General features: G+C 42.6%; 2 protein-coding genes across 5 annotated transcripts; one reads left to right on the forward strand and one right to left on the reverse strand.

Annotated features, from left to right (window-relative positions):
• The first annotated feature begins 3,283 nt into the window (after positions 1–3,283).
• ESRP1 (epithelial splicing regulatory protein 1) lies at positions 3,284–49,572 on the forward strand. 4 transcript variants are annotated; one of them, XM_051785268.1, is made up of 15 exons: positions 3,287–3,697; positions 3,903–4,031; positions 4,911–5,024; positions 7,449–7,563; positions 14,876–14,974; positions 15,077–15,131; positions 17,012–17,122; positions 17,211–17,343; positions 17,427–17,469; positions 18,899–19,200; positions 20,697–20,915; positions 22,823–23,021; positions 24,978–25,146; positions 35,080–35,185; positions 49,557–49,572. In XM_051785268.1, exons 1-14 carry the CDS (start codon positions 3,566–3,568, stop codon positions 35,168–35,170), a joined length of 1,911 nt encoding a protein of 636 aa, XP_051641228.1. In that variant the 5' UTR covers positions 3,287–3,565; the 3' UTR covers positions 35,171–35,185; positions 49,557–49,572. The 4 variants fall into 4 exon arrangements, with proteins under 4 accessions (XP_051641229.1, XP_051641228.1, XP_051641227.1 ...); XM_051785267.1 differs by lacking the exon at positions 49,557–49,572 and adding an exon at positions 36,614–39,571; XM_051785269.1 differs by lacking the exon at positions 49,557–49,572 and having other exon boundaries at positions 3,284–3,697; positions 22,823–23,009; positions 35,080–39,571.
• Positions 49,573–55,634: 6,062 nt separating this feature from the next.
• On the reverse strand, positions 55,635–57,101 carry LOC127470130 (GSK-3-binding protein-like). The gene has a single exon (XM_051785316.1). The coding sequence runs from the start codon at positions 57,077–57,079 to the stop codon at positions 56,474–56,476; it is 606 nt and encodes a 201-aa protein (XP_051641276.1). The 5' UTR covers positions 57,080–57,101; the 3' UTR covers positions 55,635–56,473.
• Positions 57,102–71,409: the final 14,308 nt, after the last annotated feature.

A 71,409-nucleotide genomic window follows, 5' to 3' on the forward strand; every position in this document is an offset into this window, starting at 1 on the left:
GAGAAAAATAAAAGCACTACAGTAACAATTAGTGGTGAGTAGCTTCCTAAATAAATAAATAAATAAATAAAACAAGGGTTAGTTGAGAACTCAAAGGACATAGTGGGAATTAAAAATACTTTCAGGGTACAGTTTTACCTTTGAAAGGGCTTACTATACATAATGCAGCCTGCTCTAGTGATGAGCTGGGAAGTTTCATACTCCTAGATGGAAAGAGACAAGATAGGATAAGACAATCAGGTATAACAGGGAAGAAAAAAAGATATATGTAAGCAGAACACAACAAATCATAAGTCAAGAAACAGGTGCCCATCCAAAAATCGTTCTCACAAAGACAAGAACTGCATCTCAAAAGCCAAGCAGGCATCGGGAAGCAAACTTCCTAGAATGGATGATTACGTTTCACTGAAAGAGGAGGAGCCGGGGCTCTCTGTCTGGTGTGCTCCAATGTGAAATCATTTCAGAAATGTACTTCTGGTCTTTTATACTAAACTATAAAGATTTTTTTAAGAAGTTGCACTAAACTAAGACCTGAAATGGAAACTGCACAAAGAAATCCTATACTATTGAATCCCTCTTCTCCAGGCTAGGCAGAGGTCACAGAGCAAACTCCTCAGATGCTGAGTACAGATCAGCTGCAGCCACTGGTGAGGACACACATCCCAGTCCTCTCCTTCCCATGTGTTTCACTCAGTGCATCAGAACATCAGAAGTGAAATGCCCAAAGAAACCCAGGTGCTCTAACCCTCCAACAAATGGGGCACAATTAGCTCAGGTGTTTCCTGAGAGATTCACATGGCCAATTTCAGCTACACTTTAAAAAACTGAAGTGATTAAATTGATATGTTAACCCTCAAATTGCAGTCTCTGCTAACAGTGCATGCCATTTTTGAAATCTTGTACCAGAGAGAGTGAAAATTACCCCCTTGTGTCATGCTGTCTATTGAAGCACATGAACTATCAAGCAGGAATTTGGTGGCAGTCCCCGCAAGGAGAACTAGGCTGCTCCAAACTGCAGCAGAGCAGGACAAGGGTTCTGGGCACTATGTGGAGGAGTCAGCGGCTGACAAGATCCCCAGTAGTGGTGAAACATCTGCTCCCTTCCTACCAAGCAAATGTGTATGCATTAATAAAAGGTGGTGCAAGCTGTGAACGTGCATCAACGCAAGGAATGGTGATGAAGAAACACACAGTGCACACCATCATCAAAATGTCCATCACACAGCTGGATAACCATATTGCACCATGGGTGAGCAACTGGCTCACAGGTTGGGCACAAAGAGTTATAGTGAATGGGGCTTGTGTCCAGTCACCAGTGGGGTTCCACAGGGCTCCATCCTCAGCCCTTCAACGTCTTCATAAATTACTTGGATGAAGGACTCAAAGGAATACACTAAGTAAATTTGCTGACACACCAAATTGGGAGGACGTGCCAACTCCCTCAAGGACAGGGAAGCTCTGCAAAGAAACCTCAACAAATTAGAAAGATGGGCAATCACTAACCGTATGAAATTTAACAAGGGCAAGTGCTGGATTCTGCACATGGGATGGGGCAACCCTGGTTCTGTGTATAGACTGGGGAACAGGAGGCTGGAGAGCAGTGCCACAGAAAGGGACCTGGGGGTCCTGGTCAGTGGCAAGTTGAGTCATTCTTTTGTTTCCTGGTCAATGGCAATATGAGTCAGCAGTGCTCTGGCAGTCCCCAAATCTTCGTTCGCGAAGCCTAGCCATGATGGCTCTGGCAGCCCAGGGGGCATCAGGCAAAGCATCATCAACTGGACAAGGGAGGGGATTGTCCCACTCTGCTCTGCACCGGTGTGGCCTCACCTTGAATATTGTGTGCGGTTTGGGGCACCACAATATAAAAAAGACATCCAAAGCAGGGCCACGAGAATGGTGAAGGGCCTTGAGGGGAAGCCATATGACAAATGACTGAGGTCACTTGGTTTGTTCAGCCTGGAGAAGAGACTGAGGGGAGACCTCATTGTGGTCTTCAACATCCTCACAAGGGGAAGTGGAGGGGTAGGTACTGATCTCTTCACTCTCATGACCAGTAAGAGGACTCGAGGAAATAGCATGAAGCTGCTATTTCAAAGCAAAGTAGGTTTAGGCTGGATATCAGGAAGAGGTTTTTCACCCAGAGGATGGCTGAGCACTGGAACAGACTTCCCAGGGAAGTGGTCCCAGCACCAAGCCTGCCTGAGTTCAAGAAGCATTTGGACAATGCTCTCAGGCACATGGTGTGATTCTTGGGGTTTCCTGAGCAAGGCCAGGAGTTGGACTCGATCATCTTAATGGGTCCCTTCCAACTCAGTATATTCTAAGATTCTATGATCTCAGTAAAAATTTCAAAAAGCAGCATCGCAATGACATTGGAAATAAACAACTGAGATCCTAAAGAACCAGGTGTACAACAGAATTTCCCTGAGGAAAGTTAGAGTTACTTGTTTACCCTGCCTTCAGTGATTTGTCATGAAAAGATCTAGTTTTGAGCATTACGCATTTAAAATAGAGATTTCACCGCGGAACAGCGATCAGCAGAAGTGAGGTTGTCACAAGGGCCAAAATCACAAGTTCACGGAGGGAAGGCTGCAACAGCCTCACTGGCCAGCTCTTAACACATCACTCAGTCCGCCGTGCCCGAGCCGCACAGAAGTTGCGATGCCGCTGCCTTAAGGACGACAGAGGAAGAGACTCCACCGCCCAGATCTCCTCGGCTCCCTCGGAGCTGCTCCCGGGGACAGCCGGCCCGCACGCCACGGCCGTGCTCCCTGGCACCGCACCCGGCCTCTGCGGCCCCCGACCGAGGGGGAGACCTGCCGGGGGGCCGCGGGCGGCGTGGCCATCTCCCCTCCTCTTGCGTCCGGGGGACGGGGCTGCTCGCGGACGCAGGACCGACCTGCCCTCCGCGACACGTCCCGGCAGGAGCGGGGCCCCGCCCCGCCGGTGAGGAGCCGGACCTCCCCGGGCAGCGCGCCCCGACGGCGGGAGGCGGAGCCCGGCAGGTCCGGGCCGCCGTCGGTGCCCGATGGGGCTCCTCGGAGGCCGGGGGCGGCTCGTCCGCCGCCGCGCTCCCGCAACCCGCCCGCAATCCCGGCACCGCGCTTGGCGTCCCGCCCGCAATCCCGGCCCCCCGTTCCCGCTGCCGCCCCCGCCGCGCTGCCACGTCCCCGCCCGGCGGGGCCAATGGGCGGCGGCGCCAGGTGTGTGTTACCTGCACCACGTGGGCCGGGGGTGGGCAGGTGGTGCCGCGGCCCCGCGCTGAAAAGCCCGCAGCCATTGCGCGCTTCCTAAGGGTGCAGCCGGAGTGGGAGCGGCCGCCGCCCGCCTCGGGAAAAAGGGGGTGGGAAAGCGGGGGGAAGCCGTGCGCCTCCCCCGCGCCAGGTCCTTGGGGAGCGAGGCTGCAGGTGGGGGCTCTGCCGCTTGGGTCTCGCCTGGAAGCGCCTCGGGCAGGGAAAGTTTCCGCTCTCTTCTCGTCCCCTTCTCCTCTTTCCTTTCTTCCTTTTTCTTTCTCTCTCTTCTTTCTTTCTCTCCTTTTTATCCTTTCTGCTGACCCTGTGGCACCATGACGGCGTCTCCCGACTACTTGGTGATCCTCTTTGTGACCACGGCGGGCACCAACGGGGCAAGGCTGGGCTCAGACGAGCGAGAGCTGCTCCAGCTCCTGTGGAAAGTGGTCGACCTGAGGAGTAAGGAGGTATTTTCACCCGAGGGGGGAGCACCCCGACCTGCTGCTCCCCTTGGCCCTTGCCATGCTGGGTGCGGGTAGGGTGGTCTTAGCGCTGGGCTGGCAATGGGTGCTCCAGGCTGGAGCAGGCTCTGGTGGAGGGCAGGGGCTGGTGCTGCAGGTGAGGACCCCCAGCCCGGGGAGCTGACTCACCCCTCCTCTGCTTTCTCTGGAGCTGGGGCACCTGCATGACGTGCTGGTCCGGCCTGACCACCCAGAGCTGACGGCTGAGTGCCAGGAGATCACCCAGGTGGATGTGGAGAGCCTGGCACTGGCTCCGCCGCTGGAGCAGGCACTGAGACAGGTGACACCCCATAACTGGCTACTGGGTGCTGGTCTCCCTTGGGAGCTCCCCCGTGGGGTAGAGGCAGTGTTATCATCCACTTGTGCTTTCCACCCCACCATCAGGACAGTGGAACCTGGCACAGGGATACCACTGATCTGTGTGGGCCAGGCAGCCTATATGTGGAGGGCTTTGTGGGCATTTCTTTCTTGCTTTTTGCTCATTCATCTTGTGAGGACCTGACCCCAAGTGAGGAAGATCAGAGTCAGGTATTCCCCCAACCTGCTCTCCTGCCATGCTGGACCCTGAATGAGTCTCACCTGAGGGTGAGCCCCAATCAGTGTTGGAAGAAGCCAAGTTTAGGTGTCCCCTGAAAAGGCTGGGTGGTGGCAGGCCCTGTCAGAGTTTGTGTTCATCAGTCCTAAGAAGGTGACAGTCCTAAAGCCCCTAGATTAATAAGGAAGTGTGTGTGATTTCCATTGAGGGTAGGGCTGAAAACCTATCTCCTTTCCAACATGTTTGACTACCGTGTTTGAAAAGCTCTTCTGCCCCAGGACTGCCTCAGCTCTCTGCGACCAGCTTTATGTCTCATTGCAGTGCTTTTGCAAATGTTTCTCAAAAAGGCTGGTTTTTTTTCTGGGTTGTGGACTGTCTGTGTAGCCATATTTCCTTAAAAAGGGGAAAAGTGGTGGTTTCCAGTGATGATAACTATGAAAGTTAGTATGTGCCAAGCTAGTAAGAAACAAATCTACTGAAGTGAAGTAGTGGGCTTATGCAAAAAGGAATTCTAGCTCCATGTTCCTGCTGACCAGGAATAACATGTTACCAACTGATGACACTGCACAGTGCAGCTATTCTGATCTCTTTAACATGTATGTTTTTTCTTGTTCCTGCCTACAGTTTAATCAGTCTGTGAGCAATGAACTGAATATTGGTGTAGGTACTTCCTTCTGTTTCTGTACTGATGGACAGTTGCACATTAGGCAGGTTCTGCACCCTGAAGCTTCCAAAAAGGTATGTAGTTGTAGCTTAAATTTGAATCCTAATGTGCTTTCTATGATTTCCTGCAAAACTAATAACTTCTCTTTAGTATGAGGGTACCTCCCCACAACCATAGCACAAACATTGCTCGTATGTTAATGTGCTTACCAGGCTAAAGAGCCTGTCCATGTGGAAGACATAGACAGTGCCCTGTGCCTATGTAGCCTTGAGGTGCCTTTTTAAGTTAAATCAAAAGGAAGATACTCTTAACTGTTTGAGAGAGGAGCACTGACAGTACTCATAGCTTCTACAGCTGTAGGAGCTACAATGGATTAAGAGGTGGGATTTGGAAATGTTGCTAAATAGTTAACCACCTTAATCACAAACTGTCTTTTGAAATTTTACATTCACGTTTAGCTTCAGCAACTTTCAATCTCTGTGTATTCAGCTGACACTCTGAGGGCGGTGTTCGTATTTGTAAGGAACTGAACAGTAGTTTGAGGCAGGCTATGAGTGATGATTAGTCTCATAGTCTAGAGTTTTCTATAACTTCAGAGTTGCCAAATCACTAACAGTGTTACAAGATCCTACCTAGTTTTCATTAGTGATAGGGTTCCAGCAATATGCTGTCTCTCTCTAGTTCTGAAATAACTGCTTCAATATTAATAACACCTAATTTTGTGGTATGAACATACATTGCTCTGTAACTGAGCTGTTCTGCTCCTCTCTTTGCAGCTGACTTTTGTGCCCATGAGTTTGCTGCTTCATCTTTGAAAGGGCACTGCTGCAAGTCTGTGTTATTACAAAACTGATACTGAATGAGTTTGGTTGCAATACTTGTTGGGGCTTTAAGTGTTTATAGCTTTGAATGCTTAGAAGAGAAATAGCATGATTCATGGTAAAGGGACAGTCCTGTAACTTGTCTTCTATGATGTATAATGTGAGAAAATGTGGAAACAGGTTTTTAGCAGACTTTCTTCTTGGTTAATAAGTCTCTTCATCCATTTAAATTATGTGGATAAAAGAAAGGACAACTCCTACATTATTTAAGTTGATTGATGTTGGGGATAGGCAGCCTTTTTCTATATGATCACAGGGTCACAGACAGGAATCAAATCTTCATCAAAATATTGTCTTGCTGTTTTGTTAAGAATTATTCATCTAAAATTTGTTCTGTGCTGCCTGCAGATAAAGTAAACCAGATGTATATGAGACTCTTAAATAGTTTTTTTGCGAATACCCTAATTCAGAGATTTGACTGTGTGATCACTAAAATCCAGATAGGCAGAAATCACTAGGCTCTTGATTAAGATGCCCATTCTGAACCCAGCTAGCAACTCATGGTATTCAGAGAATGAATTGGCATCAACTATTCCAAGTGAAAGTTTCACTTTACATCATGGAAGAAAGAGTCATCCTAAAACTAAAGCAGAAAATCTTGGCAAGCACACTTGCATTTTCATAAGTTTGTCTTTAAGAGTGTTGTTTGCCTAATGCAATGTCCATATGCTAAGATAAGCTCTAACATTCTCAAAGCAGAACTTGTTTTTAGAGCCTAAACTTCTTTCTTTGGGCTTCCTAAGTATGCTTTCACATAGCCTGTTATTCTGTTATAATGTCAAGATGCTAACTAGTAGTTATATCCCAGAAAGCCCGTACTTTAATCTAGAGAGCCTTGCAAGGAACAAACAGCCAAAAGGAGTATGAAGTATTCTGTCTGTGGGGAACCTCTGGGGTGAAGAGCTAACTGAAGGAGTAAGGTTTTGTGTTGGTTTCAACAGCTTCCCCCAAGACTTCTCCATGTCTTTTCTTTGACACCCCCCCAAAAAAATTAAAGTGTGTGGTAAATGTAGCGGGGAGGCAAAAGGGATTTTATGGGCTTCTGGTGGGCTACCTAACTTGCTCCTGGCTTCATACACTGTAATTAAAGCAGTTACTATGCATAGATTGCCAAGCTCTGCACCATGTCAAACCCTCATCTTTTTTGCTGGGAATAAATTTTTGAAGTGTGACTACTCTCTGAAAACTCAGCCTTGTCTATAAACTGAAATATCATCTGCTAGTCTCGCAAATTGTGCTTGGTTCTGTAAGCTGAACTGAGTGCCCTCTGGCTTTTTACAGTTAAAATTGGAATCAAGAACTGATGATAAGTTACAATAGCAGGCATTTGCTCTTGTACATATATATTGGATTTGAGGCTCTAGTAATAATTGCAAATATTTCTCTGGCAGCACAAAAGCATATTTCTCTTTTTAAACTATATATAGAGAAAGCTGCTTAAACAACGAAGTTTATAAAAATGTACTTACCTGGATAAGAAGAGTTACGTGAGTTTCTCTGTAGCAAAGGATGCTTGTGTTTCTTACCTATTATATAGAAATTGTTAGACAGTTTGGTATCTAAAGACAAAGTACATTAAACTCACCCTTGACAGCAGTTACTCTGTTCCTGTTACAGAATATCTTACTGCCTGAATGCTTCTACTCCTTTTTTGACTTGCGGAAAGAGTTCAAGAAGTGTTGCCCTGGCTCACCTGAAGTTAGCAAACTCGATGTTGTGGCCATGACAGAATGTATCCTTTTAACAGTGATGGTGTCTGCTGCTGTTACAGTCTTGGCTGAATTCTAGGACAGAGGTGTGTGAGTAATGCTTGCAACATATGCTTAGGGGTGATATAACTTTAATGAGTGACTCGGAGCTGTACTGAGCTTTCTCACAAAGATAAAAACATATGAAGATGTGTGCTTCCATGGAGAAAAACCTGTATTTCTTCTTGACTTCTATGTTTTGTTTATCATGTTTATAGTTTTCTCTCTTTAAACTTCACAGTTTAGTGTAACTGGCACATCTGTTCAAATTGCTGTTATGAATCATAATATTAAAGTTTGAGGTGGTTCATTGCATCAGTTAGATTTTCATCTAATTTTTAGACAAGACTGAATGTTGGGGGACTCTTAATTTTCAGGAGAGGGAATGGTTATTCTTGATGTGAACTTGTAGTGAATCTCCAATGCAGGAGTGAACCTAAGGCAGGGATGCTGTTGGCATGTGTGATATTCAGTCTCCTGGGAGGTGCATATGTTGCACCTCACAAGGCTCGGCTGGCACTAAGATGCTGTCAGTAATATGTTTCCATTTTCAGTGACAGGGATGTCTAAAATTACTTTCTGAATAGTCTGAAGTGGTCTGTAACCTAGTTCTGTCTGGCTCTTTACCTAGTCTCAGCATGCTTTTGTTTGTATACCATGTACAGTCAGGAGGGCTGAGGCTGTGAATGATTCGGCAGTGCCTTCTTCCTTGCTTCCCTGGCAGTCTCTCCTTGCTACAAGCTTCAGTCCTCATCTTGAACATACTCTTGGACGCAGAAACACTTGACTTCCCTACTGAGCTGTTGAAGTATTGATCACAAAAAGCTACCTAGGAAGGACCAGTAAAGGAATTTGAAGTTCTTCTCTATTATTGGTAGTTGTTGTGGCTATTGTTTTTAATAACTTTGACTAGCTTACTGTGTCTGTAGAGTGCTTGCCATTAAGAGCTGATGTCTGTGGCTTCTGAATTATTTTGTCCTTTCACTGCAGGACTAGTATTGCCTGGGCTTTGTACCTGTGTCAGGGGGAATAAAATACATACGTACTTATGGATATTTTTTTTTTTTGTATTTAACCATAAGGTTGAATACTGGAGGCTGTCTGCTCTGCTTTGTCATCTGCAAATTAAGATTAATCTCTGCTAGTGAAGAGGCAGAAACTACTTCTCCCCCTACTCTGAAGCAAAGCAGTACACTTAAAGTAGGAGTCTGACTGACTATGTAGAAAAGTGAAATAAAGGCTGTGTTGCATAGAAACTGAATGTTGGATGCTTCTTGAACTTATGGTCAAATGTAATACACTGTTTAGGGAATGCTTTGACATGAGCTAGAGAAGTTAAAGACAATGAGCTATTTCAACTGTTTTGGAGAGTTGCCTTTGCTTTCTTTTCGTGTGAATGTCTGTGGTATGTTTTGCCACTGTGGAAGGAGTTTTATGACTGTAGCTGTCTGGAGCGTCACTGGTCAGCTAAAGCATGGTGAAGGACTGTGTATTCCCTGGCTGCTGGGAGAGGAAAGTAGACCACCCCGTGTTACCTGATTGTCAGGAAGCCCCTAAAGAGTCAGTACCATCTGAGAGTGATTTTGTCAGGTGCCAACAGTATTTTCTCCAAGTTCCTAGGGGCTTGGTCAGTCTATCCAAAGGCACTCAGCATGAGTCTGAATTCTGGGTATGATATGATATGCTTCTTAAGGTATATAAACCTAACTTCATTCTGGTCTTATATTAATCTTTGTGGTTTGTCTTGTTTTGTAACTGCTAATGTTCTTATTTGTAAAGTTGCTACGGTTATGCAATATGGCTAAAATAGACTGTCTCTGCCCTATGTTGTTTACGAGTGTTGGGGGCAGAGGATGAAGATACCAAAAAGGGTAAAACAATTTTTGTTTTCCTTTTATTGACAAATATAATGATTTTTTTTATTTTTTTCTCCTCACCTTGCTGAGATGTACCAAATGAAGCTGTATAAACTAATTGCACTTGGAGAGTCTGGACATGTATGTAATGTTTGAGATAAAAAGGTTGTTGAAGCAGGTGCTAAGTCTAAAGACTAGTTCAAACAGTTGTATGCAGAGTTGTTTGGGTTTCTTTTCCTTGATGTGTGGATATGCTGTGGGGGACACAGAAACAAATGCATTAGGTTGAAATGAAACTGAAGATTAGTGCACAGACTCTGACCAAGCTCTTGTTATTCTTGTAGAAAGTGCAGAAATTCAGCCCCATTGCTAAAGAGGCTGCGTGAAGGGAATCTTCCGTGATTTCTGCCACATAAACTGTACTGTGCTGCTTTTCTTAGCATTTGTTGAGGATAGAAGGTTTTAGTACAGGGATGGGGTACTGACTAGGGATTCAAGAAATGTGTATTTGCAAACTGGTAAGAACAGGAATAGAATAATTTTTGGGCACATCCCTTCATGTACTTACATCTCCATTTATCTGTGTGTGAAATGGTTGTGGTCAGTAAGAGGAAACTTGTATGATATAAAATAGTTAAGGGAAAGCTGGGTATTTAATCTGCAGTTACTTAAATTATTAGAAGTCTTCAAAAGCTTTTATTTTTATGTGTAACAGTTGATTAAACAACAAACTACAGGCAAATGGAGGATGTACTCTATTACTCCAAATAATCAGGGGAGATAACTTCCTACTGCACAGTCATTCTAGATATATATTTCAGTATCTAACACACTGGATAGTAGGGAATTAGCTGTGTATTTCTTGCAGACAAGGCAAACATAATCTTGAAAAAGAACAGAGATAATAAACTGAATAATTGACTGGGTTATTCTTCCTTTAGAAAATCCTTTGGGGACCTATTCTTTCAGCGGACTACTTGACATTTGTGTACAGCAATGACACCATTCCAAAAGCTCAGGGGAAAGCTTTACATATCTTCCCTCTTCCTTCCTCCAAGAAATTATACATTTCATGTACAAATAGCCACTGATTTCTTTTAATTCAAGGTAAAGCAAGTTTTAGAATGCCATGAAATTTGAGGGACCAAGGAAGAACTGAAACTAGTTGTAACTGCTCAATCTCTGAGTGCTACTGCTGCTTAACTCATGGTCTCAAAACAGTTCTTAATGTAGGAGACAGTCTTCTGGCAGAATTTATTTGGAATTGTGTAGGTGTAATGACAGCAGGACAATTATGAGAAATTTCAAGTAACAAAACTTGAGAGAAGTGATCATGTCCCAGCAGAGAAAGGAACTTGGATCTGTTGAAATCTTTTTTTTAATGTGTAAGCATACAAAAGGAGCAGGGTAGTTCTTGCACCCTCTGTACCTCCCATACTTGCTGCACTTCTTGATTTGCAAAGCTTGCCGAGCCAGTTTTCACCCTGTGAGTGCCTTTAGGGTGGAGTGAACAAAGCTTGCATGACTATTCATATTAGGTCTGCAGAAGACTCATCCTTTGCCTCGAGATTGGGTGTGCAGGAGCCATTAAATGGCAAATAACTCTTGCTTCCTCCAGTGCTTGGTTTGCTCCACTTGTGAACTGGATTTATGAGAATAACTCCTTATTAGGAGTATCTGACTATGTTCTGAGTAGGAACACAAGTGCACTTCAGAACAACCTTCTTAATGTGCTGGATACTGTAGTCCTGAAACTTGGTTTGTTGAGGGTTTATTGTTTTGGTTTTTTGACCTGGGTGGCTTGCAAACAATGATGTGGAGCACAGTTAAAACCAATAGTGCCTAACTCTGGCAATGAAAAGCCCTTAACTGGGCATTGCCTGAGAATCTTGGATATTGCTATTTGTATTTCCTGTGATAGTACTCAGGAACTGGGTAATATCAGATTACCTTTATGCAAAGTATTATTTAAAAAGATATAATCTTCTATCTAAAGAGACTTAAATAAGAAACAGAACAAAGGGGAAAGGGTGAATGCAGAGCACAATTGCAATGCTGTTTCATGTCATCTCAGGTTAAGTTAGTTCAGTAAGAAAGGAGTTAAGAGACTGAGAAATGGAAGAGACAGTGGGAAGGAAGTCTTGGAGGGCACTGACAGTAAGTGAAACTGTGGTGATGAATCTGAGGAAGCTATCTAGAAACTTCTTCCATGTTATAGAGGCCACCATGATGTAGAATATGCCTTTCCTCCTGGTCCCTTTAACTTCCTGAGTGTTGCAGGAGGTGGTGCCATAGCTGCACAGCAAGATTAAGTAGTTCCTTGTTTCCCATCCTGCCTTATTTGGGAGTATCACTTGCTTGTTGCTTTGTTAGGAATATACATTTGTATGCTACTGCATATAGTGGCTTTAGACAGCCAAGTCTGGTTTGTAGCACTTCTTTAAATGTGAACTTAGACTATCCACAGCAATTGCCTCTTCAATTGCCCAAGAGAGGCATCCTTTAAATAAAAATGTACACAAACGTGTATGATCTCCTATCTCTTCCCAGAACCAGGGGTGGGTTTTGTAGAGACTATTCCGTTAATAGAAGTGTTGAGAACTTCTAGTGTTTCTGTCCACAGGAGTCCACCTCTATGTAATCGGTCTTGTTCATTAGAATATGGGTTTTCACTTAAAAGCATGTTAATAATAGTGACTTATGTGCAGAAAACTATCAATTCTTCTCTCCAATCTTAGCTGAAAGCTTTGCTTTTAACTAATCGGAGGTGAAGGTGTGAGCAATATCTTACTCCTGCTAATGTTTATGACTTTCTTCCTCCCCTCCCACTGTGTTTATATTAATCTAGAGTTTGGCACAACTGACTCTGTCTGACATCTGGTACCAGCTTGCATTGGCACTAGGGTGTTTTAGGAACTACAGCTCCTGTGGATCAGTGTCTTCAGAAAACGTTTTCATTGAAGGAAATGAACATGGGGTGTGGAGTTGTTTGTTTTCCTTGTGTGATAGCCTCTCTTCAAATTCCCAGCCCCTTCACACAGCTGCATTCCCTCTCTGGCAGCTGATCCCTTGTAGGGATCTTTGGCTCTGCACAAAGGAAATATTGAAATGTCTTTTCAGTTCTGACAGCCCAGTCTAACAGCCAAGTGTATGTGTGTGCACATGTGTATGCATGTCCCCTGCTGGAATAGCTATTGAAACTGCTGCCCAATTTCTCTTGATTTTTGACAGAGGAAAGACATTTCTGAAATCTTCATACAAATGTGTCAGGCAAGACCAGTGTTTGAATACCTGCATCTTCAGCACCTTGTGTTTCCCTGAACAGACAGTAGAGACTCTGCACAAGCCCAGTGTGGAGCTGTTTGCTGCAGGGGGAAGGATGTTGGGAAAGGGAAGAGATGCACTCCTCTGCTCTAATACACAAGGTGCCCAGAAACATCTCTGTGGTACTGCTTAGGTACCCTCTCTGCAAGGGAGTCTGTTTGTGGGTTACTTTTCTTTTCAACCCCCTCTTTCCCAGGGACAGGGGGAGGAGGCAATGTCAAGTTTAAAGAGATACTACAATGAAGAAATTTTTTATTGTCATAAATAGTGTAATCTCTTAAACTGTGTTTTTGAGATTATTCAGGTTTTTTAGCTTGGTTTTTAAGACTACTATTTAATTTTCTCAGTACTTTACCCCAAAGAAGGTACCAGGAGGGAGGATAAAGGCAATGACTAACAAACTATTTATAGTCAAGCAGTTGGAGGGGAGGAATCACTGATTTAAGTTGGGTTTTTTTGTTGTTTTTTTTTTAAACTATGATAATTCACTTCAAATGTTCTAAGACTAAACATCACCCTCTAACCTTCCATACTCTAGTGCACACTTAAAACCAACAAAACCTCAAAATCAAGTTAGCCTCAAGTGTATTGTGTTGGCACAGCAGCTTTCCTTTTGGTGCTGTGGAAGAGGAATGCATTAATTCAGTTGAAATTATTTTTCATCTCACAACAAGACAATTTAAAAAAAACTTTGTTTTGTAGAACTGACTTGCAGTCATCCTGTGAATAATAGGTAAGACTCTATTTCACAAAGAAATTTGCACTGCCTCACCAGTTGATTAGATGATACGGCAAAGCTTCTGTGAGGTGTTTGTTTCTAACAGGAACTGTTCTGTTCCCTGCACTTCATGTAGGCATCTGCCAACTCAAACTTTGCTCAGCTCTAGGTGGAGAAAGCTTTTTTTTTTTTTTTTTTTTCTTTTAAGAGGAAACATGCTGTCTTGGACTATGAAGCAACTTTTGAACACCAAAGTGCAGGCTCTTGAGCATTTGAAATGTGCCTAATGTAGTTTAGGGGGGGATGTGGGCAAGTTTTCAATGTCTTGCATTACTGTACTGCTGTGCCAGCGTGGGTCTGGTTTGAGAAACTTTCACTTTTGCTCTGAAGTCTGGGTGCAAAGTGATAAGGCAAGTAAAAAATTGCAAGTCCTATTCCCAGATTTCTTTATGTTTCTTATTCTGTTCTTGATTACTTTTTTACCCTACACTCTTCAAAGAAGGGGATGTGAGTGAAACAGACCTTTTTAAGAATTTGCTTCATGAAGTAGAGTTGCAAGTAATCTTAGTCCTGTAACCTGGTGTTGGAGAGGGGCAAATATGATGGAAGAGGGAGACGTACTGTAGTAAACTGTTTGAAGTTGTGTGAAAAAGGGTGGTATATACAACTTAAATCAGACTCCATTTGTGAATGTGTGGTTTTTATTTGGTCTTTCTATGGCCTGTCTTTCCAGGACAGGACACTTCCTGCTCTCTATTGCAGTCATTTCCAAAATCCTTCAAATTGAAGAAGATATGAGTTGTGGAACTGGTTTGCATCTTGAGGAAAAAGTGGTGGATTCTTACCAGATTATCAAAATGCTTCTGTATAAGAGCACAAAACTTGCATTGTAACTTCTAATAGGCAAGGTTTAGACAAAGTGCCATTTGTGGGTTTTGTTCAAGTGGTAAGATGCTTATTCTGCTTTAGGATTTACTTATTCAGAAAGTGTGTATTATATCCTCCTATTTCTGGAGCTTTTAGTTTATTATTTGCTTCTTCTTCTCCAAATCTTTCCCTAGAGATTAAAGATGATGTTAATTAAAGAGGACAGGACTCCAGTCTCTTCCACATGCAGAAGTGTATCTGTCAAACATACATAATTCATGGATTTATTAAATATATGTCCTTATTATGGAGTCTTATGTCTGCAGACACTTCCTGAAATGACCTCACATTCCCGCAGGTGGCAGTAGTTAGAGGACAAGGCAGAGCAGCTAACATATCTCGGCAGGGAAATGGATTAAATTTTCCCCTGAGAAGTGACTTTCCATCAGGGATAGCATGGAAGTGTGTTTGTCTGTCAGGAAGCCAATTAGAAATCTGTTTGGTGATGATTGACTTAACTCTAGCACAAAGATTTAAATCTTGATAAGAACAGTCCAACATTTCCGTATGGAGCCTCTCAAGTTGAAGATATGGGGAATATTATTTTAAGACTAATATCTGAACCATACAGTAAGTGATTGTGATGAACGAGTTTTCTCTGTTCCTTCTTTGGTTTTCCTGCCTGTCCTGTGTGCTGATGAGATAGGAAATAACTTGTGCTGTATTTCACAGATCACCGATTTTCAGATCCAGAAAGAGTGAACTACAAATTTGAAAGTGGACCTTGGTAAGTACCTTCTCCCTCTTGTTGCTGCACATATATCAACCCCCACCACTTCCTGTTTAAAGTTACTGTTTAGGTAAGCTGTGCTTGTCTGTATTTCTAATTTTCAAATAGCTGTTACCTTTATTTCTATTTGTCTTGCCACTGCTGTGGGAATCAATTAGATCCTTTAAGTGGCAAAGGGAACACATATTCTATGATCGGATGCAAGCCAGTTTTCTTGTTAGGCTTCAATGTTGCCAATGTTAACTGCTTATAGTTCTGGGTTCTGCTAATAAGTGCTTATAGTGGGTGTGAAGTGTACTGTGCTATTAACAAAGAATGTAAGCACTGTTGCAGAAGTAACCCTATTGGTTACTAAATCTTGCACTCTTCCTGCAATTTACTCCATAGTTACTGCATACACATCATGATTTTTTTTTTTACAGGGAAGAAACACTTTTGTAAAGATACTGGGCGAAGGGTACTGTGCTACCAGTCAATTGCTTAAACTGCAATGATTATCTTATTCCCAAATATGTTTTAAACATAAAACTTTATCTGCTTTTGACTACTTTTTTGTTTGGTTTGGGTTTTTTAAATGTAACTGTGCTCTTTCCATGTATAAATACAGATTTTTCTCAGTGGTTTGCTGGATGCTCCCTCTGCAATATCATAGAGACTGGTGTTAAACTGACTTTATTTATATTCCCATCTTCCACAAATACTTACTTCCCCCTTCCAGATTAAGGATCTGTCATAATGGTAGATGATACTGACACTTCTGAGTCAAAAGAAACAAGAAAAAAATGCAAGAAGATTGACAGAAAGTATCCAGAGAGATTAGCTCAGGGATTATGTTCAGCATTGTTCTAAGCTTTTTCCTTTTCACTAACAAAATTCTGGGGTGAGGTGGAAGATTCTCATCTTATTTGAGATAGTGAGAAGTACAGAATTAAGAGGCAAGGGGAAACAGTTTGGGACAGACAGCTACAGACAGAAAGGCCACCTGAGAAATTAAAATATGAGTGAGAAACATGACCCTTCTATAAAAAGGCATACCACAGCCCGTTTGTATGAGGGAGTCCTCTGCTACTGAACAGCCCTTGGTCTGCTTAATCAATCACATTGTCTCTTCTGTGCAAAAACCTGTTCTTGCAGTAGCCAGAAAGGCAGCCTTGGGTAGCTGTGAGCGTTTTGTTGTAATCGACACTTTTAACGAGTAAGAGAACAAAAGAGACTGCGGTAATGACCAATTAAGCCTGGCTTTCTGTGGCTGAGCTATTCCCATACTAAGCAGCCAATGTAGCCTTTAGCTATATTAGTCCCTAGTAGCATGGTGATGGCCTGAACAAGCAATGTTACAGCTCAACTCTTGGGGCAGGAGTCCTGTGTGTGCCGAGTACAGCCAAGAACAGATTTGGTCTTGGCTGGTGACTGGCTCTTAACACACTGTCACAGTACAACTAATAAGCACTAATCTCAGTTACATCTAATTGCTCTGCTTCAATTTTCACCTACCTAGATTAGAATAGCAAGTGCTTGATTTTTATACCAGGAACCTTGTTCAGATAATGGAGAAGCACAAATGATGTCAGGAGAGGGAAATAAATTGGGAACATGATCAAAGAGATGACAGGTCAAAGAGAAAATGTGATGAAGCAGGAAAAGGGAACTGGGAATGGAGCAGCTTAACAAAACAAACTTTCCCTAGGAGAGACTTTACCTAGGAGTGGCTTTCAGTTATGGTGTGGCTTTCGATGGTGGTGGCACTTGAGCCTCTGCCATCCAGTAGACATGGAGCAGGGACAGAAACCTGTCCCTGGAACACAAATGGCAAGAAGAGAGGGTGGTGTGTGGCAGATACTACAGGCAAATGTCTCTCCCTGTTTCTGTGCCTGCAGCAGCAAGATGGAACTTGTGGATGACAATGCTGTTATCCGAGCAAGAGGATTGCCATGGCAGTCGTCTGACCAGGACATAGCGAGATTCTTCAAAGGCCTAAATATTGCCAAGTTAGTAGCTAAGAATTTACCTGTACAATTGTAGTGCTTCAGCTGTGGGAGTCACGGAGTTTCATCTCTTTTGATTTAAATCTTGCAGGGGCGGTGCTGCACTCTGTCTCAATGCCCAAGGTAGAAGGAATGGGGAGGCTCTTGTGAGGTTCGTAAGTGAAGAGCATAGAGATCTAGCACTACAAAGGCACAAGCATCACATGGGGAATCGATACATTGAGGTGTGTGACACTGGCTTTGAAATCCTCTTCTCAAAAGGAGTGCGAATTGCATGCCAATCACATGTTCTCTTTTCTTCCTTTAGGTATACAAGGCAACAGGTGAAGACTTCCTTAAAATTGCAGGAGGTAATTTTACAGGACGAAAAGGGATCACTAACTTTTGGCTTTGAACTGCTCCCATTGAACGTGACTTTTCATTTTCTGTCTTTGAACAAGTTGGCTCGTGTATTGATTACTATGTACTCTGCTAGCAGAAGTCAAAGATGTTCCATAATTTCTGTCAACCTTTCTCTTCCACAGTCTTGCCATTTTGAAGCAGCCTGTCAAAGCAGGATTTGATTGGGCAAAGTGATCTTCTATACAAACTTAATTTTTTTAGGTCATCGTAACTGTGGGGATCTAAATGTTATTGACTGCTGAAAAAATGAAACCAGAGTAGTTTTTCGAAGCAATATGACTACTGTTGCTGTGGAGATTTGCACATAAAACCAAACCACTGTAAATACAAGAGATTTGTGGGACCAACTTTCTTCAAATCAAATCTTTGCCTCAAACATAATGGGGAGGATTTAGGGGAAATGCTTATTGAAGGGGAATATTGAAATATTTGCTGATAATTAAAAGGCAGCAAAATTTGCTCTACAAACTACTCCTTGGTCTCTTTTCATCTCCTTTATGTCTGAAAGTGTATAGAATTTGAATTAAGATCCAATAAGCTGTTATATCTACAATAGTACCTTAAGGTCCTTGTTGGTCCCTGACAGAGATTTGTTCTGGGGATTGTAAGTGACTAACTGGATATCTGAGTTTGAGGTGTTAGTGTTGGAAAGGCTGTTAAGTGTCAACTAAATAGCTCACCAATAGGCTTGGTAACAGTTACACTAGCCAAAGTAAAACCACTGCACACTGATGTTGGTGAAGAACGGTGCACGTCTGGTGCAATCAAACTTCACAGCACAGGAGCTGCAAGTGAAAGGACTGCATTAAGATGTGAAGTTGGTTAGCAGCTACCTTTTGGATAGGGTCGTGTTTTGAGTATCACTGGGCTTCTCGTAAAAGTACTGAAAGTAGAATTGGCAGACTTTGACAGTTCTATCAGGATAGGATGAAATTCCTGAGCTGTTTTCAACATGCCCTTCCAACTTTCCTTCCCAGCACAATTATCTAGATACTTAGTTGCTATATATTTTGGCTTTAGTGCATGCTGAAGGTATTCCAAATTTAGAAAGGTGAAGTGCACAGTAGCACAGGTACTGGTTACACTAGATATTCAGAGACTGCTTTCCTTGGACTTTGAACACTGCAAGTACTTATTTTCCTTTCAAATAAGGAGAAATATCCTCTAAGTGATGGAGTAACATTATTATACTTTAATGGGAGGTGTCTTCTGCAATATATCTAGTTTATCAGAGGGACATATTTCCTGGCTTTTGAGGCAAATACTGTTCTACCTGCTCAAAAACTGTCTGTGGGCAGGACTCAGCTATGCCAGACTTGCTCATGATTTTATGTGGTTACCTGGACTTAAGTGCTTCTGTACTTTTTCTTGTTAAAGGCACTTCCAACGAGGTTGCACAGTTCTTGTCAAAAGAAAATCAAGTGATTGTCAGGATGCGAGGTCTTCCTTTCAATGTAACAACAGAAGAAGTGCTGACTTTCTTTGGCCAGCACTGCCCTGTAACAGGAGGGAAGGAGGGAGTCCTGTTTGTCACATACCCTGACAGTAGGCCGACAGGGGATGCCTTTGTCTTGTTTGCTTGTGAGGAATACGCACAAAATGCACTGAAAAAGCATAAGGACTTGCTGGGGAAAAGGTACATTGAACTCTTCAGGAGCACTGCAGCAGAAGTTCAGCAGGTGGGTGCAAACTTTGCAAACATTGGCTTCTTGTTATCCAAACTTCCACAGTGGCAGCAGTGAAAGCAAATACTAGTTGGCCATGACTTGACAGCTCCTTTTATCTTCTCTCACTCTTCACCCTTGCTGGAATGAGTACTGTCTGAATTTCTGTGAGGCTCTGCTTCCTTAAAATGTAAGACTATGGTATATGGATGTTCTCATTCATATATACAAACCTTTGGGGTTTTGGCTTCCAGTAGCCTTGCAGAAAGTTGATGTGAGTCTAGTGCTTTACACTACAGATACTGAATTTTACAAAGTCCAATGATGGTCTATTCAGAAGGAGTGTTAGCAACAAATCTTGATCTAAAAGACTTCTCTTTAGTCACTGACACAGAAAAGCAGAGTTTTTTGATGTAGTTGTCCTCTTCAGAGCAATGTGTCTGAAGAGTCTTACAAATTGCCTCTAAGGGCAGATGTCTGTCATCTTCTACCAGCACAGGCTACCTAGCAGAGGGTGGCATGACTTTGTGAAACTGGACCTGAAGAGTCTGGTGTTAACAGTTTGCTGCACTATTAATCGCAGTTATGCTGTTAGGGAAAGGAAATAGGGCTGAGAGGATTGTTTAAGTCTCCAAAGACTTGTGGAGCTTCAGTTGAGGCCATTAACTTCTAAATGTGATTCTAAAAGGTGTCATCTCTGGTGCAAATTATAACCATGTCATTGTAACCAAGAAATGATGCAGCTCTGTCCTCCCAAATATGTAGAGATTTCAATGTCATGTTTAAAAGGTGCCACTAATGATAAGGCAGAGCTGCAACACTCACTCTTGTCATTGTATTTTTCTCAAGTGCTCTCATATATTTCTTTTAGTAAAGCCTTCTGGTAGCTGTATAAATGCAAATAAATCTTTATCTTGCTTAGAGTTCGAGAGTAATGATTGAGTATTCAGAGAACTCTTCACTAGACAGGGTTTTTACTGTTAAAATTATTAATAAGAAATCTCAAAGTGTGACTGTCACAGATACTGTGATTCAGCAATGCCACCTGTTACTTCAATGGACTATTGCATCCCAAATCGGGTGTTTGGTAGTGAAATATGCTTCTAGTTCCCAGATTCTCCTGAAGTTTTGCAGAGGAGATATTTTTGGATAAAAATGTCACCATGACTCTGTAGATGGTAGAATGTCTTAGGATACTTTCACAATAAAAATACTGTAGAAATACTGTAGAAATGCAGGTTTCATGTTCTAAGATATCTTCTGAGAGTTACATTAACAGTTCAAGTAAATTCTCAAAAACAAAATTGTTTTTCAGGAAAAAACATTGATTTTAAAACATTTGAATTCTAAGCACTGCTGTTGTGGTTTAAGCTCAGAATCTAGCTCACTTGTTTCTTAAAATACTGCAACGAAAACAGTGAGTGAAAACAAATGGCACTAGGCTTATGTTCTGTCCCTCTGAAGAATGAGTAAGGAGGCTTCCTGTAACCTCTCTGTTTTTGTTTGCACAGGTGCTGAACAGGTACTCTTCCATACCTCTCATTCCTCTTCCAACACCTCCTATTCTTCCAGTATTACCTCAACAATTTGTGCCTCCCACAAACATCAGAGACTGCATACGTTTGCGTGGTCTTCCCTATGCTGCTACTATAGAGGACATCCTGGAGTTCTTGGGAGAGTTTTCTACGGATATTCGGACCCACGGAGTTCACATGGTACTGAACCACCAGGTTGGTAGGCAGCATATTTCCAGATATCTGCCAAATGCTTGTATATGTGAACACAGTCCTTCTGAGGATATCAGTAGGGAAGCACCTTTGGGATTGGCACTAATGGTATTAGTGAGCCTCCAGCTCTCCTCTAAAGGTGTACTGGCAATAAATGATTTGAACTCTGCTGGGTAAGCTGCTGCATTTGCTGTAGACCCATGTGCTGAAAGCCAAGCCACAGTCTTGGAGGGGTTGGTGCTCTTGGAGCAGCAGCTGCGATCCTGCACTGTAGGAGGCTTGAACTGAAGAATCTTGCTCAACAGCATGCATGATTCCTCTTGTGCCAGGCAAAGAGTGCCTTCCAAACAGAAGTGTGGGCAATGTTAGTTCTCAAAGGAGTGGTTTGCCCCTGCCTTGCTGAACAATGTGCATCAGATATGTTTGAGGACAAATGGGACTGCAGCCTTCTAGGGACAGTATTTCCTATGACATAAGTCAGAAGCTGAAGCTTTGGGTTTCCTGCACTGTGTTTCTCTCTTTAAACAGTCACAGCTAAGAACCAAGATTTAACAGCTCATTGAAGTGTGAAATGCCACTGTTTTCTGGAAGAAGTTTTTACCAGAACTTTTTAGACAAAGGATTGTGCATTCTTGGGATCTTCATCTTTGTACTCTTGTGACTAGGAGGAGTTGGCAGCTCCTTTCACTCTGTGGAGATGCTCTGAGTGGTTCAACTGATAACTGATTAAACTGATTATTGTGGTATAAAACTGGTGGTTCTAAAATTCTTTCAACTTAGTCTTAGTGTCATCCAAAACTACAAAATACTTTCTTGTCCTGGAGTAGGGCTTATGTATTTTGGGAATATGGGGGAGGAGAAGGGACTATAGTTATTTCAGTACCTCTTTATCTAAGGAGATTCTTGTGTCTGTGAGGACTTGACCTAGCCAAGGCCGAAAAATAATAACAAATGTGCACTGCTGGGATAGGCTAAGAAATTATGCAGATGTTAAAGTACAAATAATGATTTACAGAAGTGTCAGTCGTTGCCAGCAGTAATGAAAGAACCTGGATGAAGAAATTGGTGTGTGCATATAGTCTCGAGGGCTGTTTGCAACCCTTGCCCTTCCCAAAGCTGTCAGCAATTTTTTTCCCCAGATACTGCTTTTGCCTGATTAGATTTGTATCCTTCTCCATGCACCTGCTATTTCTGGTTTAACCCTCTAATCACAAATGACTGTACCAAAGATGGTGATAAAGTTGTTCTTCCCTCCAAAACAAGAAGAACTGGCCCAGAACTGAAGTTACAGCTGGCTTCAGATTTCTACCTCTACTTTTGGCTACTTCAAGTCAGCAGCTGCATGTGGCTAAAATGACTCTTCCCAGTGGTGTATCCCACTCATTTACAGCTACATATGTAAACTGCTGTTTTGTTTTGTTTTCCTCTGCAAAAAGCTCATAGCAAACCTTAGCCTAGTTAGTACCCTTATAAAACATCCCAGCCCATATTGGTCTTCACAAGATTAAATTTTTTTTAAAAAATCATTTAACATTTGGCATTTGACCGTATTTATCTTTGGATTTTCAAAGTCATAGGTAATAGGTGGGGATTAGATCTTCCAATTCTGCATTCTTACTGAATTGTTAAGAGCAGGTCTCAAAGCGCCAAAGTACCATAGGAATCACTTTTTTTTTTTTTAAACATAGAAGCAACATGGCTCAAGTTACAGTGTAGCTTAATCAAAACAGGTGAATAAATACAATCAAGTTACCACAAATGGGAAAAACCTTGGAGAGAACTTAAACATGCTGATGGGTCTCAGGTTGACTGACTGTACTTGACTTCAGAAATAAATATATTAATGACTATGCTGCTCCTTCATGGGAGCTACAGAAACATTTTTTTTTTTTTGTCTGCCTTGTTTGTAGGGACGTCCGTCAGGAGATGCTTTTATTCAGATGAAATCTGCAGATCGAGCTTTCCTGGCTGCACAGAAGTGTCATAAGAAGACTATGAAGGACAGATATGTTGAAGTCTTTCAATGTTCTGCTGAGGAGATGAACTTTGTATTAATGGGGGGCACTTTAAATCGAAATGGCTTGTCCCCACCACCATGTAAGTTACCATGTAAGTTTTGCTTGGGTCTTGTCAATACTCTACACTGTGTGCGGGTAGGTGTTGGAGCTGCTCTGTTGACTGTGATTCTGGTTCCTGGAAAGAATTGTCAGATGGGGGTATTAAAATGAGGTCTTTTTGTCTTAAATCTTCAGCAGCTTGCAATCATTATTTTTCCCTTTGGTTGTGAATTATTATGACTGGAGAACTACTTTTGCTCTTCCATTGGCAATTTTTCCCTCCCCTCTGTGAAACTTAACGTTGTTGGGGTGAGTGGTGATTCTGGAAAGTAATTTGTAAGCCCTGCTGAGACCTTAAAGAATTGTTTCCCATTTAAACTGGTTTACATTTATGTTTTTCATCATGGTGAACATGCCAAGTAAAAGCCCTTCCCCTTTTACTTGCAAAATTTAACTTATGAATAGGCAATACTCCCCTTTGGGACTTAATCACAAGTGTTCTGCCTTTTGAACCACTACCGACTAAACTCTTCCTTTCATAGAATCAGCTGGGTTGGAAGGGATCTCTGAGATCATCAAGTCCAACCCTTGATCCACTACCAACGTGGTTACTAGACCATGGCACTAAGTGCCACATCCAGTCTCCTTTTTATTGTTTGTACAGAATCGAGGTTCCTTGTGTTGGGAGTAAAATACACTGGCTTTGCCCTCAGAAAATTGCAGAAAGTGTATTTCCTATTAAATTTTGCTTCTCAGAACTACTAGGATGAACATGGACTTTGGGCCATGTTTGGGAGAAATGCTTTAAGAGCTTAAGGGCTAACTTACTAAGCATATGTGCCACATACATCTGAACCTAAGGGAAAAATAATACTTTGCTTCCAAAATCATAAATGGCAAGGTAGTCAAGTAGGAGCTTTCTCTTTCTCTTTATGCAAATGTATTATTGTTGTTGGACTTTTTAAGAAATGTCCTCTAAACCCTAGTCAGAGCTGCTAATATGGCAGCAAACTTCTTGGGAGTGGCTTCTTGTGGAGTACGAGTAGACCTTCAGCTAATCCTTTAGAGATTTTTTTTTTTTTTTTTTTTCAATGAAAGTATCCTGAGCAGGGATCAGCAGTATGTAGTCCTATGTGTGACAGCTGTTCCAGACAGGGGTTGGAATGTTCTGAGCTCCTAGGACAGGTTCTTGGGCAGAGTCCCAAACTTCAGAAACACTTAGGTGGCAGTGTTCCCATTTCCAACTACGAATGCTGGTGATGTATTCCTCAGATAAGGATTTTTGGCTCTGTCACTGCCCCACTTCACAATATTTGCTGACTGTCTTTTTAACTCTGAATAGCAAAAATAAAGGCTTACTTTATTTAAAGCTTTTATATATTCACCTTTATGACACTGGAGAGGAGAAGAGGGAAACAAAAGAAGAGAATGGCAAAGGAGGAGGGTGAGCTCTCATCAGTGAGAATTCATTTAGGGCCTTACATCTTGTTGCAACACCACAAAGTGCACTTTGGTGTTATTTTAAAACTTGATATTAACACTTGAAGCTGCAAAGCTGTGACTCTGCTCGATCTGCTGTAGATTAATTGAAGACAGATGTTTGAAGGATGGAGAATATCTGGATGAAAGTGTCCTCTCTCCTGGAGGATGTTAGATCTTTATCATGGAAGTTTCTTTCTTACAGTGGAGAAGTCTCATACTTCTTGACTACAGACTTCATTAAAATCTAAACCTGAACAAAAAAAATTGACCTCCTCCTCAGAAAGATACCCTGTTTTCAGAGCAAGAGGTGGCTTTTAGTGTATTCCTGACTTTGCTTTTTGACTGGGGGGTGGACACAACATTTATCATCAGCTCATGTTGGTGGCTCAGATTTATTTTCTGTGATGAGTAAGGGAGTGAGAAACTTGTGAAGGCTCTTGACACACTGCAGGGTTGTTGTGTATGTATGGTCTGTTATCTCTGGAATTCAAGAGTTCCTAATCTATTTTCCATTTGTTCCCTTTAGGCCTTTCACCCCCTTCCTACTCCTTTCCCGCTCCTGCTGCAGTTATGCCAACAGAAGCTGCTCTGTATCAGCCATCCATGCTCCTCAACCCACGAACACTCCAGCCCTCCACAGCCTACTACCCTGCTGGGGCTCAGCTCTTCATGAACTACACAGCATATTACCCCAGGTAAAGCAGAGGAGAAACCAAGCAGGAACAAAGAAGTCTTTCTTTGCAGCAAATGCACAAAGCTCACAAAAGAACATTGTCTGCTCTGCTAAAGGCTTGTGTTACCAAGAACAACTTGTTCAGTATCTTGTTCAGGGAAAAAAATTAAGGATATCTAAGGATTTTCCAAGTTTTAGAGTATTTCAGGTAGCCATAGTTTTTTGGAGTTGGTTTGTTTGTTGTCTGCTTTTGGTTACTTGGTTTTGTTTTTTGTTTTAAACTTAGGTCGCACATTTAAGTGGGATATTTTTGATTTTTCTTTTTCCTTCTACCTAACATGCCTCTTAAGCTTGTTAGTTTGCATTGTTATGCCCTCAGTGGGAACTGATGTGTGTGGTATTCCTTCCCATGTCTATAAAGAAGCCCTTGGCCCCTCTTTAGAATGGGTAGATGGAGGTCTGCCCTAACAACTTCTGAAATTCTGCCTGTTTTTGTTTTTTTTACCAAAGTTAACTCTTGACCTTTTTGGTGAAAACTGTTTACTTCTAGAAATAAGTTTTGCATTGAAGCATATCTGTATTGAATGCATATGTAAAGCATATAGAGGCATATATTCTTCCTGACCTCAAACACCTCTAACAAAGTGCTTTTGGCTCTTCTGGATATATTAACTGTTTTCAACAGAACAAAAACTCTGAATAGCATTTGCCCTCTGCAGTCATGAGGCCTTGGAAAGAGCCATGTTACCTATAAGCCATAAGCCATTCATCATCTGTCAGGGAGTCTGTTAAAGAACTTGAGTTTTTTTGTCTCTGGAGAAGGGTCTGAATAGCTACTTAGGTAGCTGTTAAGCAATATGGGCTCTCCTGTACCTGTAAGATGACAAAGGTTTTCTTATTACTTTACACTAAACCAATATGTCTGTGAGCTGCCTGTTGTAGTTTTGCTATTAAAATGTTTTCTTCACTCATGAGTTAATTTTTATAATGCCTTCAATAACTGTCTTATGGTTATGATAATGTGTTACCAAACTCAGCCTCATTAATGTAAGATTAAGAAAAATAAAATTCCAAACTTGCACTGGCAATGTAACCAAGTTTCTCAATAACAGTTCTATATGTCATGAAAATGTAGCAATAATAGTTTTGTTATAACTTTGACATGTTGTATTTCTTAAAATAGTAAGACTGGCCACTGCAAGCTTAGTGTCAGGCTCCACACAGATCTCTCACTGAATGGGGTCCCATATGAGTCCTGTTGCTGGCTGCTTGGGCTGGGGGCATATATGTTGGTTACAGACTGGTCAGCCCCAAGTCCCTAAATATCTTTTCTATATTCTTGTCTAACTGATAGCTGTTCGCTGTTCTTAAGAAACCATTCTTACATAGCTTCTGTGCCAATTGCAAGTACCTCCATCTTAAAGAAAGTAAGGAAGAATTTCTGGAGTCGACCTCTTTCCTGGTTGTGAGATTCAGTGTTTGACTATTGCTTTTCTATCCAGAGTAAATGTTTGATCTACAGACAAATTGTATATACTCCAGTAGATGTAGTGATCCTTTGTTGCTGACATTTTGGGCTTTTTTTTTCTAAAAAATGAAGTTTTGTTACTTTTTAGACAAGTTTCTTTGCTTTGTAAAGGATACAATAAATAATTGGGCTCCTTTGAAGTAGCAATCAGAACTCTCTTAAATGTTATCTTCTGATTCTGAAATCTAATTCCAAAAATGTTAAGTATGTGCTGCAGGAAAGAATGGGGTATCCTCTCTACTAAGTGATCCATTTAAATGCATGTACATGGAAAAGCAATACAGAGCTGGTGGCTAATGATCAGACAATAGTTCATAAATCTAACTAGTGAATACTTATGGAAATAAGGAAAGTTTCTTTGACCTGCTGCCAAAAGGTTCTACCACTTGTGTTTTGCAAGGTCAAGTTGCTTTATAATAATCCAATTCTGTTTTCCACACAACAATGTAGAGGCAGGTGTTGGTTTAGTCTTCAGTATCTATCAGAAATCCTGAAACTCTCAGACTCATCTTAATGATGAGTCTTATTCTCTTCTTAATGCTCTTATAGCTTTTGGTGATGAAACCCAATTGTGTAAAGAAATGGATGCCTTCTAAGCTATTAAAATAGCTTTAGTGAATTCCTAATGAAAAGGAGGGAGAGCAAGTTATTCGGGATCTGTCAGTCTTTGATATCTCTCTTCAGCTTGTAATTATATCTGGCAACATGCTCTGACAGCAAATCAGTGGTCTCATTCTCTGTCTAGTCCCAGGCTTTTAAGAAAGAACAATAGGATTCATGGGAGGGAGGAGTTTTTCTTTATCTAATCCTGAATAAATGAGTGTACTAGGTGCTATATGTACATTGAAAGTAATGAATAACTGCTCTACTTGGCAATTGCTAACATGTTCTACAGGAACTTTTTACCATATACAAACTTGAAAGCTACTGCTACAGGGTATGCAGTTTTAAAACAGATGACTCTTGCTGTATTTATTGAATTCTAATGCCATTTTTATCACTTTTATGCATTACCTTTAAAACCTCAAAAGTATCTGTCAAAGTCTATACCTCTAGTAGTAAATTTATAATTTGTACTTTGTTAACAGTACTTTAAATAGTGCAGTGGAAAGAGGAGCTTCTTACTCAGTGGGTAGTGTGCTTGTAGGACTCAGCCAAAACATGATGTGGAAGCTGAAGACTGATGTGGGTTCAAACAAACTGGGTAAATTCCATGGCAGGAAATTCATTGTGAGTTAGTGAATACATAGAAACCACACCTGGCTCAGGAAGTCCTTGAACTGAAAATAACTAGAAAAGTGTTCTTCTGTTCTGTCTCCTATGGTAAATTCTTGTGCTGTTGAACTGAGGTGTGTAGGAGAACTTGTTTGTTCACACCTTTGTAGTACTTGTCTTGAGATACAGGCGCTGCTTGAGAGCGTGGGCCTGTTCTATGTGTTTCTAGCTGTATTCAGTTGTGCTGGTCTAATAGTGGCTAGGTTTGGGTTATCTCCCTGTTGTGCCAGTGTGTATATGGTTCTCTCTCTTGGAGTGGTTTAAATTAAAAGGTCTTTTTATGCAATAAAGGTATGATTATGACATTTCCTGCACAATGAAATACAGAGTAATCTTAGTGTTCTCATCTGTCTGCTTCCATCTCTTCCTGCTATGGATTAGGTGTGGTTTTTCTTGTTATACACTAATCAACTTGTATATACATGTGCAACATACATATAGCATTAATATTTATGTATGCATACCTACAGAAGTATGGGTGTGTAAAAGTAATACAACTAAGGTTAGAAAAAACTCACTTGTTCTCTGTGATGGATCAGATCCTCTGTAATGATCATCATGGAAAACAAGTGAGGCTTTTTCCTACCTTGGTCATTGCTCAGGTCTATATTGAAGCACCAATAAGTTAGATGGAGTTTAAAACTGGCAAAACTAGAAACAAGTAGGCTGGATCAGAGCGATAGTAGTCAGAGCTGCTGCCAGCAGCTTTGTTTGTGTATCTCTGTCTGGCTAACCAGCATCACTTGACAGAACTGGGTTAGGAAACAACCATATGTGTATTTAGCCTGGGAGCTTTGTCACAGATGGATAACAGCAGCAGCCAGAAACAAAACCTCTTCATCAGCTTAGTTGTACTCACAGCATCATAGCAACACTCGGAACCACGGCTCTTAGACTCTTTGCACTCTTTTTTATTATTATTATTGTACTAACTATGTCAGCTTGGATTGCATGAGATCACATCTGCAGTGAATGGGCTCCCTGGGCATAAAAGCCTACTGGTGGCTTTCAGTTGCTGTCCAGCAGATGGAGTTCACATGTTTACATCAAGTGGCAGAATCTGGAACTCTTCATTACCTATCCTTGCTCATATTGAGCTGGTTTCCATCATGAATTTGTCAAAATAACTTCAACTGTTTAGTTAATGGCGCAAACTTGTCACCGGAATGATTTCTTGGGTGGGACACTTAATGATTCACTTTTGTAAATGAATGTAGCTTGCCAAGGATTAGAACAGCAGGGGTGCCTTGAACTACTGCTGTATTTTGTTGGAGGAGCAGTGCATTAACAGGGAAGATTAATTGTTGCATGCCTCCATAGACTGTCATTATCCCTTTGTTCGTAGGTTTTAATTAGTAAAATTACCATGGTGTCTGAAAAGCAGCAGAAAGGTGGGTATCTGTAGGATCAATAGGTATCTGTATATCAGGATAGTAAAATTATTTAAATGAAAAAACAAAATGAACTCCACCTTCCTTCCAAGTTGGTAAGCCTGTAAAAATGTTTCTGCTGGTAGCAAGTGTCCAAGACTTACTCAACCCACCATACAAAATGGCACCATGGATTCTTCCTTTTGTTTGTGTAACATACTGAATCACTTGACTTTCAGCTAGCAGCTCTCACTGTTGTCTTCTGACTTTTCCTCTGCTAGCTGGTAAAACATTTGGATTAGTCTGAGGGATTAGAACATTGCTCAAGTTTGCTGCAGAGATCAGTTTGAGTGTAGTTTTTCCTTTTACTTATTTACAACACAGTTCAGTGGTGGGAGAGATCTGTCTGTTGTGCCTCAAGGCATGTGTGTCATCTATGCAAGTGGCTCTCTTAAACACTGCAGTGATCTCAGGTTATTCAGGGCACAAAGATATATTGCTGGATACTTCTCTTTACTCAGAAGCAGCCTTCTATGGGGTGTGTTAAAAGTCCCAACACTACCCAGGGCAGAAAGTGTTTCTGACTCCATTCCCACTGCTTCTTGTCATCATGCTACCATCAACTTACACAGCTGGGAAGCTGTTTGCTGTAGTCAGATGGAGTGGACAGCAGGTTATCTGGTTAAATGTGGGGAAGGCATCTGTACTGAAGGGGCTTTTGGTGTTTCCAGGGGTAGAGTTGGGTTGATCTTGGAATAAAGCTCCTTAGACCTGAAAGCTTTTTTTTTAGTCTTCCTTGTTGAGAACAGAGTCTGTGATATTTGTCCATGATTAAACAGCAGCCATGGGGATCTAAATGTTTCTATTTGATTAACAGATGACCTGATGGTTTAGTGCTGCTACTCCTGCTATTTGTGAAGTTACATGACCTTTCTTTAAATGGATACATTTCAGTCTTGGAAAAGGAAAATTATTCTGGTTATGTAAATACTTTTGCTAATAGCATGTCTTGTTAGTTTTTGTGAACAAAGTACCATGCTAAAACTTTCAACTTTGGTAATTATACTACAAAATTCACTAGTTTTGCTTCTCTCAAACTTTTGTATGAACCACTTCTAAAAAAGCCTTATAGTAAAGCTGCATTTCCTCCTGATTTGGGGCTGCTTTCCAGCAATGAACATTATAGGCATTATGCTGCAAGCTTGTGTATATGTGCACATTATACCCATGTCCTGTGCCAGCCAAAGAAGTAGTTGAAAATCCCTTACAGTCTCTGAAAAAATCTGCTGTTCACTGGATTTTGGACTGATCTGTCAAAATGGATGATGTGTGTCCATTGCTTTTTCTGGTCCTTCTGCTGGCTTCAGTCAGAGGATCTGACTTTGGGGTGCTGCAGAGCTGCTTAGGGTCTGCTGAGCTTCCTAGACCTCACAAAGGGGGGGATAATTTAATCTTGAAATGCTAGTGGATGAGTTAGACAAGTTTTCTTTGCCTGCTAGTGTTCCCCTGTGTATTACAGTGAGGTATATGCAGTAAGACTATCCTGCAACACAGGACCTGTCTTAGAGTCCTGAAATTAATAGAAGCTGTCAATCAGTAGCTTGAGAAAAGGTTATCTTCAGTATCTGTTATCACAAAGCAGAAAATAGTTAATACTTAACAAACAAAAAATTTTTCAAGACTACAGAGAACTAAGTCATAGGAAAAACAGGGATCGAAAATCTGCAGGGAGAGAAATGAAACCTCTAGATGGTGTCTAGGCACATATCTGCTCCTGTGTGCAAATAGTACTGGATACGTCTGTGGTTCTGTTGATTGACCTGCAAGATAGTTGGCAGAGATCTGAAAACCTGCTTGGCTATGTGTGCTGACTGCTCCCAACTCACACCCACTTGTAATATAAATCACAGCTTCCTCCTGGATATTTGTATCTGTTAAGCAAATGTATAATGGAAAAATGTTAGGAAATCAGGAGAGACAGTGATCCTCAATGTTTCCACATACTTTAGTGATCAATGTTTGGGATCCCTTTAAGGGTATAGATGCCAACATCAACCTTTAGAAGATGTGAAAACTTGTTCTTGCATCCAAAACTGATTTCTGAAATTTAATTATGTTTTGTTTTGAGGGTCTTTGGAGAATACAACAATCTCAGAAATATTGATTGGAAAAAAAATCCAGTCTACCTGATTAGATCCAAGAAGGATCAATTCATAAGGAAAAGAGGTTTGCATTGGGAAACGATTTCAAGAACTGGATAGGTATTAAGAGTTAAATCCTTGCACTGCGTCATTATATAATGATATGCAACTACTAAGAACAACCGTAGAAATTCTGTCTGACCTGATGTAAGATGTGCAAGTATTTGTTCCTGAAATTTGTTTAATTAGGGAAGATAGACTGGAATGTTTGTCTTGTATCCCTCTCTGGACACTTTTCACTTTTCACACTACCCATCTCCTCTATCGCCTGCTTTTCCATCTGGAAACATGACCACTCTAAGTCACTGCTGTTTCTCTAGGAGGTTGTCACCCCTCAGACTGGGGGTAACACAGACCTGGCTGGGAGCAGTCCCGAAGTTCCTTAAGGGAATTGGAGCAGATAGCTCCCTTAGTCTAACCTGTGGCTGAAGCTGTTACCTTTATCTCCAAGGTGGAGTTACAAATTAGCAAGTGCTAATTACCATTGCAGTGCAGAGCCAGCAGGCTGAATAGCTAGTTTTGAACAGGTTTCCATGTTCCTTGAAACAGAGAAAGACCCTGTAGAAGGAATGATAAAAAAAAGGGGGAGGAAGAAAACTGAAAGGGAAGTGCTCTTGCCCCAGCAAATGCTGTCCCACCAAAGCTGAGGGGAAAGCATATGGAAGCACAGCAGCAGGGCCAAGTGGCTGAGATGGTGGGAAAGCTGTTCTCTGGAGCACCAGGTAAAGCTGTCATGGCCACTACTGCAAGTTCTTGTGGTCTGTCTCTCAGCAAAGGGAGGCAGAGGAACTTCAGTTTAACAGTGATATGTCCCAAAGACAAGGGCTGTAGCTGTGTTTCAGAAGGAAAGCAAGATTGCCCAAGGAGTCTGTCTCATTGTTTTCTGGTGCTTTGTTTGGGTTTTTTGTTGTTGTTGTTTTTGGAGGGGGTTGTTTGATATTTGGTTTGGTGGTGGTTGTTTTTTTTTTTTTAGTGGTGATACAAGCTACCTCTGTATTGACTTACTAAATTAGTTTACTTAAGAAAGCTGCATCATGGTCTGCTTTGGGGACTGGGCTCTTTATCCCCACTAATAAGAACTCTGCAAAGAAAGCTGGCAAAAGGTCTCTTTCCTTACTCTTCATGTTAGTTTTGGAAGTAATGGGATTGTTCTCATAAGAATTCTAGAAAAACTTAAACTACTCTATATCTTAAGTTCTCTGTTACCTCAGATGCACAAATTATCCTTTCTGGTAGCCTCAGATGGCTGGCCAAAAGGACCCAATGTTAATGACACTCTTTTTATAAAGCTGTGCAGGTGCAAATAGGCTCGAGGGGTGCATCTTGCTCACTAAATCCAAGAGCAAAATAATTCTCTTTTTTTATTAAATGTTACATATATATACAAGTGTCTAGCAGTAGATGGATAGTCATGTGGATTACATGGCATTTTAGCAAAAAGAGGAACTGCCAATTCATTTTCTGGAACTGCCAATTCAAAACAAAACAGTTAAGTAGCTACAGTTTTGTGGCAATTGGAACAAGGCTATGAAAGACCTGACAAAGAATATCAAAGCTTCTGTCATCTACAAATGGAGTATTTTGGGCATAAGAAAAGAATTTTTATTACTCCTGAATAAATTATATTGTTGTGGCATTAATATTGCTTTAAAGCAAGACAAGCACGTTTGTTCATGGCACTGACCTTTACTATCCCACAGTTGCCATTGACCACAGAAGATGCTGTGTCTAAAAAGTCCATGAAACAGAAGTGAATGGAAGCAAATACTGCCTTGCTGGCAGCTCTGGAGAGTTCCTCCCTCAGGTATATTTGGCAGATAGGTAATAGAGACTGTTGGCCTGGATCTGACATCCAAACTGTGGATGGACATATCTGCCATGGGTTCATATCCTTACTCTGTAGCTACTTTAAAAAAAATGGGGTTGGAGACAGCATGTGATGGCAATAAGTTCCAAAGCTGAATGGAAGGGGGAAGACTTACTTTCAGCCTCATTAGTGTCATTAGGTGACCCCTGGATCTTGTGTTTAAGAAACTGAGTAGTACATAGGTATATTGACTGTGGTAATATTTTTTAGGGATTGGTATGGCTATTAATATCATGGAAAAGGCATGCAGGAAACCATTAGTGAGATGTGTTGTGATGAGTTTGTATGAAAATGCTACTCTACAGCATAAAACCTTCCTACAGCTGTTTTTCTGACAATAGGCTCAAAATTGATAGAAATGATTACAAGTCTTGTCCTTGGCATCAGACTGTCTCTGCTGTTTAGTGAAGAATTATTCACAAAGGTACCCAGGAACACAAAACTGTGGAGATAAAAAAGCATTATAAGCAGTTCCTATGGAAAATGGAAAAAGCAACTCTCCTAGACACGGATAGTTGTTCACAATGTTAAACTTCATTGAATTTCATTTGCTTTGTGAAACCCTTTGAAAAGATTTGTTTGAAGAGAAGCCACAAACATGTTTATGCTGTGTCCAGGAATGGCTTTTCTGCTGGATTTGTTTGTCGTTTGCTGTGAGTAAACTATCCCCTTCGATACTGTGCTCCATAAAGATGACCCAGGGCTTTGCAAATGGTGGGAACTTAGGGCAAGACTGAAAACTGGTGAGAACACATGCTTGGAGGCAAATGCAGCTACTAGACTTAGAAGCTGCAGAGGCACTCAAGAAGATGAACTTTAACTTAGAGAGATGGAATATAGGCTAGCACTGTAGGTCTCATGGGGAGTGAGGGAGGAGTCTTCCACAAGGCATCTTGGGGCAGTAGCCTTTGGGCTAAAGTCAGTCTTCATAAATATCATTTTAGCTAAGGATTTAAACACAAATATAAGCAAGCAAAGGGAAGACTGATAGTGCCCAGCAGAAACTTTCTCATGATATTTTCATAGCCTTGAATTTGGAGAACGGAAGTGGAGGCAGTCTGGGAACTACCTTTCTAGTGTAGTTTGAAGAGGTTGTTCTGGGTTTAAGGAATAGCATGAAAATGGTGATGGAAATGGGTAGGTGCTTGAAGCCATACTCAGGAGATAGAACAAAATTGTCAAGGTGGCTCTGAGCAAGAAGTATGGGCTCTTTGGGGAATGAGTTTGTTTCATTGTTTTTAACTTTCATCTTAAAATTGTATAATAAGTAGGAGTAGCCAGTGTCATCCTTCAGTATTAGGACAACTTGAAGGAAAAGTGGTCTATGCAAATCTTCCAAGTAGTGAACTTGTTAACTTTTCCCTTAGAGACTTTGTGTGTGGCTCTGCAGGAGATGTGTTTATCTCTGATCTCCAGGGACACTCTCGTGAGACCAGTCAGTTGTGACTGCCAGGGTCTGGAGGCAGTGATCTTCAACAAAATACTGTGTGCACCCCTGTGTTGTGCTGTTAGAGGAGGCTGATTACCCCAGTGTGGTTTCTGTTGTTGAATTGCTCTTGATGCTGTGGTGATGGAAGCATTATGAATGTCTAATTGTGACCTGAACTTTGTCTGCCCAGGGCTTTAAGAAAGGTTGAGGTTGCATAGCCAGCTGCTGGCTCTCTTCTGCACTAGTTTGGCTTCTGATTGCTTCTATCTTAACTTGTGTTTGTAGTATGCAGCAGAGGATGGACTTGTACACACAAATGATCCTGCCAGGACAGTGTCCAAAGAATGGATTTGCATTTAAAGGCCCCAGCAGTTAGACTTCCTTAGAGAAGGTAAGGATATGAACCCCAGGAGATGGGTTTTGGGTGCATCATAGTGTTTGCTTCAGATAACCACCATATTCAACATAACTTTTCATTTGCTGCCCTGGGAACACAGCTAGTCTCTTTCCTATTTCTAGAATGTCATACTGCAGTGTATAAAGCCTTGGCTGCTAAAGCCATCATTTAAAAGGTTTTGACTACTCCAGTCATTGTAAGGGCTGCTGCTTTACATGCTTCCCAGGGCTTCAAATGCATGCTACTTCAAGCTTTAATACCAGTACTGAGAGAAAGATCCTCAGAGACAGTTTCTTCTGTGGAACAAAGTGCAGAGATGATGTTACTTCTAGCAATGCACTAGGATGTAGTGTTGGTTAGGCAGAATGAACTACCTTCTTAGGTAACTACAGAATCTGATTTCTAAGCCTCGTGCTGATGTAAAATTGCAGCAATGAAGTAAACTGTGTTTGTATAACAGCAGCTACTCTCTTGCCTTTGTGAGCTTTCTGATCAGGCCACTTGAGCCTTTCAAGCTTGGTTTACTTGATCTTCTGTATAGGAACAGTCAAAGGGTAAAGTCACCCAGAAAGCACTTGTGCAGAAAAATGCAAGTTGAACTGCAAAGCAATGTATTAGTGACTGCACCAGGTGCTTTATCATGTACTGTAGTCTCAGAGGAAAGTATAGAAATATATTTATGAGAAATGGTCCTGTAATCTTTAGTCCTTTAAAAACATATAGTCAAAGAACTTTTATGCCCTTTTCTTTCCTCTGTTCATTCTTCAGCTTCCCCTCAGTCTTCTGTTTCGTTCTCCTGCTTTTGACGCAAAGGTAACTTAGCCCAGGGTATAATCTACTTCTGGGCAGAATCTTTACCTGCAGCATCACCTCACTGTCACCTGCTCAAAGTGTGCTGCTTTTGCATGTGCTTTGCAGAAGTGACCATCTCAAGTAGTTGGCTAACAGGCTGGCTTTTGTCTGGGCTGATAAAGTTAAACCCCATCCCTATAGCTGACAGTCTGAGGCCATGATTAGGTGCTCATTAGCATTCTGGCCTAAACTATGCTGCATAGCTTCCCACCCCCAGCTGTTTGTCTGTGGTGGGTGTTGCCATGCAGTGACTAGGCTGGGAAGCTGATCTAACTGGAAGATCCCATGGGGGTTGCCAGACACTGAGGGACAGTAATGGCATTGCTGTGTTGGAGTTGACTGTAAAACTTCACCTTGAGAGGTAAAAGGTCATGTGATAATTGCATTAATTCTGGCATACTCCTAGTGAAGCACTGTTATCTTAATAGGCAATGTCACTGAAATCCTGTGTGTGTAAGGTGAAAACTAAAGCTTTGGGTTCTTCAACAAATATTTGATATTTTGGAAATCAAAAAATAAATATTTGCTTTTATCATGGTGTTCAGTGACCTGCACAACTCTTTCGTGCAGATTCCTCCACCCTTTCTGATGTTTTGAACAAACACAGCGAGCATAGATGGAGATTATCATTACATTCCCAGTTTTACGGCTTCTCAAGCCAGTTGTGCTCAAGAGAAAAAAATCACCAGAACTCTGGAAATCAGCAGATGGATCTCTAACTGTGTTCAAGTTGATGCACAGTTTTCAAACATGCACACACAGACCACTAAGCCCTTCATTGAGAGCACAGGTGTTGAAATCATGGAAGTCCTTGAGGGTTTCTCCTTGATAAAGTATTCAGCTGCTCTTAACATAGACATAGTTTAGCCTCAACCTAAAATTCTGACCTCTTATGTTCTTTGAAATAGCAAAAAAGTCTTTTTTTGTCTAATTTTGCACACAGTTCTGTTTTAATTAAAAAAGTATTTTACAACCTCTAATTGTGCACTTGACATTTTAATAAAAAAAACTGTTGGGTTTTTTTGGCTTGTATATATGTCTAAATTGTGCAAAAGAGGCCTTTTGTAAACTTTATATGCAGGCATATTTTACACAGTGCAGAAATAATTAGGAATGTAAAATGGATTATCTGAGGGGAAAAATGCTGTAACTTTGTAAAAGTATACATGTGGGATGTTAAATGCTTTGTCTCTGATTCTTATCTTGTATGCTTTTTCATATGCACTCAGGTATTTAAATTTTAAAAGGCTTACAGGAGTATGCATTTTCAAACTTTGCTCACTCTGCTTAGTCAGAAAATGAGAAATGTAGTTAATGTCTCTCCTGTGCTACTACTTTTTATTTTTCCACTTCCTGCTCTACCCACCCTGCTTGGTGTTTGACAGCCTTTCATGCAAGAGAAGGAATTGTGATCTCTAGTAAGACCCAGCACCTTATCTGCTTTAAAGGAGGGTTGCTCATGGATGGTAGTTTGAGCTTAGTCTCTCTCTGAACTAGAACAAGTAACCCAGCACCACAACTGTCACTCTTACCAGAGAAATCAGGTGATAAATGTGCTCTTACTTAAATAACTTTTAGCAGCCTCTGGTCTCCCTGCCTGCCCTGAGACTGGGCTTCAGGCTGAGGGTTAGATCACTATGTCTTTCCATGGCAATTACACTCATCATCTCTACTGAAGAAAGGGGGAAGGAAACCCTGAAATAAAGAGATTTGTAGGGCTAAAAGTTGCAAAGTGGATAGGTTCTCTGGCATGTTCAAAATAAATATTGCAGAAGTGAGGGCTGCAAGCACTTCGGGTTTGTGGTGCTTAGAGTCCTCCTGTATTTAGTTCCCATGAGCCCAAATCCACAACAGTGCCTTGCTATGTCTGAAAGGAAGTAAAGGGGAATTAAAAAAAAAAAACAAACAAACAAGGATGGTGGGGTGGCAAAGTAGGAAAACTGTTCTAGACAAGTGATAGTCTCCCCCTTTCATTCTTCCCTTATTATTTTTCACTTCTCTTTTCAATGTGCCACCCTCCCCCACTCACTACAGCCATAGTAATCTAGATTTACATTTTCTCCTGGCAAACTATTACACTCTGAAGTATTTGACAGAGCCTTTTTTTAAAGTCACTGTTCTGTAAGCACGAGTACATCAAACATGATTTATTGGCGCAAAATATTTTTAAATGGTATTTCTAACTTTTCTTTCTGAGAAGATGGTTTTGCCTTTCATTTTGTAGCATGATTATAAATTAATAGTTATGCATTAGCCTATATAAGCCACTGGGGCAGTGACAGTGGAATGGAGTCTTCACATATTAACTGTGCAAATACAGACACGGAGTGAGTGGATGGGAAGAAGTAGTCCAGAAAAGGCTTGGAAAAATAAATCACAAACTGAATGCAACAATAATTAAATGCTTCTGAAAAACAAAGGCATACTTTATGTTGGGTTACACACATGGGCCTTTAGTTTGGGATGTTTTCCAAGTGTTCTATACAGTGCTGGTAAAACTTTAGCAAAAAGTTATAGCCAAAAATTGCCACAAAAATTGCAAAACGTGGATCAACTGCAGAGCGAACAGAGAGATTGTGAAAACTGCTCCTGGAGGCCTGCTGAAGGCATTGGGATTGCTTCATTTGGTGAAAAGGAGACTGCGGTATGAGAACAGTATATTAAAGATATGGCTATGAAGAGAGAAGGAATAAATTCTTCCCATTGTGAATGGGACTAGGAGAGAAGGGATGGAGTTACAGAGGCAGATTAAGGGATCAGAACAAACCTTCTTATAGCAGCAGTAGTTAAATACTGCTCTGAACTGCCTGGGGAGGCTGCTCAGTCTCCACCCAGGTAATCTTTTGGGACTGATTGGCCAAGCACTCATTAGAGATGGCACTGGTAGAGCTGGTCCCACTGTCAGATGCAGACGTGGACAAGATCTCCTCTTCAGGTCCCTTCCAGCCTTGTTTGTGGTGATACTGCTTTCTTCTTAGGACCCTGGCATCAGATGTTAGCAAGTGAACTGTACATCTTAATATACAATATGAGCTGGGGATTGTGTTATTTTTCACGAGCTCTCTCATATTTGGGAGTCTTTACACTCTATTTTCAGAACTGAATTCTTTACACAGTTTTTCAATAACTTTTAATTGATTACAACTGGAGTTCATTTAACCTAAAGCTGAGGAAAATAATATTCCCTCATTATAATGGGTGCAGGTTTTAGAAAACAGGCAAACTAGAAGTTATGTGATTTCTACAAAGGGGGGAAATGTGTGTATATTCTGTTTTCTTTTTGCAAAACTAGCAAAGCTTTGAGATTTCCCAACTATCTCTGAATATCTCCATTACTTCAGTTAGGAGGTTCTCAGCTGGAGGCAATTTTATTTATCTAAGAACAAAAGCCTGAAACTCCATCAGTAAAGATGAAAGTCCAATTCCACACTCTAACTTTCTCTGAGATTAAGAGTATTGATTGAACTTGAGATGTGAATCTATTGCTTGTTGGTTTGGATGTGTAAAGAATATGTAATATGAAGGTAATAACTGGAATTAATCTGAAAAAAATATGTGAAAATATATATTGTACTTTCATAAAGACTATATTTAAAATTATTGTGTTACATGGAGAAAGTTTTTCTTTCCTTTCTTTTTCCATGCTTCCACCTGTCTCTGTCCTGTTCTGCTTTTCTGGGGGTCACCTCTTTGACCTTTCTGGAGCTGGGAGGGCATAGAGCTGGGCTGTGCCCCTCACAGGGGGAGTAGGCCATGCTGGAGAGAAGGGGACGAAAGGTGCAGTGAGAAGACCCAAAGCACTGCCCATCCTGTGTGAATGCTACAGCACTGCCCCAGAAGAGAGGACGAGGGGCTGGCACGGTCCTATCCCCAGCATTTCCTGTCCAGCCCCTACTCCTCTCCATTCCTATGCTCAGGTAAGGAGCCTGGGTGTTTGCTGGGCTTGCCACTGCCTTACAGCAACGGGTTAGGTCAGTGTATGCTCAGACAGGCATATTCAGCTTATGGATCTGCACAAACTCCTTTTGTTGGTGTTGTTTTATTGTCAATTACTTGAACAGAGATGCAAACAACTGCTCTTCCCTGCATCCTTGCTTAGAAAGGGAGATGAGTGATCCTTCTACACACCATAGGTCAAAGATGGGCTACTTTGCAAACAAGCCTGGGCAGTCAGAGGAAGCGTAAACAAAATAAGTTTGCTTTCACCTGCCTTCACTACCTCTGCCCTGCTTGGTTTGTGAAGCTGATGGAAGGTCATGCTGTACTGAAGGAAACAAAGGAAAAAGAAATTGTTTTCGTGGTGTAAAAGGAGCATGGTGATAAAAACTGTTCTCCTGTGGTTCTTGCATGTTGTGTGGCAGTTACTTGGTGTAGGAGCTGCATCTCCCCAGGGGATGTGTAATCCTGTCCTGCTGTGGGAGATCCTGCAATGAGAGACTTCAGTAGCAGAGTCACAGCAAACGCTGCTGAAAGGGCATGTGACCAAAGCACTGGCTACAGAACCAAGCTGGAAAACAGCTGAAAAAGCACTGTGGCTGCACTGAGAAAAGTTATTGAATACCACCCCCACTTCTTCATTTAGTGATGTGAGAAATGTGGCTGCACCCATCAGCCATGGGCTTGAGGGAGAGGACTGATTGAATGGCCATAACTGAGCAAGGAGCCCACGTGAACTCCAATAAATCATACCCTGACTGGCTGTGACTGCCTATGAGATATCTGAAACACAGAAATATCATACCCAAACTTTGGGCTTTTTTTCAACTTTATCACTTCAGTTAATGAAACATATCACCTCTGCCTACAAAGCATGCCCTCATTCATAGCCCAGGGCCATGATGTCATAGCCTGACAGCAACCCCCTTTGAAAATCCCTTCCTCCTCACCAGCTATGCTTGCACCAAGCCCTGTGCAACCACACACCACTCTGAGACCTGGGCATGGCTCTAAGGGTCAAAGTGCACCCATGGGCATAGAGAAACAATGGAGATCTTTACTGCAATAGTTTGCTATTACTGGACACAGCTTGGAGTTGGATCAACAGCAGTAGCTGCACACAAGGAAGCCCCACTGCAGAGCCAGGGATGAGCAGAGAGTTGAAGTAGCACCGCCAGCAATACTGGGCTGTCACTAAAACATCACAGGATCCCAGGCAAAGTTTAGGGAAGGCAAGCTGGAGGCACGGTGCTCTGCTCTCTCCCTGATGATAGCACTAACACACTGAATTGCCCCACACTCAGCCAAGACTTCCTGTGACAGGTGAATGGGGGGCAGAAGCTTGTCCCAAGTGATGAGGTGACAACATTTCTAGAGCACCCCGCTGCTCATAAGCCATCTCTGGCAAAAAGACTCTTGCCACTACTCTAATACAAATCGTAGATGGACTATTTTTATTAACCAGTATCTCAGATGGAAAATACAGTTACAACCAGATGGGAAAAAACAGTAAGAAAGAGCTGATAGATGGGCTTCAACATTTGATTCTTTTTCAGGCAGCAATTGCAAAAATAGTATGATGGAATGACATTATTTCTCTCTGACTTCAGGTTAAAAAGCAGTCCATGTTCAAGGAGACTGCACTCAAAGTTTCAAACCCAACCTGACTTCCAAGCTTCAGGCAAGGTGGGTCTCCTTTCCACACATGTTCACGAATTGCAGCTGCTCTGCAGGTTCAATAACACCCTCGCTGGTGCCTGGTGCAGGCTTCTCACTGCGCAGGTACCTCGGGGGATGGCTGTGCAGGGACCCTGGGTTACAACCACTCTGGGACCTCATGGGCCGTGGGGGCCCTTAGTCAGCAACGATGCTGGGGCATCACACAGCATCACTGTGGATGTCGTTCCCCCTGCTCCCTCCCAGGTAGGATCAAAAAAGTATAAGAAGGTAAAAATAAATAAATAATGACAATGCAAAATTGTGTGCTGTGGTTAACTGTACACCACAGGGCAGTAACAGCATATTTGAGGTCATTACTCAGATCTTCACTCTTTGTGGAGAAAATAGAGTCTGGGAGGAGCTGGGGGGTTCTGGCACAGCCACCCCATCTCCGTGGGCAGCAGTCTGTGGGGCAGAGCCGAGATGCCCACCCAGCACAGTGTGGCAACTGGGGAAAACTACTTGGAACCAAGCTCTTGGCCACAATGGGCTTAAAAATAAACTCTGCTTCTAGTGCATTGTGCAGGTGATTTTCTCTCCCTCCCAACTCATTATAAAAGCTGTGAGCTGTGACCAACTTTTTGGATGCTACAGGCAAGTAATTCTGCTATTGAAATGTGTGTCTGTGGCATGGCAAGACTTGGCATTGCCTCCACCAGCTGAGGCCACAGCCACAGACCTTGCTTTCCATACTGAGAAGATAGAGGCTGGTAGGTAGAAATAAAAAAAGGCAGTGTCTTCCAAATTTGTCTCTGTATGTGCTCTGGGATAAATGTATAGCAGCTGAACCAAATGGAGGGAAGGAACTTTCTGGTTTAATTAAATGAGCAGGCTTAGCAACCAGATGCTTGAATAAAGAACAAAGAAGAGCTGCCATTTGTCCAGGAGAGAACTTCAGTGCTGGGGGCTGATTTGTGGATGGCCCACTTTCTCCTGCTCCTGCCCATGGAAAAACCACTGTGTTGCCTCTTGGCATGTAGGTGACTCAAACTGACATAAATGGTGATCATACAATTGCATGGGAGGGTAAACTGAGCTTCTCTTGATGGCAGGAGCTGCCTTTCCCTGCAGTGCACACCATGATCACCTGACAAATCCCATATGGGTGATGCACAACATGCTTTGGGTACTGACAGATTTACAGAAAGCTGCTTAAGGTGGAAGGCAGCTGCACAGCAGCTGTACAAGGTGCCTGCACATCCTTATTTTGTTGTGTTCAACTCAACTGAAGTAATAAGATGAAAGGCAATTTAAAAGCACCTTGTGGATTACCTTGTTCAAGAGCTTCTTAAAAGCTCATACAATGAAAGTGCATTTGATCTAAAAACACAGCATCAGTCATGACAGTGTATAATAGCTATAATGCTTAACCCAGAAGGAATCAGCTCTGTTAAGTGTATCATTTTACAACTGCTGGCACCTGGGAATAGCGTCTGAGTTTCTGGGTCAGTCTTTCAGATCCATTTGTCAGACTAAAAGGGACTGAACCTCTTCTACCTAAAACTTAACAGCTCTCTCTGTGTTGTGCACTCCAGTAAATCTAATGGCCAGCAATGGTGTAACAAAAGTCGTGCAGGCAGCTGGTGAGGGAGCTGATGTCTGTGATTTAGTCCGTTCTGAAACCAGTCTCAGGCAGCCCATTTCAATGCAATTTGTGTGCTATTGGAAGTGTTTCTGATGCTGAGTTATTTCTGTTGCTTCAAGCCCGACAGGGCTCACAGTTCCCCTGCCCCACCTCACAGAGTTTATCCTGGTCCCGCTCCCTGGAGATTCCATGACAGCAGATTCTGAGCAACCCGTGGGCTCAGGGGACCTGAGTTTCACCTTATGTTTTGCCAGCCGAGTGGCCTCACTTCTCTTGGGTGTAGCACAAGGTGGCTGATGAGCATTATCTGAAAGCAAGGGAAAGTACAAACAGCTTTTATCTCCATGAAGCCAGGCAATGTGTCCCCCCCACCGGCTTGGGGTCAATGACATCTATCTGTGAGGCTAAAAACTACCAGCCTCTTATCTACAAAACCTCTTGCAACAGAGGGACCTGAGATATCTTTGTTTTCTGGCTCTCAAGGCATAGACCAAGGCTTAGGTCAACACCTTAAAGTTTCATTTTACCAATCAGGAGTTTGCAGGGCTCAGTGTGTGCCATCACTGGCCAAACAGCCACATTGCAGGACTGCTGTTATCACAAAAGTGAAACCTATTTAAACTGCCATCCTGCTATCAAGTATTCCAGCTCCAGTATGTCCAAGGAGAAGCAGGTAGTCAGTTCAAGGGCTAGAGCTGTTTGCTGATAAATATTGATGGTGTGGAGCAAGAAGTATTGCAACACTGCAAAAGGTCCTTAAAAATGTTCAGAGGATAAAAACTGCCAGCACTGTTGTGATTTTGAAGCTCAAATAATAAATGATTCAACAACTGTACAGTTACCATGGGGATGAATTCTCATTGAGCCTAAAATTACCAAGCTGCTGACAAGGACCTATTTTTAGTATCAGCAGATGTGTATCTTTAAAAACATCAGCACAGACCTACTACTGTGTGTTTGTGTATACATGCCTGCTTGCCTGTAATTGAGTTTTCTGATGCTAATAATAAAAGCAAAAATAAGTAAATGTCTGACCGTTGCAACAGACAATGCAGTGATTTAGGCTGGGGGTGATAAGTGGAAGTTGCAATTAATACCTGGTAAATAAAGCATGCAAAGTGGCCAGATTGCCAGTATGTAACTGAACTAGTAAGCAGAGCCCTATCATTACCATCAGCTAATGTGCTGCAGTAATGGAGTGTCTATTTTTGGTGTCTGTGAGTATCTAATGGGAAGCACTCGTCTGCACTGTCAGAGCCCCACGACACAGGAAAACGGAGCCTTAAAGCTGACAGGAGCTGCTGGCACAGATCCTGCCTCCGCACTCAACCACGGAGTTTGTGAGTGCTCTCCCTCTACTTCACACTTGAGGGAGGTGCAAGGATAACCCCCCAAGAAAGCAGACAGATTAGGCGAGGTGTTAATACATCCCCAGCAATGACATAACGCAGCCGGTACAGTGCCAAGTTGTGAAGTGCCTGCTAACCAGGACCAGCTCATCCTATCTGTGCTGACTCACCACAGCGGCACCGGAGTGCACCAATTTAAGAATGGTTAAGGTCCCTGCACCGCTGATTTTGACTGGGTTTTTCTCATTAACTCTAGTAGGATGGGCTGGAGACCTGCCTTTTTTTATAGCCCCATTTTGCTGAGGGGGATGCCAGAGGGTGGCTCTAATGGCATCTCATTTGGTGATAAAAGGGTGGGTTTGTTTTTGCCAAACACGTAGCTGGATAGACATATCTCTGCTCGCCTCTTGGCATGCCAGTGCAGTACATATACATGCAAACGGAATTTGCTAGCAAAGCAGCCAGGCAAAAATCAAAAGCAGTACATTGCAGCCAGGTAGAATAATAGGGTATCGCAGGAGACAGTTCAGCAGTTTTGTTTAAAAACCAAACAAGCTCTTCTAGTTTCCGAAGACAAGGGAGAGGACTGTAGTGGTTCGTAGCAGGCAGCAGTGCTCCCCGCCTGCGCTGCCATGTGGGAAGCTGGTCACACCTCCCACAGAGAGCTACAGGGGAATAATGGCATTTCAGATAAGAGAGAGAAGAACTAAGGATCAAGAAAAGCCCTTGCGTCGAGACACACTGGGAAAAAAAACACCTGTGAGTGGTCGTCTACCCCAGAGTAAATTATGTAAAGGGGCCTGACTATCCATCATTTCCCATTTTTGATATTTAATTAGGAAAGAATAGTTAGTTCCTCAGAATTGGCTCTTTGAGATGTGTTGGCTATATACACTCTGCTCTGGGAGTGTACGTGCATCTGTTACAAATGTCCAACTCTGCTAAGAAATACCATAGTGTTCTGCCACCATAGAAAACTCCACACATGCTCCCTTTTTTTTAATTCTAAATATTTTATACTATACAATTTGGACCTTGGGGAGTTTGGTTTGACTCCAAAGAAGCTGTCTCTGTGGAAGCCAGGCATTCAATATCCAGGTGAGGTCTAGAGATGCTCTCATTCAGAAAGACTGAGCAACTTGGTCACACTACTGAAGATTAAAGTGAGAGCTTCAGGAGGTCTGGACAGCTGAACTGCCTGGGCTGGCACTGCCTTCTTAACATTATACATGTGGGTCCTCATCTGCATTTCCTAATGCCCTTGCCAAAAGAATAGGAGGGTATACACTGGAGAGCAGAGGTGTATAGGACACATAGACATGTCTGAGAGGTCGTCTCAGGCTCATGGCTTATCTGAAGCTGAGGATATGAATTTAATTCTGTAGCAAACAGAAACTTGACCTCACATTCCATTTTCAGTTTGAACGATCAAAATTGGAGAGGTTTTGTTGTCCAGGCACAGTGATCTGAAACACCCACAGAGGCACTGGCCTAGAACATTTTCTGAGAAGTCACTGGTTCACAGGAAACTGCTTTCTGATAGAGAGGGCATTGTCAATTCTTGTCAAGACCCAAGGCACTGGGTTTACTGAGACAAGAGCTGCCACTATGAACACAAACCCTTGCCCTTGGGCACACATGAACACCAAACTGGTTTGTTCCCTCTTGAGTCCAAAGGTATGATCCAGATGTGAGCCATGGGGGAAAGTAAGAATGCCTGAACCACAAGGATGACATCTGCCATCTTTTTTGTCCTTTTTGTCTGCCTTTTTCAATGATGGAGAAGAAAGGCCTGAGCAGTATCAGCTGAGCTGTAGATGTCCTCCTTTGTTGTAGATGAGTAATTGGTGCCTGGGGAAAGGGTGTTATTGCTTTTGAGGCCCCACAGATTTCAGCAAGAAACAGTAGAATCTAGATGTAGAAGAAACTGGGGAGAATGGTCTTTTCAATCATAGGACCCCAAATGACAGTAGTACTTAAGGTGAATCATGGTGAATGGCAGAAAAGAGCTTTGAAATTACATGCTTGCTAAGGACTACATTCACATACCCTGGATTCCTTATACCTAGTTGAGATTTAGGGAAATACTGGATGAATTCCATGTACTGGGGAATATTTTGGGAAGGTGGATGTGCCAACTTTGTGGGATCATAGGATAATTCAGGTTAGAAGGATCTTTCAAGAGTTCTCTAGTCCAACCACCTGTCCAAAGCAGGGACAGCTCTGAGGTCAACCATGTTACTCGGAGTTTTATCCAGTCTGATAAAACCCACCAAGTATGGAGACTACAGCCTCTGGGCAACCTGTTCCAATGTCTGACTGTCTTCATGGGGAAGAGGTTTATCCTTATATGCAGGACATAAGGATGTGGTAAATTGTATAATCAGCTTTGCTGTGCCTCAGAGACACCACCAAGAACAGTGAGAGTGTTAACAGCTGAGTAACAGCTGTTATTCAAGGGAACCTGTTGATGCCAGGATCACCTGGGGCTATGAATTTCAGCTGTGAGATAAAAGTGACAACATGAGTGCTGAAGTCTTTGGTACTGACAAAAGTTTTGTCATCATTGCTGAACGTACAGTCAGAAGAGCAGCAAGGCAATAGATACCACTTGTACTTAATTTCACTCACTGTGATATGGGTTAAAAAGCTGCATCAACTAACTGAAACAAAGAAAAAGGCGACTCGAAGAGGAAGGTGTAGCTTCTACAACTCCACTGCTTTCAAAATCAGAAGCTTTGCAATAATCAAAGAGTCGATAACCACACAGGTTCTGTTTCATGGCCACAGCTGTGGAAATCAGACTTGGGCAGTGCTGTACTTCCCCCATTTCCCCACAGAGGCTAAGACTTGTATGTGCAGCATTAGACAGAAGATTCAGATCTCACGTGCTGGGGTGTTGAGGAGTACTGGTGCAGAAATAAATACGGTCAAGCCCCAGAATTATGTTTGTCCTCCCATCTGTCCTGCAAACCCACAATTCCGGAGTCAATCAGTGACAGGAAAAGGGCAAAACCCCAGCAAGACCCAGGCCAAGAGTGCACCAGAACAGAAGAAAGAGCTGGTCAGTGCTCCCCACAGTCAGTGCCCACATTTCAGCACCCTTTTTTACATAGTCAGGGATAGCTACTCAAGCTTGTCTTAGTTTTCTTGGCTATGCTGCCATTTTTTTCTCAACAAGGAAGCTTGTTTTTACCTACAGTTCTCTAGATGGGTCTCTCTCAGTCTTTCCTCTCATTATGGGGCTCCTTAATCTGCTCTCAAAGCTTCAATAGCCTCACACTCTAGGAGTTAGTAAGGGGAATTGAGGCTTACGCACCCTTTGGGGTTTCAGTGTGGGTGCTTTGCTCTAGAGCATCTGAAACATCTGTTTCCCCAGAGTTGTTCACATCCCTTTGCTGGTTCAAATCTCAACTCTGTGCAGAGCTTTTTCTCTTGCTCATCTTCTGTTTCTCTTCCTGGTCAGCTCCAATGTTTCCTGAGGAGTCTCTTTGCATAGAGCCTGACTTCCAGTTCCACACACCTCTCTGGAGGCAGCTTTCACAGCCAGCATCCACTCCTGCTGTTTGACTGTCAGTCCTCAGCATTACACACAGAAGTCAAGGCAGTCACATCTGATGGGCTGGCCAGGCTCTCTGCTTCTCACAGAGGGAACCTTGCTCCCCTGACCATGCTGAGCACCCTCTCCTTGCCCTCTGCAGAAGGCAGCTTTGCATCTGAGCATACAAAGGCCAACTGAACACAGCAGGTCAACTCTCCTGGCTCAGAAAGCACTAGAACACCCATACCATCATGCACAGCTATCAAGAAAATCAACTGCAACCCCTGACTAAAGCTCCAAAACCTGGTAGTATGGAAGGGATTGTAGCCAAGAGGAAGCCAAAGTGCCAGACATCAGGATAAGAACTGCTGGGGCTCTTCCACCATGTGGCAGCTGATATGAAGCTGTTGAATGGCATCCAAGATATTGAGCTATCTAGAGCTCAGGTCTTACCCAGTACAACAGTCCCTAGAGTTTTAAAGATTTAATTATGTAGGAAGTGATTCTCCCCCTCTACTCCGCTCTCATGAGACCCCACCTGAGGTTCTTGTCCAGCTCTGGGCCCCCAACATAAGAACATTGATCTGTTGGAACGAGTCCAGAGGAAGGCCATTAAGACAACAGAAGGGCTGGAGCATCTCTCCTATGAACAGAGGCTGAGAGAGTTGGGGCTGTTCTGTCTGGAGAAGAGAAGATTCCAGGGAGACATGCCTACAAGAAAGCTAGAGAGAGACTTCTGACAAGGGCATGTACAGATAAGACAAGGGGGGATGACTTCAGACTGAAAGAGGGCAGGTTTAGATTAGATATTAGAGAGAAATTCTTTACTGTGAGGGTGGGTGGTGAGGCACTGGCACAGGTTGCCCAGAGAAGCTGTGGCTACCCTATCCTTGGAAGTGTTCAGGGCCAGGTTGGATGGGGCTTTGAGCAACCTGATCTAGTGGAAGGTGTCCCTTCCTATGGCAGGGGGGTTGGAATCAGATGATCTTTAAGGGCCCTTCCAACCCAAACCATTCTGTGATTGTATGATGATCACTTATGAAAGATCACCTTTGGAGTCAATCTATTAATCTCCTTTGCTGAGTCACAGGAGCTCAAATAAATTGGACTGGACTACTTGTGAAGCTGAAATTGCACATGGAAAATCATTGCTCTTTTTATTTAATTTTACCATTCAAGTTAACTTCCCCTCTCCAATTTAAAACCGTCTAAAGTTTATGGACTTAAAAGTAGTGCCTCCTGAAAAACACAGTTTCAACTTCTAAATGTCTCTGTTGTACTTAAAAGTGAAGATCAGCTTGTAATATAATTTTGCCAAGCATATACAATCTGAAACCATTAAATGTTTTTCTTTTGTTTTTTTTTTTCCTCCTCACCCTGAAGGAATACTTTAGAAGATAGAAGAAAAATCTCCACTCTTGCAAATGAGAAAAAAAATTGCAACCATATTTAAAAATACTGAAGCCGAAATAATGGAGACTTTTAATAATAGATAAGTTAAAGCCATTGCAATGATAAGGCAGATCTGTATCATGCTGGCTGCAAACTTCAAGTCACTACTGCATGAAGACATCCTTCAAAGAGTTATTCATCATCGATATATACCTGACAATAAGGATTTTTGTTTTGTTTTGTTTAGGAAGAAGCAGGTGAACCAAAATTCATTTGAAATTCTATTTCTTACAATATTTTGGTAGTTCTGATAGGGTCTGATCTGCTTTTAATAAGACAAGACCTGTTCAGGAGCAGCTCTCAAAGCAATGCACTCACAGGACATATGCAGTATTGCTCTGACATACATTTGCCTTAACTTCTACAATGAGACAAAAAGCACAATGATATTCTTCCACAGTGTTTACTATATATTATTTTTTCCCCAGAAAATTTAATTTTAAATCTAATTAATAGCACATGTCCTTTGTGTAGGGCTATCTCTTATTCTTACTGTCAATAAAACATCTGCACATTTGACCCTGTGCACAAGTACCATTTCAGCTACTCACATCTGGTTCATGCCTGTGTGTGCACATGCACAGCACCCAGGATAAACACATTTGCTCTTTAGCCCTGAAGCATCTCTGTTTCACTGCAGATTGGAGAACAGGATCAGCACAAACCAAATGTCTCATGAAAGAGTCTCCAGGAAAACAAGGGGAAAAGTGAAAAATGGGGCTGTGGATCACTTCCAAATCCCTACTGAGGTAGGCAACTTGAGATCCTTGACATCAGTGGCCTGTCTTAAAAGGAAAAAAAGAGAAGAACAGATCTATACAGATGCCATGGTGGGAATTTAAGTCTCATTTCCATTATGCCACCAGTCTCACACACTCCTTTTTTATGGGAATAAGATTTCTGTGTCCTGTGACCCAGGATCCAGCCATGGTTCAGGACAGAGCTGAAAGCAGCCAGGGAAGTTTGCATCGAGGTGTTGGAGGAAAGCAGTTGTCAAAGCAGTCTGGTGAAAGCTAACAAGAAGAGCAGACCAGCAAGATGGAAAATATAAATGTCTGCTTTTTTACCTTCCAAAATGATGTACAGATGAGCTATCACATCGGGGGGGCATACCTGTGCACTGACTGACAGCTAGGAATTGCCAGAACAGCAACTGTCAATGCTGCCTGCTAACAACAGGACAGAATTAGGTATCCCCCTCTTTTTCAGTCTTTCAGGAAAAGCTGGGGATGTACGGACATGCATTCAGTCACCTGCTTCAGCACTGTGTGGCTTCCTGTGGAAAACTACTACTTTTTTAAAAATGAAAAGGCATTGCACTGTGGATTTAAGAATATTAATAACCCAAATTTGCACTTTAACTTAGAGCCCATGCTTCAGTAGATTTAAGCCTTGAAACTAGGACAATTTTTGTGATGCAGGTAGAATAAGCCCCAACCTCTTGTGGTAAAATGCTTAGAGCAGTAAATATTTATTATTAAGTCAGCCAGGATCCATTTCGTCTAATTAAAACATTTGCATCCTGGTGCTGTCTCATCCCATACCGCCAAATGGAAAATGTATTTCTCTAAGTCAGTGCTGCTCCTGAAAGTGACCCCGTTGAGCTGGAAGACTACAACCTCTCTGGACTGTAAAATCACTCAGAGACCACCTTCTGAGGGGGAGCTGATGACACAAGGCTTATAAAGTGCCAGCTTTACAATTGTTGCTGCTATAAAACATGTTTTTGGGGTTGGAATTGAATGTATTAAACTTCTTCATATAGCTCAGGAGCTTATAGCCTTTCTTTAACACCTATTCATGAGTGAAGTCCTGCTAGGTCAGGGATTACTGAGGGACACAGAGACAAGGTATTTTTTACAATTTCTTTTGATTGCTGATGTCCTAGTGCCTGCAGTGATGAAGAGCACCCTTAGCTGGCCATATTACCGTACCAGACACCACCATACTATGTAATGGGAAGCAAAAATAATACAATTTAGATACAGGATATTGCAAAAGGAACAACTAATGCTGCACGCCTCTGAATTTATGGTGCCTGGTTTCCTGTAGCTTCGTCGGTTGTGGAGTTTACAATGTTTACTAATGCAGCTTGGGCACACTGCAGCCTTCCTCTCTCTATGGGCACCAATTCCTTCTTTTCCAGCAGCTGCCTTTTGCCAAGGAAATTGCATAATGGCAGTTCTGCAGCTTTGACAAAGGTGGCTGAGGTTAGTCACATAGCTAGAGCATCATTTCTGGAAGAAAAATAGCAAATCAAACTAATTGACTCAGGAAATGAATTTGTCTATGTCATTTTTGTGTTCCCCAAAGGCATTTCTGTAGTCACTGTAGCACTGTAGGTGGTGTTTTCCAGCTACTTCTAAAAAAAACCAAAAAACCATAGAAATAGAAGTTGAAAGGAATTTTTCTGTTCACTTCATCTGTTCATTTTGTTGCAGCTAGGATTTTGCCTCTGATTTCTGCCCTATGTTGTACAAACTGAAGATGAAGGACACTTTTAACTTGCCCTCCAACTAACACACTACAAGGTTTATAAGAAGTTAGCCAGATCATGGCCACCGAAAAGCGACTGAGCTACAGTATTTGAAGTCAAGTGAAAAAGCACATCAAAAGTGCCTACCAAAAAGGAACTGAAGAGAATAAAGCTACATAATATTTGGGAAGAGCAATATGAGGTGGACAAAAGATATATAAAAGTGAAAGACTACAACGACAAGCTGAAAATAATGGCCTGGGTAAGGCAAGGAATGCAGGGTGAGGAGAGGAAAATCATCGAGCCAGGGACTAGGAGGGAATGAAGAATGTTTTTTGGATGGAGGTGAAGATGGAATAACCACAAACACTGGGACTGGCCTTGGCTGACCAGAATTTAAGTTGTGCATTAGCCAGCACATATCCTTCTTCTCCCTTATGCCTTCCATAAGATATGCTTGCTAGTTGCTTGAAAGACTTCTTTAAAACTTGAGTTTAAGGACTTAGAGCAGAGTCCTTGCTTTCCTGCCTTGTTTATTATCCCATGTACCATACCAACATATGCTCTAGGTGCTGGTACAGTACACACTAATGAGCTAAAAGGGAGACAGGACACACACTGAAATAGCACATAAAAATCATTCCATCTGCCAGACTTCTGGATAAATTGAGTTACTTTTAAGAGCTCAGGGAATATGGGAGTATAAAGAGCAAGATATAACTAGGGTGCAAAGCTGAGTTTTGAGTAGAGTCAGGAAAACTGACTTGTCTAGTTATATGGAGAAAACCCAGGAGTTAAGCAGTAACATAGACTACAAATGAAAAAGCTATGCCAGCCTTGTGCCATTCTAGTTCTACATCACAGAGAGGTGGATCAAAAGATGAGGCAGTGAGTTTTCAGTGCATTTGTTTACAAAATTATTTAAAAACAAGTTTGATCTCAAAATATAGCCCCTATAGATATAATGAAAATAAATATCTTCCCCAATGCATTGAAATGTCACTTGTTACAAAAATCTAAATGACTTACTTTTGGTTCCACAGCTCATGTGATCCACTGCAAAATCTTGTGTTTTGAATGATTTTTTTTCTTCACAAGATGGAAAAAAAAAAAAAAAAAAGCTAAAACCTAGCTAAATGCCTATCATGAAAATATCATTTTATTCCAAATTTAAAGCTGAGGTAAACTACATTTTCACTTACAAATGAAAACAGCCTAGGCATACTAGGAAGGCCAAACACACTGGCATTTTTTTTTAGACATTTCTTCTCTAGAAACCAACGACTGGGATCTGAGGACCAGCACAGACTAAATGTTAATAAAGAAACCCCGCCTCTGAATTACAGGTATTAGAAGCTTACAAAATTTGAAACTTTTTATCCTGTTTGGGAAACGAAGTATATGGTGACTTTTTTGTCACAGTTCCTTTCTGTTTGTATGCCCACACGGTGTAGCACAAGGCAAAAAAAAGAGAATTTGCAATGAATCAACGGAAACCTTCTGGCAATATTTCAACTGGTCCAAAATTTTGTAAAATGTGGCTTCCAAAACTAAAATTAGCCACGTTCGATCCATTCCCATATGAAAAAGTGACGTGCTCTATCTTGAAGAAGATAAAATCTTATACGGAAGATGTGACGAGAAAGGCTGCTGGCATGAGCTTGGGATGTTCACATTTTAAGTGATGAAGACACGTCAGTGAGTTATGCAAATTATCTGAAACAAGTGCCAAAATTCCTTTTACTAAATCATCACACACTCTACGTAACATTTAGCTTACTATAACCCTTTTCATATATACATCTCCCAGCCTTGCAAAAAGGAGAAAATAAAAGCTATTTTAGAAGTAATTTAGGAAGCTTAAAAACCAACCAGTCACAGTGAAATTTATTAGCATCTTTTCTACGCCTCACTTCAACTGCCACTTTATTGAAAAGTGTTATTCTAGTAAAATCCTTAAAAGGAATGTCTCAAGGCTTTCAATGACTACAAAGGACACTTGTAAAGTTAGCTGTTCTCATTAGTATACAGAGGCCAGGATTTGGGGAGGGGAAAGGGGGGGAAGGAAGGGGGATGCAAAATCAATGCATAATTATCGGTGGCAAAAAAGTTCAAGTCAAACTTGCCAGCTTTCAGAATTTCAGCTGACCCACACACATATACTTTTAACCACAGTTGTGTAACAACATCAGCTCCATCAGCTGTGCTCAGTTTTGAGCTCGTCCCCTTCAGCTCTTTTAGTAATTAAACTATTCATCCCAAGGTTCAAATTCAGCATCAGCACAGCAAATACCCACCTCCCTGAGCATCTAAAGGGCAAATACAAGAATAAATAGTTTTTCAGTTGTGGGTAGTGGTTATATCTGAAGCTAAGGTTTCTTTGTATCTTCTATTGAACTTTTTTTACGGGATTAAGAAACAAGGAAATTTTAAATAAAAATTCAGTTGAAGGACAATCTACCCACTATGTTATTGTGTTAGAGGATAAGAATTAATGGCAGATCTGAATACTTTACAAGTTGTGCAAAATGCCACAAAAGCAGTGCAAGTTATGCGAAAAGAGACTTCAGATGCTAGCAATTAAGGAATTCTAAAATGCATTGAACTGCATTATACTTATAAATTAATCAAGATAAAGCTAATAATAACATCACATACTGGTCCTACTGCATGAGGAATTCAGTGAGACATCATAAAACCCTTCAGCATCAGTTTCTATTACTAGCTGTGGCAGAGAAAGAAATCTAAAATATTTTGTGGAATTAATGTATTCATGAGAGGACTAATCACAGAAATAAACGTAGCTGTTCAAATTGCTCTCTTGGACAAAGACAAACATCTTCTTCCATTTTCTTTCATGTGGGATTCCTACCTTCTTCAAAGGAGCTTTTACCTCAAATTGAGTGGGGGTTGGGAGATTGTTATGCTCCAGTCTGTCTGATGTGTTGTTCAGTTCTGATCTCGAAGCTCAATGACTACTAAAAACCCAAGGTAGGATTTTACCAAGGAAGCCATTCAAAATAGGTATTGGAACTTAACAATGACCAGCATCAAATTATCAAATTCTGGTCTACAGATTTTTAATTGCTGCCTAGACCTACCTCTCCTTTCTTGAGTTCTTCCCACCCACCCCCCCCTCAGAGGAAGAATAAAAAAAGACAACCCAAACAAGTAACCAACACAAGCTATGTTCCTGCCCCAATACAAGATCCCTAATTCTGGTTTCAGAATTATTTGACTTATAAATTCCAGCAGCCACATTCTCGGCTGCTCAAAGGGGTGTCTCATGGCTTACGAATGAACGCTGCTGGCAAACAAAGGGGCTCAGTTGCATCTCCGTGCATTAATAACCAGTGTCCCACTGCATCAGACTATGCGGATTGTTGTGGGGATTTTTTTTTGCCCGCAAAATGGAGATCTTACAACTGAAAGAAGATCAAGGGGGAACGTGCCTACTGGAGCATTATCCACACAGTTTTGTTCTCGTGAACCAGAATTCACTTCACCTTAACAATGAGACACAGACCCGAAAATATAAACAAGACCACGTTTATTCAATACAGACAGGTTAATTAAGACAGTAAGTCCTGCAAATCAGGAACACATTTCAAACGCTCCGGTACGAAGTGCATATATTTAAAATCAACAGCTGCATCTTGTACTTGAGCCATTGCGTTTGTCGGGGAAGGGTGGATTTAGGATTTTTCTTTTTGGTAGAAAAAACTTGTTTCAGCTACCTTATGCGAACAATGCATCCTCAGGCTCCATTCACTCATTTGTTAAGTCCAGCTGCCTTCCAGCTTTGATATTCACATTTTTTTAAAACTGCTTCATACAGTCACAACGAGAAATAATAACAATAAACGTTAAAATAACAATAAAAACCCCCAACAAAAAAAACCAAATCAGCCCGGGAGGGGAAAGGAAACACCTCCCGCCGGGGTCAGCGAGGATTATTGCAAATGGCTCCTGGGAGACGGAGCAGCTCCGCGGCAGCGGGGACCCGCGGCGGGGGGGTCCGCGGCCCCGGCCAGGCTGCCCCGGCGGGGGGAGGAGGAGGAGGAGCTCCCAGGGAAGGCAGAGGAGGGAGGGGGGCACAACAACAGCGCGGGGCCGGCGGCGTGCGCGGCCTCCGCCGGTGGGCGAGCGGCGGGGCTCGGCGGGGTCCGCACCGCGGGTGACCTTGGGACGGGGGGGCTCGGACACCCTTCCCGCTCCACCGGCACCGGCCCCGCCGGGGGGGCCCCGCCGCCGGGACACACTTACATCCTGGCAAAGCCCGCACGGCGCTGCCGCAGCCCGCCCGGCGGGGCCCCGCCGCCGCCAGCGGCCGCGCTCCTCCGCCCCGGTCACCGCCGCTCGGCCCCGCCGGCTACTGCAGGGGCTGCACCGCCGCCGCCGCCGCCTCGCTGTCCGCGCCGCCGCTCCCTGCCGAGGCGCTGCCGCTGGAGGCCGCGGACGCCGCTGCCGCTGCCGCCGCCGCCGCCAGCTGCAGCCGCCGGACGGCTTCTTTGATGAGGTTGCCGGAGAGTATGAGCTGCTGCAGGAGCCGGTGCGGGTCCTCCTCCTCCGCCGGACCGTCGCCCGGCCCCGGCGGCGGCTGCTTCCTCCGTCGAGCGGCGCTCCGCAGCCAGCCGCGGCCGCACAGCTGCTTGGTCACCCGCTGGTGGCCGCTCCGGTCCGGCCGCGGGGTCTCGGCGTGCTGCGGGTGGGCTTGCGGCGGGGCCGGACCCCGCGGCGCCAGCAGCCCGGCCCCGCCGCCGCTGCAGCACCGCGGCGAGTAGGGAGCGGCGCGGTCGCGGGCGCTGCCCGGCCCCAGGTGCTTCGGGGCGCGGGGCGGCGGCGGCGCCCGCTGGGCGCTCAGCTGCAGCACCTCGCCCAGCTTAGCCACCAGCGCGTCCACCTCCTTGGAGCCCGCCTGTCCCACGGCGACCGGGCGCTCCAGCAGCAGGAAGCGCTCGCCTGGGCGGCACGGCATCTCTGCCGGGTCCCTGCCGTGCCGCAGCCGCCGCAGCGGGACCGGGGCCGCCGCCCGCCCGCCGCCCCGCGCGCGCGCGAGCACACGCGGCTCCGGCGCTGCGGTCGCGGCTGGAGCTCGGCCCGCTGGCGTTGGTTTGTAAACAATGGGTGACGCGCGCGCCCGGGCGCCTCCCACTGCGCCGGCCGGGGGGAGAGCGGGGAGGGCGGCCCGCCGGACCAACGCTCGCCGGCCGGTCTTGGGGCCGGCGCCCCTCGCGGGGAGGGCTCGGCCAACAGCGCGGGGGCGGCTCCCGCCGGTCGGGCGAGGCCGCCCCGCAACCGCCGGACACGCCACTGCCTGTCCCGTCCCCCTCCCCCCCGTCTGCGTGCCGCGTGGACCGGCCCGCTTTCAAACCCCGCACCTCGGGTCCCGGGGGCGGGGCCGCGGTGATTGGCAGGATGGGGGGCGGGGCGGCGGCCCGGCGGGGGTCCCGCACCGCTCTGTCGGCGCGGGGGGGGCCGGGGAGGGCGAGCGGCGCCCGATGCCCGCCCCGTGCCCGCCCCGTGCCCGCCCGGCCGGTGCCGCTCCCGCTCCCTCCGTTAACGGCCCGCAGGTTGCCGGTGCGGGCGCGCGCCGGTGCCCCCGCGAGCGCCCGGCGGTTGCGCGCATGCGGCTCTCCCGCAGCAGCGCGCGCCTGGAAGCGGGAGCCGGCGCTTCCCGGCGGAGTGCGACCGTCCCGCACCGGCATCTGCGGGAGCGGGACGTGGCGCTGTGATTCCCGTTGCCCATTGTAGCCTCCCGCAGGATTCCGTGTTGAGATCGCGGCACGTTCGCACCGCACCGCTCGGCTCCGACCGCTTGGCTCGCGGTCGGCGGTCGCGTTCCCCCTGCTTGGTATGCCCGCCGTGTCCCCCCACCCGGCAGCGCACTGGTTTTGCGATTCGTTCCTTGGCATAGAAATTACTTTGGAGTCTTATTTTTCATCACTAGAATTAGCAGACGTGAGGCAACTTTGTGCGGGCGTTCTGGAGGGATTTCTGCCAGCCGCATCACCTGCACCAGGGCTCTGTCCTGCCTCTCCCTGTCCTAGTCCCGTTCCTTTCCTTGAGTCCATCATCATATTCTTCGAGCAGGTGCTGACGTTTCTATGATGAGCCTTAAATAACATTTTCTGGGTGTCGGAACTCTGGGGGCATGGTCCAGAACACGCTCATTCACGTGACAGGGCATGTGGTCGGCTCCACTGGGAGCACCAAGTAAAGTGGAAGTTACTCATACACATAACTACTATCAGCACTGTGCCCTTGATTAATCAGTAAGCAGCTGGCAAAGGAGAGGGCATGTCCTTTGGTCCGTTCGTCATGTTCACCTAAGCTACTTTCACTTGCTGTACAAAGCAAGAGACCCTGTGCATATGTGCATGTGTTAGTGAACGTGCCTGTCACTAGCATGTTACTGGTCTCTCCAGCCTACATGTCCGAGTCCATTATTACACTTGCAGTCTGGATTTACATGAGCTGGGCATAAAGCATGCTACTTAATTGCATAATATTTACTCATATATATATATTTAAGGTACTAATACTTTCTTATTTGTAGCACCTTCTTGGTAACTGCCAATTTAAACTCAGATTGCATTGTTCTGCAGATGAGGAAAAAGTGAGATTTTGTTGCCCCATAGCAAAATATTTTTAAGAAAACACTTTTATTCCTTAGTTATGCAGTATCTATTCAAGTGAAACAAAAGCAGGCCTACATAGATGCAATGGATGGATCTACTTCAACTCCAAGGGATATCTATATTCAGATCACTTCTAAGTAGGTAATCTGTCATTCTATACAAGCAAAACTGCAATAAACCAGTACAGCTTATTCCAGGCTTTTCTTCTCCCACAAAAGCAAAATAAGCTATACCAGCAAAAGCTCAGTGCTCCTTGTGATTACATCTACACCTGGGGCTTTCATGAGCCCAGAAATGATAATCACAAATTGCGCTTCACTGCATCCCTAACCAACAGCAGCGCTGGGAAAAGCTGGCAGTATAGAGCAGATCAGTGCCACAGAGAGGGAGCTCAGAGCACAGTCATTAGAATCCTGATGTCCTCAGATCTTTTTAAATGCAAAATTTTAGTGATGATTGATTGACAATTGACTGAGCATCTGCTGAGGATTTTAGGACTAAACACACTGAAAATGGCCGAATGCTACTGATCAGGATTAATAGATTTACCACCTCAACAAAGTGAGTGTTGTAGATTTGCGGATCTTCAGAAGAAGGGCATTTCAGATCATGTTCTCCTAGAGGAATTTGGAATCTCAGCCACTACTTTAGTAATCTGTCTGCTCTCTTCACAATAAGACTGAAAGAGAAAAGCGTAAATGGGGGAAAGATGGTATATCCTATGTCAGATCTGAAGTTCTCCCTCAAAGATTTGCTTATGTAGGAAAACTGCATCAAAAAGGGCTCAGTATGATTTTACATCGTAATCACATCTGTGGACTGGATCTCAGTGTGTCAGCACACAGAGACCTTTCTGTGATTAAACCCCATTCCACGACAAGGGCAGGTCTAAACTGACTGTAGCCATCACTGGATGTTCCCAGCAGAAATCACTACAGCAGTTATGAACTGGTAGCTGCTTGCTGCTGCCCCTCTGTAGAAACGGGAACTTCAACAGTGGCTTTTGCAACAAAGTGGCCGTCATAGGTGCTCTGATGCAGAGTTTGTGAGCATAAGTGACAGGCTGCCAGCTCAGCCCTGAAGAAGCTGGGGCTTCTCCAGTTGTAACCATCAGGTTATTTGGCCAAGTCCTGAGTTAGCTGTAGCAAGGTATTCTCATGTAGATCAGGACAATCACAGCCTGGTCATCATACTTGGTCTTCTACTGCGGTGATGAGTTCTGCAGCACTGCTTTTACTTTAGCAGTTTACCACAATAACTGCAATTAAAAAAAACCCCAACCAAACAAAAAAACATGCAAAACCCAAAGCACTAAGGATAGAGGCAAGTTCTTTTAAAAATAAAAGTATGAAAAGAGTTGCAAAACTGTTGACAAGTTTTTTCTGACCATTTGCAGCATTTTTCTCAGCAGAAATTTGACAATATGCATTGCTGCAATTCTTTTCTTTTTTCCAGATAAATTTCTGTGTACTGTCTCTTTCACTCATTACTGCTATTCTTTTTTCCCCCCAGATAAATTTCTGTGTACTGTCTCTTTCACTTCTGGGATTGCCAAAATTCTCATGGCAACTTCTTGTTCAAGTCACTCTATTAAGCAAGACATTACAGTTGCAAACAAGAGTTCCTTTATATGATTATTGTTCATTTGCACTCTCACTTTGTCCATTCAAATGTTTAGAAAACAGTCTTTAAGATATTTTTAGTAATAATTGTCTTCCAGATATCCCTAGCAGAGAAAAAAATCTGAATTTCATAAACAAGTACTAATTGTATTAATTATGTGGTCATTTATAAAATTTTGATATAATTTTATAGTGTTTCCTGAGGATACATTTTTATTTCAGAATATAATGGTCAATTTATATATCTTACCTTTTGTACTGATCCTGACAATGTGGACAACTGGATGTGAATTCTGAGCTTTAAACCTATTAAGGACAAAGAAGGAAAACCCTTAAATCCTTTGAAGTCTGCAATCCAGTGTAATCTCAGTCCTTCCACTTCATGTATGTGTTCAGGATCATGCACGTGTTCTAATATGTTATGGAAACCCTGTAACCCAATCAATGTACAAATTATAAATAATATTTAATCTGTGCAGGTGTTTACATTTCGAACCCCTCTGCTTGAGCTGCGTGATCTGTGATCTCAGGCTTTGGCGTTGTGTGTAGAAATAAATCAAGTTGATAAATTCGTAACAGAGACTGTGTAGTGTTGCATCACAATTGTAAAGTATTTATAGTGTTGTTTACAAAACAGAAAGATAGCTTTGAACCCAATGACTAGAAGGTCCTTTCCAGTCCTTCCTTTCTTCAGGCGTTTCTCATGTCTTTATTTTCTACAGAAACTTCTGTCATATTTGTTAAATATGCTGAGCTTCTCTTCATAACAATAGTGTCAATGAGGGATGCTTGTGCAGAGTAAATTAATTTCCCGTGCACACTTCAAATGCCTAAGTGGGAAAAGCCAGAACACCACCCAAATAAGACAAACTTAGATTCCCCAATAATTGTTTTATAATCTGCATTCATAATAGATTTCCTAGAACAAAAGACATTCCTTTAGAAACAGCTGAGGTTGCTAAGTGACACAAATGTATTTACTGTGTCATAACTTGCAAAAGCCAAAGACATTAAAACAAGCTAATTAATAAACAGCAGTGTCATTAGCTTAACTCCCAGGGTAAATATAAACCTGTTGGCCAACAGCTTTACATGGTTTTGGATGCCATGGGCCTTAATGGAAAAGGGAAACATTAGTTGTTTTTAAAAATATAGACTTTCATTCTTAAGGAATTCAAATATGCATACTTTGTCTCAATGCATGTTCACCTTTTGTATCGTTTTTGTATTGTTTCTGTTTACCCCAATCAATTACCTAAGAATTTGCATATAGGGATACTGTTTCCTAGTAAGGCTGGGAACTACATTGTCAGTTGTGAGGCTGAGTTACTTCTTTTTGCTGAAGTTGTCCTCCAGTCTTTTGGGGAAAGCTAAAGGCTGACACCTTCTCCCTTTTCACCTTCTTCTAGTGTCTGACACACCAAACTGCTGTGTTCCGTGCACTCAGAACACATGACCCCTTTGGAGGGACCACAGGAACATTCCTTTGGCCTGATAAGCTGATCCTTTTCTTTCCTTAAGCTGCCAAACTTCTTCTCTCTTCTCTGATACACAAAAGATGCAGTTGATGCCCTGTCCCTGCCCGAAATGTGGAGAGGTGGGACAGTGTGCAGGGATTGCTTCTGCTTCTGAGGAGTGCATTGAGCTACCTGTTCATTAGGAGTTGCCAGGCTGCCTTGCACAACAGCCTCTGCTAGTTTAGGAATGAGACAACAGGCGTGGGAAAGGAGCCTACAGACGTCTCAGGGATGCACTAAACTACGGGGCAACCAGGTCTTTGTTTGTTTATTCGAATAATTGACTCACTTCCAGCTTTCCTAATAACCAAAATACATTCTAGTAGTAACCTTATATTATAAGCAATGGGCCAGTGTAATCCGTCGTGTGGGCTCTTATAGATTTTCCATATATGCAATTCCTGCGAATAATTTCCATTCGTCTGGTCTTTTCAAATATTAAAATATAAGAAGCAGAGATGAAAACAAAATATTGAATCACCTCTAAAATGTCATTAAATAGACTCTGGCAACATCTCTTGAAAAATATCAGATTCAGGAGAAAACCACTTTTACCTTTTGTCAGAATTCCCTGCACATTTCTGTATGTTCTGACAAAATCCTTGTGCTTGTTGCTACACCTTTAGTCGGTAATTGTTTGTTAACCAGACATGTCTCTTGACAGTTCTGTTAAAACAAGCCTATCTACAGTGAATACTGAAAACTCACGATCAATAAACTAGTATATAATGATTACAAGTAATGTATCTCACTCAGCATGTAGGGAAAAAGAAAAAAAAAACCTTCTGTCTAATTGTGGAAGTAGACTTGTTTAAAATTAAGGGAGCACTTGTCCCACAAGGACTGGAGCCAATTCCACTGAATCAATGGAACCTGGGCAGGACTGCCAGCTTTCTTCATTGAAATTCCTCCTTCAAGCATACTTTTGACATTAAGCCATTAGAAAAAGATGACTATTACTTAAAAAGAAAAACAAAAACCAGACACCACCTGAGATCTGACAATTCCTTCTTGCTTCGAATCTGAACTGTGGTGTTTGTGCAATTTAGGCCCTGGATTTGCTCCTCGCAGAAGCATGATGAGCTTTCAGGTGAGAAATGGCTCAGGGCAGCTACTGTGGTTATAGATATGGTCACATTTCACATTTCTTTCTGCTCTCCGACCACAGCTCTTTTTTTTTTTTTTTTTTTTGTGGTATTACTCATCTCGTCATGAATTCCTCAGTTTTCCTGCTTAATCTAGTTCTGCACAACACCATGGTGTTCACTTGTGGTACTAAGTATGATGTTTGATCTCTGCCATTTTTCTCTGTGAGAGAGATTGGTAAAAGTTTTTAAACCCAACAAAACTCATATCCATTTTTCCAAAGTCTTTATAGCCCCTCAGGAAAAGACAGATAGATCTAGCTTCTTGAAACGCCTTTCCTTTTTTGCTTCAAAAAAATTATGGCCATGACAGCCTGATTCCACTGCACATGCTGCTTCCATTTTTACCTAAAATAGTCCTTTTGATCTTCTTGCAGTCCTTTTTTTTTTTTTCCCCCATTAACTTCTAAATATCCAAACACATTTCATAGAATCACAGAATGGTTTGGGTTGGAAGGGACCTTAAAGATCACCCAGTTCCAACCCCCCTGGCATGGGCAGGGTCACCTTTCTCTAGACCACGTTGCTCAAAGCCCCATCCAACCTGGCCTTGAACACAGCCAGGGATGAGGCATCCACAACTTCTCTGGGCAACATGTGCCAGTACCTCACCACCCTCACAGTAAGGAATTTCTTCCTAGTATCAAATCTAAACCTACCTTCTTTCAGTTTGAAGCCATTCCCCCTTGGCCTGGCACTAGATACCCTTGTCAAAAGTCCCTCTCCAGCATTCTTGTAGGCCCCCTTTGGGTACTTCAAGGCAACTCTCTCATCCTGTCTTCATAGGAGAGATGCTCCAGCACTTCAGTCATCTTTGTGACCTTCCTCTGGACTCTGTCCACATGCCTATATCTCTCTTGCTTTGGGGGCCCCAGAGCTGGATGCAGCAGTACAGGTTGGGTTCTTACAAGAGCATAGTACAGGGGCAGAATCAGCTCCTGCAGCTGGCTGAACAGAGTGTGAAGAAGTGGCTTATTTTGAACATTTTGGGTTTTTTTCTTACTCCATCTGCTCAATTTTATCTTCCAGATATCTATTAGGTCAGCCTGATTTTCCCTTATTAGATCAAGCCAATATATTTAGATAGTGAATTTCCCAATAGCAAAGTCGACAAACAAGATCCATAAATTATTACACAGTAATAATTCCCATCACATTAGCAACTGTATTTTCCTGTATATTTTGTTTAGAGCTAAATTCACCCTTAGTGGATAATGAAAAACAGTCCCTTATGCTGCAAAACCTTTCAGCATATAATGTTCAATGTGATAGATTTCATGATATCCTTCGGTGTTATTATACATAATTTAGAGTAATTATCACAGGTCATGTCACCTCCTTCTGATGTAGGGCTCTCAAGACTTTTGTGTAAATAAAGTCTCTGGCTTACAGTGAGAGACATGGAGAATGTTTCTGCCTCATTGCATTTTCTTCTCTCCAGGGTCTTGCTGAACCACCACAGTTCACAGCCAAGGACACCCACATAAACCGGTCATTTTAAATTATGGAATCACAGAATACAGGTTGGAAGGGACTGACCTCAAGGATCATCTCATCCAACCTTTCTTGGCAAAAGCACAGTCTAGACAAGATGGCCCAGCACCCTGGCACCTGAATCTCAGAAGTGTCCAATGTTGGGGAAACCACCACTTCCCTTGGGGAGATTATTCCAGTGGCTGATTGTTCTCATTGTGAAAAATTTTCCTTGTGTAAGCAGTTGGAACCTCTCCAGGAGTAACTTATACCCATTACACCTTGTCTTTTCCATGTGACTCTTTATAAAAAGGGATCTCCATCTCCTCTGTAGCCACTCTTTAAATAGTGGAATATGGTGATAAGGTCTGCCCTAAACCTTCTTTTCTCAAGGCTGAACCAACCCAGTTCTCTCAGTCTTTCCTCCATTGACAGGCCTCCCAGTCCCTTATCATCTTTGTGGCTCTTCTCTGAACCCTCTCCAGCCTGTCCACATCTCTTCTACACTTTTCTGCTGAGCAGATTGTGATAATTACTTCTTCTTTATGCCCTCGTGTTTCCATTAGCCTGGATTTTTGTTCCCAAGGCCAGAGGCCCAGCAGTGCTGGTGCAGACAGAGGCGAAGGAAGCATTGAGAACCCCTGCCTTTTCAGTATTGTTGTTCACCTCTCCTGTTTATCAATGGGACAGTATTTTCCTTCTGTTTCTGCTTGCTGTTTATGTACCTGAAGAACTATTTCTTGTAGTTCTGAGCAGACTCAGACGCATGCAGTTAAGCCAAATTTTAAGTTTCCTTTTTAGCAAGACTTCGATTTGTGGCAGTTCTGTAGCTGCAGAGGAGCAGGCTGAGTTGCCCTTGAAGTGAGAAAAGCAGGCAGTGGGGAAGTGGAGGGGAGAAGCTCTTTCCTCAGTCTCAGCGAGAGCATTGCCTTCCCACTTGGGATTGGAGGGCTGTGCCTGGGTTGAATGGAGATCTGTGGGATGAAGCTTTACAGGTAAACTCTTAGGGAAGCCACTGCTTTTTCCATGATCTGAATTGTTCTTATTGGACTCCTGCTGTTGCTATCAGTAAAGGTGGTCTCCTCCCTTTGAAAACGTTCAACATTTTGGAATAATTCCCCCCTCTTCCTTTTGTATAGTATCATTTAAACTAAGAGCAGCAAACCAAAATTCCCACCAATGATGAAGAAACTTTTTCAACACTTAAAAGCCAAATAGCAATAACTTTCCTACCTCCCTCTGTGTTTCCTCTTTCCCCCACTGGCTGCTACAACACAACTATCATTGCTACTGGACATTTTGATTCCCGCATTACATCCTTTTTGCTGAAAGAGGAGACAGTATTTTTGAGAGGTGAGATATGGGGATTCAAGCAGGTTTCTTTGTCAGGAAAATTACAACTAGGCCTCCCCAATCCCCCCTGAGCACTGACCGCATTTTGTTGGGATTTAGTAGTGATCAATGTGCTCTTGCAGTAGCTGCCTCAAGTCTCTTGCTAGTTTATGAAAGGTCGTTTGCAGCTTCTGCCCCCAGGAGCATGTCTGTATAGCTTCTCTTGTGTCTCCTAAGGTAGTCAAAGCTTCACAGTGCTGAATGTTTAGTAACAATATTGCTTTAAGTTTTCTGCCCCGGCATGCCCACTGCCATGCCTGAGTTGGAGCCCTCATTGTTGTGCTGGGAGATGTATTATGCCACGCTAGGAGCTGCTGAACTGTTCTCTGAAAGTGTCTCTTTTTCAGGCCTCTAAAAACCGTTGGATCAGCAGAAATGAGCAATGCTGGGGCAGAGAAGGGCAGAGCTGAGGTTGGATGATGGCACAGGAACATTGAAAGTGGGTTTTACCAATAGAAAACTTCACATAAAACCAGGGACCAAGATTTCTGCAAACCTTAGTGGTTCTTAGCAGTACCACAAACTGGCTGTGCTATTCATTCTTTTGCAAGCATGAGCAGGAGCACGCTGGCAATAAAGAAGGAGGAACGAGAAGGCATTGGAAGACTAACATCATTCAAATGGTGCAAAAATGGTATCTTACAAGATAGATACTTCAATATCAGCCTCTATCTTTCTGTTAAACTCACTGCCTCAAATCAAAAGCAACAGCAGGCTTGGGGTTCATATTTTTTATGTAGAAAGGAAACCAACTATAGCTGTAATAAGTTACAACTCAGGTTAACTTTGCAGTGAAATTGAGGCCAAAGAGCTTATAAACAGAATCCTTGTTTGCAAAATTGATTTTAAACTGTATAAAGTAGTTCTGCTGGCACAATTCTATTTTAGCAATGAAGACAGGACCCCAAAGGCCAACATTTCTAAGGCAATTTGTCCAAGGAAGAACCATCTCTTTTCAGTTAATGAACCATTTTATAAAGAACTTAATATTATTAACTTTCATTATAACTTTCTTATAAAATATATGGTGACATTAGGTCACCATCTTCAGCTGGGAGGTCATCACTTAGATTATGTACCATTGGTATTATGAGTTCATATATTTCAGAAATTCCCTCCTTTACTGTTTTCACAAATTTGCCTGTGTGATCCATTTTCAAATGGTCCCTACTTCAAGTTTGTGTTTCTTCCTGAATGTCAAGCTGCAAGAGAAAAACTTTCCACCATATTTACCAAAATTCGTTGTTGTTGCAGCCTGGTGGGTTTTACTACTTTCATTTAACGTTGAATTGAATAAGATAGTTAATTGGGCAAAACAGTGCTAAAACCAGAAGTTGCAACATGGTTTGTGAAGACACAAATTTATAAATGAGCAACCAAGCCAGGAACCAGGGAAACTAGATATCATCTGTCTATATGTTTGAGGCTACCTTTCCTCTACTTCAAAATCATACCGGACCTGAAAGACACCCACACAGTAGAAGAAAAATCAGAAGGGAAAACTCCCATGGCAGTTCCAGCTTTGTGATTACTTTCTTCCTCATGGCTTGCCTACTCTTCATATTTATGCAGATTCTTATCAGCACTGGGCATTGCAGTCTGCTACAGCAAACTGTAGTACATCAGAGTAGGGATTGCATTGCAGAAAATAAAATGTTAATGATGATGATTAAAGTTTTCCTGGGATTCCCATATGCACTCATTATCACTGCTGCCATCATTCATTCTCGGTGCTGTTCTCATAGAAACCTCTACAACTGGAGTAGGTAGGATATCAGACTGAAGGAATTTCTTGAAGAGCATGTGAATCTAAATTCCTTTTCCTTCATGAAACAATTCTGAAATAATGGTGCAGTGCCAAAATCCCAAAAGAAAAGCTCTTCTAAGATACCAAAAGAGGAAGTCAGCTGCATTGCTCAATAAGAAACCCCTTGACAATGACAAGCAGAAGGGAGTGACCACATGAATGTTTCCTGTGCTGAGGTATCCCAGCTTTCATGGGGGTGTTGTAAGGTGACTTGTGTAACTTGTGGGTAGCCTGGATGGCACCTCATCATGGAGATGCCATTTGATAATGACCAAACCTGACTAAGCAAACCTAATGCCAAGTTGCCTTTGAAAGCTCCCCCTCCTGTGTTTCTGACACATCCTTGTGCTGTTCCTGGTGCTCTTTGGAGCCACAGGCAGTCAGATCAGAAGATTCAGACAGGAGAAAACTGGGCCTGCAAAAAAGCAATGAGTTTTATATCAGTTTAGCTTTCTGCACTGGCTTATTTATGGTTTGATGTACATCCCTAGGAAAGAGCTTGCAGAAAGCATGGTTGGCAGACAGGAGAGGGAGTGGGACTTCTTCTTTCAGTTATAAGTTTGGCTTAACTGAATCCCAAACCTCCAGGTGAAGTTTCCCCAGTAAGCTGACTTTGACAGTGCAGTTCTTTGAAACAGTGTGTGCTCTGCTCCAGCTGACTGCTCCTGCCTTTGTGCTGAAGTTCACAGCCTCCTCAGGTGGGTCCATGAAATCATCCTCCATAGGGCTAGACTGTAAATTGGGCTGTGGCTCAATGTACATAACTTCTGATGCAACAGCAGGGGTGATGAGCTGTGGTGTAACACCAGGAGTGAGTAGCTGGAGGTCATAGGGCAGGAAATTTAACCATCGTGGTTGATGGAGCCAGTGTCTCATAAAACTACAGTTGGAGGATCTCAGTGGATTGTGTTCCTAAAACTCATCAGAACCTGCAATTCCTCTGTGCTTTCTAATTAAGGAAAATGCTCTGTGTGGTAGCTAAAGTAGTGGATTCCATTTTCTCCACAGAAAATGGGCTTCTGGGGAAACAAATTAACACATATCAGTTGGTCTCACAGAGTAGACAGGTGTTGCAGAGAGGACACTAGTACAACCACAGTACTGTTACTGGTGCCACAGATCTCCTTTGCAGAATGGAGCCATGCAAATCTGCTCAATATAGATTCATTAGCTCATGTTACACATTGCTTTTATCATGATTTAGGTATAAAAATAAATCCAATTTCTTCTATGCTGGCAATAAACCATAGATCATGTTGGGAAAAAAAACACCTTAAGAGTGCCTATATTTAGACTTGAACCAAAGTGCCTGGAGGTGTGGTCTTCAGAGGCAGTCTCAGTGTTCCACTTGGAGTCTACAAGTGGTCAAGTCTCCAAAAGAAGCATGATTCTTATGCAACCATGTGACTTGCAGAACTGGTGTCAGAGGCAAGGACCTGTCATCATAAAGAGCTATCTCTGTTGAGGCTGGTGTAAGGCATGAGTGAGGCTTTTGGACTTCTCTGTCTGAGAAAACATTGTAGAATATTTTACTTTAAATGTATTTTGCTTGGAGAGTGTGGCAAAGTTCAAACTAATTTTCTGCTATTTTGAGTGATCTCTTTCATCCTTAGCTCTTTGAATTGCCTAGCTCACAATGAATGCCTTCTCTTACTCCAGTCATGACAAAATGCATAAGGGATTTTAGCAGGATCCCCTTCCACCCCTGCCAATATGCAAAGCAGGCTGATACTGCTGGTAGAAAAAAAATTACTAAGAACTTCATGCACATAGTTTCTGACAATAAGGCAAAGGGAAGTATGGTGGAAAGCATTTCCTCTCTGAACTGATTTATTGTGTATTTATTTCTGTTTGCAGCAACAAAGAAGCCATTGCAATGTAAAAATGTCAGTCCTCAAGGTGAATTTGTAGTTGCAGTTATCTGATTACATATAAAGAAGTGCTGAAGAACTGTTAAACTCTCAAATATTTATTCAGCAAAAAGGGTGAATCCCATATTCTCTTCTTCCACCATGCACATGTGCATGTTTCTTGTATGCCATTTACTCTGTGCTGCTTTTTATAACACAGTTTGTGTCATTTGCAACTTCGATTTACTGTATGATTTCCTGAGTATGGAACAATCCCAAAATAAGTACCGTTTTGTGGATAGCAAAGTATTTGAGTGCAGCTCACTGCCTCCAATGTATCAGTGATAGATCTATTGTACCACTATTAATGGCATATTCAGAAGAACTCTTACACTAATATTGAAATTCTTTAAGACTGTATTTAGCTTTGGCAAATGTTTCCCACGTGTTTTTGAGTGACAGTCCATCTTTTGATGTTTATATTTGCCATCTGGAGATGTCAACTTTGTTCTACAGAATAAGTATGAAACGGTGTAAGTAAATCTCAAGAAGCAGAAAGAACATTTTAAAAAGTTTACAAACAAATGTACCCATAAGTAGTATAGAAAAATGAAAGCTTTAGTCGTGTGTAATGATGTGGACATCCTTTTCTGGCAAGACACCCTACTGTCTGAAATTTTTTTTTATCCATTGCTATAGATATTCCAAAAGGTATTGTAAGCAAATTCTATTAGAGAAAGAATATATACTGCAGTTTTAACTTGTTCATTTTATGCATGTGATAATATCTTCAGTATGATCAGGCTTACATTTCTTCTAGTACTCCTTATAAAGAGGCAGATTTCGTGATTTTCAAGGAATTACCCACAGAAGTTTTGTGAAAACTATTTGAATAAAGGATGAACTACATGTAAAATATAAAAAATTCCTTGGTTCCTTGGGCAGGCAGATGCAAGAGTTGTGCATTGTGGTTATGGTTGTTGCCATTACTATTCATTCTTAAAACAATTTGAATGTAGAATCTGTTTTTTCTTGTACTCAGCTACAACTCAGATAAGCATCAGAAGAGATTAAATATAACCATGTAAAGGACGTAACCTCCTGTTACACTGCAGTAGGTTTGTTTTGCCATCAGCTACTGCAGGAAATTCAGATCTTGGCAGGTAAAACACTTCCAGTAGAACTTCATAGTTTCTGTAATGTGGAATATTTGAAGCTATAGCCATGATAAATAGAATTAGATGCAACTAATGGTTGTAAACCACAGAACAATTAAAACTCAATCCCTAGAAATGTGTTAAAGTTCTTTCCAGTTATTTATGCTGTTGAGATAGGCAGGGCTATATACAGTACTCAGAAATGATACGCATTCATCTGTGTTTATATCACCAGGAAAGGCACTGCCATCTGCCCTTAGCAATTCTCTCTCTCCTCTTTGCTCTTTGTAAGATGAGCCCAGCTTCAATGTCGTGTTATGATTTATTGCTAGTGATCTGCTTCTAGTGTTTTCTGGTCACCAGTAGTTTGTTTGGATTCCCTCTTTTCTCCTCTGCTGTCTAGTGTCTCTGTGGGACTTGGGCTTGTCAGAGTTATTTTATACATCATTAACTCAGCAGTGCAGGGGATGATTACTTTCTCATAGAAAAGTAATTCTTTCTCGGAAGACACATGTAAATCTTGGCTGTTGAGACTGTTTTTTGCAAATTTCCTTGAAAGCTGAATACTCAGGATTTTATTCTTTGTTGCCTCACACATCTTGCTGTCATTTAAACTCCTGCCAAAGAACACCACTGAATCAGCAGCTCTGCACACTGCGTTTTCCAACCTTTGAGACTGCTGCTTTGTAATCTTGATGTCCTTG

This window comes from Manacus candei, unplaced genomic scaffold (assembly GCF_025592945.1).
Source record: "Manacus candei isolate 608988 ecotype Guabito, Panama unplaced genomic scaffold, ASM2559294v1 h1tg000019l, whole genome shotgun sequence".
Lineage (NCBI taxonomy): Eukaryota > Metazoa > Chordata > Aves > Passeriformes > Pipridae > Manacus > Manacus candei.

Coding starts and splice junctions, on each gene's coding strand:
- ESRP1 (XM_051785268.1), top strand. CDS start 3,566: ATGACGGCGTCTCCCGACTACTTGGTGATCCTCTTTGTGACCACGGCG. Junction 4,032..4,910: donor TGGAGCAGGCACTGAGACAG/GTGACACCCCAT, acceptor TCCTGCCTACAG/TTTAATCAGTCTGTGAGCAA. Junction 7,564..14,875: donor TGTTGTGGCCATGACAGAAT/GTATCCTTTTAA, acceptor TCTAGCACAAAG/ATTTAAATCTTGATAAGAAC.
- LOC127470130 (XM_051785316.1), bottom strand. CDS start 57,079: ATGCCGTGCCGCCCAGGCGAGCGCTTCCTGCTGCTGGAGCGCCCGGTC.